The sequence below is a fragment of the Pinus tabuliformis genome, chromosome 6, assembly GCF_031772625.1.
Source record: "Pinus tabuliformis cultivar Carrire ecotype Pingquan chromosome 6, CPIR1, whole genome shotgun sequence".
NCBI lineage: Eukaryota > Viridiplantae > Streptophyta > Pinopsida > Pinales > Pinaceae > Pinus > Pinus tabuliformis.
The window spans coordinates 1,360,757,744-1,360,829,832 of NC_142292.1; the positions used below are offsets into that span (position 1 = coordinate 1,360,757,744).

At 37.2% G+C, this 72,089-nt stretch overlaps 1 pseudogene across 1 annotated transcript; it reads right to left on the reverse strand.

The window, feature by feature from the left end:
- Nucleotides 1-3,286: 3,286 nt before the first annotated feature.
- On the reverse strand, nt 3,287-40,279 carry LOC149263682 (putative methylesterase 11, chloroplastic; annotated as a pseudogene). The gene is made up of 4 exons (XR_016249710.1): nt 39,959-40,279; nt 4,438-4,571; nt 3,964-4,095; nt 3,287-3,709 (listed from the first exon to the last, which is right to left on the reverse strand). The product of XR_016249710.1 is annotated as a putative methylesterase 11, chloroplastic (transcript).
- Between the last annotated feature and the right edge of the window lie 31,810 nt (nt 40,280-72,089).

Sequence of the window (72,089 nt, forward strand, 5' to 3'; positions counted from 1 at the left end):
AATCTTTTGAGGTACAAACTTTTTTTAGAGTGAAAAGAGATTTGATGCCTCTTAGTGCTTAGTAGATCCAAAGTTAAGATGAATATAGACTACAAATAACAAAGTGTTTATAATAGAAAAAACTTTCCTAAAAAGAAGGCATCCACCACCAATAAAGAAAATAATAATAACAATTTAAGAACCAAGAATGTGTCCAAAAAGAAGACACCAACCTAACGAATGCAAAAATAACAATGACAATTTAATAAACCGGGTCTTTATTTAGAATGTGTTAAAAAAAGACATTAACCCAACCAATGATGGAATTTGACGAGCATTTTGGTTGTTTTTTACACCTAGAATTTTTGGATAAATGTTTTTCCACACATGTTTGAAATGGTTGAAAACGTATTTTTGAGGAGCAACCATTTTTCAAAAATGTCACTAATGCGTATTTATTTTCACAATATTTTTTAGCTACCAATACGTTGGCATTTGACATCTTGGCATCTACTTGGGGTTGGCATAAATGCTTAAGTTCCTCAATGAATGACTTGTCGTGCAAGGAAAATCGACACATCCACACTGAGCATGTACATTGTTCACTGTTGTGATAAATCAACACTGGGCATCTATAAGACATGTTCATTGTTCACTGTTGTGATACAAGTACAACCTATAGGTATTTACACATGGCATTGTTGACACATGTCATTGTTGACTCTTGAGTCTTGAACTTTTAGATAAAAATTAGAAGTTCTAATTAGGCCATCATTGACCAACCTATCTCAAACAATTGATAAACTTTCATGCAAAACACTATTGATAAACTCTAATGCAAAACATAACGTTATTGTGAGTTAATTAAAACACAACATAAGTGTGACTTAATTAAATGCATGGTAGCAATCATCCTTGAAAGATTGAAAAAAAATCCAAGACATGAAAATTTATGTCAAACTTCAAACTAAATCACACTCCAAGAAGGATTAAAGTAAATAATGGAAATAATTATATTATCATTATTTACTTTAATCCTTCTATGAGCATAGAGGGGTAATTTTCTCTCGTCTCCTTGGACATCACTAAGAAGAGGCAAAGCGTATCTGTAGTTATTCGACATTTCTCTAGTCTCCTTGGACATCACTAAAAAGAGGCAAAGCGCATCTGCAGTTGTTTGACCGTGGGATTCAATACAGGTGAAAACCAGTGAAGCCTAAGCAAAATGAACTATAAAAATATATAAAAATGGCTACAGCCCCCGAAGCCCCTTCTGGATTTGACAAAGATAAGTTTATCGGTATGGTAGATCTGGAAATGGAGCACAAAGTCGAGCTTTTCAATAAGCTTACTCAGACTTGCTATGCCAAATGCATTTCAAGGAGATATAAAGAAGGAGAACTGAACATAGGAGAATGCACTTGTGTTGATTGTTGTGTTGTCAAATAGTCATAGGTTACTGGTATTATAGGGCAAGTTCTTAGTTTAGGCAGGCCACATATATAAATTCAACTACCAGTCAAATGTCTTGGCCAATTCATACTTTAGGAGAACGCAACATCCAATTTTTATTAGGATAGATATTATGTGTGTAGACTACTAGTTAAATGTCTTGGCCAATTCATAATTTAGGAGAAGGGAACATCCAATTTTTATTAGGATAGATATTATGTGTGTAGTTTGATTCTTTTTTCTGAAGTACTAATAAATCTTTGCCTTGTACTGTTTTGAACCATAAAAGAATGCATATGCATTTTTTAGTTGCTTTCTAAAAAGTTACTTTATATAACTTCTCCTCATTAACATATTTTCTCTATTTTGGGACATGAACTTGTGACACAAATAATGGAAATAATTCAATTCAAGAATGAGAAAATCCATTTGGGTGTTGGGTGGTTTTAAATTTGGGTTTCAATAGAATTTAAGGTTCACAACATATTGAAATCCATGCTTGCTGGAACTTGTATTGGAGGTTAGTGTTCACACATTTTAAACTATTTTATTTTTATAGTTGAAAATACTAATTAGGTTTGAAATCACACGATAAAATGAATGAGCAATTTTATGATTACCATAATTTTTTAGAAAAGTAATACAAAATAGTTGTAACCTTGTAACTTATGATTGAAAATTCTATAATAATGAAAATAAAGTATACATGATTTTAAAAGAGGTGAAAAACAATTCAAACTAGGACTTAGTAATCTATTTGTTGAGGGGAAAGATAATTAATTTTTGCATCCTTGTACTTTCTTATAACGGAATTGATGACAGTAACTGATGCCTCAAGATTCAATTAATCTTAACCATCCACAAATGTGATGTCAATTGCATATGTAGTAAAATAATGGTAAGAACTATGATTATTCTTTTCTTCCAAGAATAGAATATTTCATTATTCACTAGAATTGGAAAACAAACTTCTCCTTCTCATGACTAATAGGTCCATTCACTTTGGTTATGCCTTAATCTATCCATTCAAAAATCACAAGGCATTTTGCCAATCATAGGACATTTTCAACTTTATTATTTTTAACCATTCCATCTTTGTGGTCAAAATATGTAAAAATAGTAAAGTTGAAATTAAAATTGATAAAAATTGGAAGAATATTAAACATTACATTGGTAAATCATATAAATAATTTTTTCAATAATGATTAAAAGAAATTAAAAAAAAGCCTATAGAGAAATAACAAATTAATAATAAAAATATTAATAAGATTACAATTAAAATAAGAATGTGAAAAAAAAAATTGCTTGTAAATTTTTTTAACAAAATTATGTAATTGAAGGGTAGTTTCTTAATAAAGCCTTTATTGGTAAAGGGTTAATTTGTTATGAAAACATCTTTTTTGATTTTTTTTTTTTTAAATATAACATTGGGAAACATAAAAACCTTAAACATAAAAAGAAAGTTAAAGAAAAATCCAAATTCCAACCGTGAACCCAACTAATACAAAAATAACAATAACAAAGATGGACTCACTTGGAAGTTGGATTAATTAAAAACTCCATTAACAAGTTATTCCTCCTTCATCTAAAAATCTTCTCCCCACCTATATGGATTCACTATTTAAAAACAATAACAATTTAAAAACCAAGGTTTTGCTTTAAAATGTGTTTATTTTTTTTAAAAAAAAATGAAGATTTACTTGAAGAAAAAAACTACCTTTATTTAAAATAAATCTATTTTTTTTTCACTGAAAATAAGGATTTACTTGCATAGAAAAGACTACCTTTTCTCACATAGATTCGCAATTAAAAAAAAATGAAAATAACAAAATTTAGACATGAGAAACCAGCCAAACTTTTCTCCCAAACAACGAAACAGAGTGAGAGTGACATTTATTATCTTATTTATATATTTAAATTTTATTTAAATAAATACTAAATTTCTGATAAAGGCAAGCCTCCGAAGTTTTTTGTTCGATGTAAAAGAGGCTAATTGCAATCATAAGCAGTATGTGTTGGCGATCTCCAATAGCAGACTATGCAGCTTCTCCGGTGCAGAGAAGAATGGACTATGGTCTGTGTCCACACTGTAAACCTTCTCTGGTAGCGAATTGGCAATGAGCTCTTCTTGCCTGGCAAGAGAGAGCGCGTTATCTTTAAGAGTTTTGATATAAACTCTTGGAACAACCCCATACCGCTCATCTGTGGTCTCCAGTTCCAGGTTTGTGATGACCATGGTTGGAAATGGTCGGAGCAACAGAGAAGCCAAAGTGGCATCCTGTCAACATCAAATTATATTTAGTGCCGCTACTTTCAACATAATAATAATATATGATTATGTAATAATAATATATGATGATGTATTTTGATTTCTTTTAAGTAAAACGTTGTTAGTAGATTAATACTGTTAACTAATTAAAAGTAAAAGAATATACTTTATCAATATGGAGGTTAAAGTAGAAAAAATGTTATTAGTAGACATAACTAGTACCAAATTAATATAATCAACGCATAAAGAAAAAATAAACTTACCAAAGTGGAGGTTGTACCGTAGAATAAATCCTTCTGAAACTTTTTAGGCACTCCTCCAGATGTGGGAGGTTCTTCCCTGCCATTACCAAAGTTATATTCAGCTATCTTAGCCACATCTCTGTCCCGTTGAGTCTGCAAATGCAAAGACAATTAACAGGGTATTGTTTAAAGATTTCATATTTTCTTTAGTATGGTAGGTCACTATTTTAGTCTGAAAAATCAAACACTTTAATTTTTTTTAATGAACATCATCTCTTTAAATTAAATGAGTATCATCTATTTAATACTATATATGTAAAAATAAACAATTTTTAAATCAAATTAACAAATATGTAAAAAAACCCTAAGATTTCTTTTACTCAACTGTATCTATATTTTTATTTCATTAAAAAAACCATAAAATTTCTCTTACTCACAACTATATCTTTGATTTTATTTCATTAATTATATGTTTGTAAAAGCTAAAATCCTTACAATTTCCTTTACTCGCTGAATGGATTCTCCACCCCGAAACATAAAAGCGCAGAGATACACTGCTAGAGATGCGGGAAATCTTCAGATCCACTGGCTACGCTAACGCCTCCCCAGCTGTGTCCCACTAACACTATCTGTGTCTCCATACAAATTATAAAGTTCTGTCAGACAGAAAAAGTTTGAAAATTGTAAAATTTAAATTAACGCAGGCCCAAAATATTTGTATGCTCTCAGGACTTTCGATTTCAGCGCGCTTTTCATTCTTCAATTTTAGCAGTTGTATGATATGTTCTTTTTTATTTGTTGAACATAAATTTTTTAGTGCAACCTATTCTAAAAAAAGATATGTGAAGTGCGATAGTTTTTTATTAATTTTAAAATGATATAAAATAATTAATAATAAAGAGAAATATTATAGTTATGAAAAAAAAAAATTGAGCAAATTACATTATGATATATTCATATTGAACCAGTAAGTGTGATTTATTGTCACGATAAGTTGAAGAATCAAACTATGGCTACAAGTTAAATAGGGAGAGCAGATCTTCCAACAGCTAAGGATATGGACTATGGACCAAATTTTTTATTTAATACTATTTTAATTATAGTAATTTTAATAGCCAACAGCTAAGTTTGACTAGGAAATGGGACTAACCACTATATTTGACCATGTAAGGGCTAACTTTGACCAACCAATCTGATTCCACCGGATTAAAGATATGGACCAAATTTTTTATTTAATACTATTTTAATTATAGTAATTTTAATAGATAAATCCAATCCATTAATTAATATCTATTATTATAATATACTCTCGGTTCTTGAATGCTAAATTAATAATTTTATTATAATGTTTGTAGTATTAATAATTAAGAAAAAGTAACTATATTTATGTTAAAATGTTTCATAGTGAATTGTAGTAATAATATCATGAATTTCTTATCTTTAATATCCTTCTAACTGCAATATTAATGGATTTAATTAAAATTATATTATTATATTATTATTACTTAAAACTTAATAATCTTAAGTATTTGATGGCTTGTATATTTTTATAAGTAGAGCCTAATAACTAAATATGTATATTTAAGCTATCTGATAAATCTAGATTAGATAAATCTAGTAAAATTTTAGGGGAAGGAATATGATGGAAAATTCCTTAAAAAAACTAAAAAGGCAAAAAACCAAAAATTAAGGATTTATTACACTTGATATTGATATTGTAAATTTTATTATTATAGTATTCTTATAGTAGTATTGCTGATATTAATTTTAGAGGATCGTATAGCTTATTAATAGGACTTAATAAATAACTATAAACTTAATGCATACACAATCATTCCAATTTTTTCTTTTAGAAGATGGGAGACAAGGAGGAAGACACCGATTATAAGGAGAGGACATGATCCAGCACCTGCTTATCTTTCAGCCGTCATCTCAATTGAGATTGCTTGATCTTTTCTCAATCTCGGTGGCTTCTCTAAATTTCCGGTGGTGAAACTGCGGAACCTTAGCAATAAGCCGAGCCTCCTCAATACACACATGATGCTTGGTCTTCTCGCCATACTCTGCAAGGGCGGAAGATCAGGTTCTCCCATGTTTTAGGTCTGCTGAGTGCTCATTAATTCTCTGATTAATAAAGCGACCAGTCTCTCCAACATAGAAGGTCCCACAAGAACAGGGAATCATATAGACACCTTTCATGTCCTTAGGGTCGATGGGATCCTTCACCGATCGGAGGGAGTTACAAAGAGTGTTAAGAGGTTTAAAGGTCGAGGGAACATTATGTTTCTTAAGAATCCTTGCAATTTTATGAGTGGTCCCTTGGATAAAAGGTAGATGGACCCCTGAGGCTCGATCTTTAGGGTCTTTTTTGACCAACAAATTCTTGTTGGCTTTAAGTAAAGCCCTTTGACCAAGGTGTCTACTATAACCATTATTAACAAAGACATTGAGGAGATAGGCGTTTTCTTTATCGAGGATTTTTCATCAGAGATTCTCAACACGAGTAGCAAGTGTGTTGAGAACGCCCAACTTTTGAGCAGGGAAATGATGGGAGCTGGCATGAACATATTGCTCGGTATGAGTTTTATTCCGAAACACTTGGTGGGAGAGGGACCCGTCATTATTTTTTGAAATAAGAACATGGAGGAAAGGGAGCTGGCATGAAGATATTTCTCGGTATCAATTTTATTCCAAAACACTTGGTGGGAGAGGGACCTATCATTATTCTTCGAAATAAGAACATGGAGGAAAGGAAGGCATCCATCAACTTCTTGTTCCATAGTGAACTGAATGGTGGAGGATTGATTGTTAAGATGTTTGAAGTAGAGATCCAACTCATCTTGGCCATGAGACCACATGACATTCGTGTCATCCACAAATCTCTTCCATAGCTTAGGCAATAGCCTAGTTGAGGCTAGAGCCTTGGATTCAAAATCTTCCATAATTTGGAAAATTAATAAATTAAATTAAAATATGAAATTTTTAAGAGAAAAATTAATTATGAAGTGATTTATAATTGTGAAATGAGAATTTTGATAATAAATAGTTAATTATATCCAAGTGTAATAATAATTCTGATAATCAAAAGTTAATCATATCCAAGTGTTTTATTTTACCATGTTGAAATAAATGCTAATAAATATATTTTTTTGTTTGTTAGGTGGTGTGAGTCTTCAAATCATTGACAGGTGGTTTGAGTAATGGCTATCTATGAATGTCTGAGTCAAAATCGACTAGTAGTGCACTTGGGCCACACTAGCCCTTAGCATAGTTATATTTTTGCCGACAAAATTTTAAATTGACGATCTTTTCATCATGGAATACCTTACCAAAACACCGTATTACCTTTTATTCTAGGCCCATGAGCAAATGTTAATAAAATATTTTATTAACATAATAATATTTAGATAGATTAAGATTTCGTTTGTAAAGTGGTTTCAAATATCTATTTTTCTCACCAATTCAAGGAAACTAAAAAATAAATGCATAATTCAAATTTAAGAAATAACAACAACAAATTCTAATTAAATTTAAAAAATAGATAAAAAGATGTAAATATATGTTTTTAATTTAAAAAATAATGAAGAAAAAAATGTAAATATTATAAACATATATTTAGAATTTAAAATATAATGAGGGAAAAATGTAAATATTATATGTTAGATAACTAATTTTCAGGATTAACCTTGGGTCAGTTTGGGTAGTTATGAGTCTAAGAACTCCGAAAAACTAATTCAACTGTTTCCTATGTATTAATATGTATACATTGTACATCATTGATTGAGATTGATGAATATATATTTGATTTAGTAGTCTCAATTGTTTTATAGTGGTATTAGAGTGGGTTATTTTGCTTTGCTAATTGAATGAGCCACTAGTTTTGTGGTCATCTAGAGCATTGAGCAAGGGAAATAATTCAGGTAAACTCATGCAGAAGTGAGAAAGTGGGAACGAACAACGTGTGGAAGCATCGAAAGATTTGAAGTCTCGATGCAGAACATTAAGAAACCAAAACTTTCCCTGCTTGAAATCTGTCCATAGCATTGAATCTTGGTGTACGGTGGTTGGTACAGTTATAAAAAGGTGTGTTAACAATTATTGTTATTTTCCAAACAATAAATATATGTATGTGGTCATGGATCCTCGAATAGGTGATGAGTGGGATTCGTGTATTGTGCCTAAATTTTTTAACGCTTCTAGTTTCTATTGTGATCATAACCTTAAATCTGGAGTCTAGGACCGATTGTTGGAATAAATTTTATGGTGGCATGTATAAAGATATTACAAATATTTGTATCCGACACTCTATTAATTTTCTCTACCTTACACCGAGCATTGGACTTTTTACACCGAGTATTGGACTTTAATTGTGAATCGATTGGAGAAATTAAATGGTATAAGCACTGTAATGAATGTGTGATGCATATCATGCAACTACGTTTTACACTGAGCATATCATGCCACTGGTTTTTACATTGAGCATTGGATTTTAAAGGCGCAGATTGGTGACATCTAGGAATCGTTGTTGAAGTTAAAAGGAATCAGGGGTTTTGTGTTTTAACCAAGGACGATGTGTTGGGCTTACTGAATTAGATCATCATGACCGCTGTAATTTTTTTTGAGTTGGGGTTTTCGACCTAGACATGCAACAACGATCTGTTTAATTCCAGCATAGCTTGTTTAATTCCAGTACAGTAAAACATCCAGACTCGAGAGAGCGGCTCCATGCAATTATGTTCTTTCCCGCTTGGTGTGATAGAGCTCAAAAATGTCAGTACTAACTAAATGAAAAAAAAACCTCAGATCACTCTTGTGGAAAGAACAGGTACACAGTTATTTAATTAAGAAAAAATCTTTGAAATATGGAGTTGGAGTTTAAAAAGCATATTTTAAAATGTTTAGCGTGTTGGAATTAGTGATGATTATTTAAAGGGTGAAAAAAGTAAAAGAAAATTCATGATGGTAACTGTATCAACTATATTTATCACTGATGAATGAATGGTAACTGGAAGTTGGAGTTGAAGGCTGGGCTTAATCTGTTGTTTGAGAAACTGATGATTTTGCACAGGAACTATATTTTTTTTTTTTGGGTGATTATTTACAACATTTTCGTTTGATTTGCTTAAATTAATCCACCCTTGCCCAATATCCTGTTGATTCGATTCTCAATTTATGATTGAAGTGGATTTTTGTTGAATCCATGTTTGAAGTGGATCTCGACATACAGGTGCTAGATTTGTTAGCACAATAAAATCAATTCTTGATGTATAAAATCGTAAGTATTTTATTGAATTTTAAAAGAAGAGCCAGATAATGGATAGATGGAGATTTTTATGATGGATCTGTGCAACGCCGGAAAATTCTGGGGATGAAAAAAAGATTTTTAGTTCCCTCAATTTAGAAGATATTTTGCTTCCAAAACGTCGTAGAGAATTTCGAATCTTGAATCTTGAATCGGAGAACGATTATGTAGGATTTTCCAATGGAAAGGACATACAAAATGATGAAGAACTCATGGGAAGAGACCAACACCTTAGCGTAGATACAACACAAATAATTAAATGTTTTCATTGGCCTAGTTATCGATTAGAGGATATTATTTGCATGAATAGATATTGGTTCAATACAAATGATGGGAGTCGATCCGCGATGTTGAGAATACCTATGTATCCCCTAACTGTCAATTGATAAATTTTTTGCTTCAATTCCGTTTTCGTAAAAAAAAAGTTCCGTTTTCGTAAAAAAAACGAATGGATTGATTCAATGGAGTTTCAGGATATGGAAAAAATTGAACCAATCTGTTTGTTCTGTTTCATCAATGTGAAAAGATTCTACATCTCGTATCATATTTTGCCATAGGTTAAAACAAGGTGTTCCTCCAAGAAGATAGGAACAATCCAACCATTTTTTCTTAAATGGTCTGACGGAACGAATCAGAATTATTATATGAACCATGAAAATGAAAGAATGGATCTAATTCTTTTTTCTGACTCGAAAAAAAAATTAAGCCCTAGAAAAATTTGTGTTTTTTTTATGATCAATAATTTGTCCATTAGTTCATCTCTGATTCCCGATAAACAGAGAGGATAAACAGAGAGGATCTGTTGAATCTCAGGTATTTTATTTAACCAATCGGTTCCTAAGACTTACCCAACATCTGCAATTGCATGGAAGAGACTATTCATCCCAAAGGGGTTTGTGGAAAATTTTGAGCAAACCTAAGCAACTTGTTAGCACAATCTGCCAAAGGGAATATCGAGCGCTGCCTCTAGTGAAATTGCATTCAACTTTCTGCCAAATCTGAACAAAATTGTTCGTGCCTTAAACAGCCTCCGAAAAGTTGTTTTCTTCATTGTTTGACCAACGAGTAGTTAGTTGGTAGTTTTGGCTATGTTTGCTTATAATGTTGTGGTGTTCTTGAACTCTGGTAGTAAGAGTATTTATGCTAAGCAAAGGTTGGCTAATTGTTTAGTGGTAGTTTTTCCCTCTCCATGATATTATTTACCATGGGTGCAATTTATTTGGATTTTATTAAGTTTAAGTTATAGAGTTAATGAATATAAAATTAAGAAGGAAAAATTGCATTGTGGTTATCCCAACTCATCTAGCTACATGATGTATTAGAGGTCATTAGTTCAAATCTTTGTGGATACAATTTTTGAAGTTGTTAAGAGCACATATTTTTTGGAATAGCTTCATTGTTGATCTTACATTGTAAATGGATGCATTTTCAGTTGAACCCGACACCCAGTTAAATCATCGTCAATTTATTTGTATTGGGTGCATTTTCGGTGGTAGAAGACACCTTTTTTTCAAAGTTGATTGCTCGAGAAAATGTCAAAGTCAATGATTTGTTGTAGCTATTACGTAGTTTAGTGTCATCTAGCATTCATAACAGTGTCCAAGTCAGCAAGGACACGCTCTTTGACATTTAGTAATGTTTGCAAAATGCTAAAAGAAAAATTGAATTATTGGAGATAGAGTCCCAGTTTCAACGAGAAGAACTGCAAAACAAGATTTCTGCACTTGTTCTTGCTCAAAATAATAGTTTGTTTGAGCCTGATCGCTAGTTAGAAAATGATCAGAGTAATGTAGTGGTTTCAAAAGAAAATGCCACTGAATGTTCTTATGATAAGCTTGTTATTCCCAAAACTTTTGTAAGGCGATGGGAAGAGATTAGACACAATAAACACAGAACTAGTTTGGGTTACAAAGAGGATATTATGGATGTATCTTTTCACATTCCAGATTTTGCTGAACCGATACAATTTCAAAGTGTTGGATTTCTGGACGGTTTTGTTCCAGAAAAGTTGATAGATGCCAATAGCATAACATAGTTGGACATGTGAAGGATCGATGTTTTGATCTTCATCCATGTGAGCATTGTGGAAAGTGAAATCATCATACAAATAGATGTTCCAAAAATAATACTACTACAAGAGAGAAGGTAAATTTCAAATGTATTTCTTCTTGGGATTGGACGAAAACAACCAAGAATATTTACACGTCATATCAAATAATATGTTCCAGAGTGATGACCAAAATTGCACTAATGAAGAGTACTTCTCACCCTATATCCAACAAGGGGGGAATTGTTGATGGTCTACTATAGTTTCGAGTTCGAGATGTCAAGCGAGCTTGAGTCATATTTGAGTTGATTAAGCACTTCCGTGTTTGCAATTGTTCGAGTAACTGTTGTGATAGTTCTTGAGTTTGCGGACTACTTAAAACCACATTTTTGTTGTTGTTATGAGAGCCACTATTAAGGTTCCAAAGTTGGTTTTGGTTGAGATTCTGAGTTCTCTCATCTTGGTTTGTGGTCATCCTTGAAAACCATTTTTGAGAGACATTCAACTCTTGGCTGAGATGCATTTTTTCATTTTGAGCTCTCGTCCTTGAAATTTGGTATACCCCTTTGGATTAAGGGGGGAATGTTAGATAACTAATCCTTGGGATTATCCTTGGGTCAGTTTGGGTAGTTATTGGAGTCCAATTACTCACGGAAACTAATTCAATTGTTTCCTGTATATATTTGTAGAATTTCCAACTGTAGATCACCTGATAATGCAATATACTAAAGAAAAATACTTGATCTACTTCTACAAACAAACTTGCGGAAGCTTAATTGATTTTTAGCTAGATCAATCAGAACACATATAACAAAGAAGAAGAAATCATACACATGAAACACATAAGAATACTCAGGGTAAAGCCTCAGCTAAAAACCTCGATCTCTGTATTATCATACAAGTGGAAATATGTCTGGATTACACAAAGATTTATCTCACAAGCTATCCAGCTCTCAGTACAATCCCTCTGTTGCTCATAGACAATCAAAGGCTTCTCGCAAACCTTCTCCTTTGCCCTCCAAGCCTCCTATTTCCTTGCGCAGTTTCTCCTAGGGTCCAATGCTGCCACCTGTGAATTCACCTCTCACACAACTCACCAAACTCAGAAATAACTACGCAATACTAAAGGAGATAATTCCTTTTGCATGGATGAGTTTCCTATAAAGGAAAATTCCTCCAACTGATAGTACACTGTCCGTTCCTTTGATCTCAACTGGGTCTCTGACTGAACTCACATGCATGAGTTATTTATGAGAGAATATTCAATTATCTGAAGTGCAGCAGTTACATGCATGCATGCATTAACTAACTGAACTCACAATTAGTTCAACAAACTATTTTAACTAATCTAACTGGACTTAACTCAGTTAATTGAGCTAACTAATTACAACTCAAGGTACAACTCATCTTGATCTCCTTTAATCAAAGGATAACCTCCTCAATTAATGGGGAAACTATTGCATGTCTTCACATAGACTTCATGTTTGATTTCCTACAACTAATTAACTCAAGATGAATTAATTAATTACTTTTCAAACTGCTGCTAAGATCAATTTCGAATTTTAATTCACAATTTTAGTTTAGGGACTAACTAAAATTGGAATCTATCCCGAAATACTATTTATAGAAATGCTATTTTTAGCATTTCCATTTTTTCATTCCTTGTTGCTATATCCAACACTGGTACCTGAGATGCTATTTATAGCAAAGCGATTTATAGCATTTCTATTTTTAGCATTTCTTGTGGCCATTTTCAACACTCCCTCTCAACAAGAAAGGCATTCAACTCGAACGTGATCCTGAACCTTTGGAATGTTCTGCATGCAACACTTCTCCCAAGTGTTGTTCCTCCAGCAACTCTAGAAACGAAAAAATCTCCCAACTGACCTCCCTGTTGGGCTAGAAACATCCTCTGATACTGAAGCTTCCTCTGCCACTGACAAGTGCTCCCTCTGTGACCTCTGAGCTACTACAACACTCCATGCATCTTGCACCCTTGCGCACCTCTCTGTGCCATCCTCCACTGGTGTAACACTCCTGTGCCTCTCGCATTGTTGCAGCCTCCTAGCTCCGCATTGTCTTGGGATTCCTACACTGTAGCTCTCTCTGTCGCTCCATCCGCATCTATCTCTACCCACTCAGCTAGTCTTGCTACTCCTCGTTGGGGCTCCCGTAGCAAGGTCTAATCAAAGAGGTTGGGTACCTCAATGATCCTGCTCCTATTGCAACCTTCTTGGGACTGCCACTCAATATCACCCCACCTCCGAACTGGAGGTATGGATGCATGTGATCCCTCTACCCACTTGGCTCAAAATTTCCCCCTACTGCAGGTCTCTTCATGAGTGGATGCCTCCACTTGATCTCCTCTCAGCTTCTCCAATTGTGGCTACTCCACAACCTCCTGAAGCTGCTTCACCAATTGCGGCTCCTCCACAATTGTTTGAGACTTCTTCTGGCACTGTATGTTGAGAGGTAATGTACTCTCCCTCTCAACCACCAAGTCTCCATCAGTTGCCTTGCTCCTCAAGGCTTTGCAGTCATCTTGAACCTCAAGAGCATACAGGTTCTTGACTCGTCAACCGATATTCTTCACCTGTCTTGTGGTGACGTGTCTAAGGAAAACCTTTCCCTTACTGAAGACTACATCGTAGCCTTTGTCTTCTAGCATTGCGATCGACACCAAGTTTTTCCTCAGTCCTAGCACATACTTCACATCTGCCAAGGTAATGCGAGCTCCATGCTCCCTCTGAAAAACAACTGTGCCTACTCCTGAGACACTATAATTTTCATCATTACCCATCACTATGAGTATCTAGAGATCTTTCTCCTCCAAGGTACTGAACAAAATCTTATCGCGGGTCATGTGGAATGAAGCTCCACTATCAAGAAACCAACCACATCCCACCATGGATGAAACGATGCATGCGAAGAGGGTGAAATCCAAATTGAACTATGAGGCCAATGCCTCACCTTCAGATCCTTCCTTAGATCCCATCTTGGATTTCTTCAATGGACAATTTGTTGCAAAATGGCCCACCTCATGACAATGAAAGCATCACACTTTCGATCTGTAAAACTTCTTCCCACGATGGGAAGAACTCGATTTGGGATGAGAAACCTTCTCCTTCCCTTTCTTTTCCTTACTCGCTAAGGCACAATTTTCTTCATCCTCCTTGGATGAAGAACCATCTCCGATGCTTCTTTTTATCTCCTCCTGCATCAGATCCAACCAAAGTCATTCCTAATATGGCAGTTTCTCTATTCCATTTACCGAGTCTTGGTAGCTATGCTAGCTCTGAGGAAGACCGAGGAGAGCAAGACTCAACATGTCATCATCGACTGTCGTGATCCATACACTTCCAAGCTCATCCTTGCAGGTGGTGAGCTTGATCAGATATGTAGAGTTCGTGTCACCCTTTTCACACTTGATTTTCAAAAGCTTTTCTTTCAGTTCCAGCTTCCTCTGATCACTACTGTTTTGATATAGATCTTTCAATGTTTTCCACATCGAAAATGGTGTCTCCTTCCCATGGAGACTCGAGACTATATGGTTGCGAACTCCCTCCAGAAGGATTCTCCTCGCTCTAGCCACACATTTCTTCCATTCCACCAATTTTGTAGCATTAGTTGCTATCGGCTTGGGGACTTCTTGAGTAATGAAGTCCTTTAGACTATTGTCGTCTAATATTTCTTCCATGCGATCATTCCAGGCTATATAATTTGAGCTGCCTTCAAGAGAATTCTTGAGCCTCAAACTATTGAATGCCATTGGTGAAATTTGAGATGTGATAAGAATTCAAATTCTATAATCAGAAACTTCAAACTTCTCCCTTCTTTATATACTGTTCTTCGCTTTGATCACATTTGCTCTGATACCATGTAGAATTTCCCACTGTAGATCACCTGATAATGCAATATACTAAAGCAAAGTACTCGATCTACTTCTACAAACAAACTTGTGGAAGCTTAATCGATTTTGATCTACATCAATGAGAACACATATAATAGAGAAGAAGAAATCATACACATGAAACACAGAAGAATACTCTGGGGAAAGCGTCAGCTAAAAACCCTGATCTCTGTATTATCATACAAGTGGAAATATGTCAGGATTACACAAAGCTTTACCTCACAAGCTATCCAGCTCTTAGTACAATCCCTCTACTACTCATAGATAGTCAAAGGCTTCTCACAAATGTTATTCTCTACCCTTCAAGCCTCCTATTTCCTTCCACAGTTTCTCTTGGGTTCCAATGTTGCCACTTGTGTGAATTCACCTCTCACACAACTCACCAAACTCAGAAATAACTGTGCAACCCTGAAGGAGATAATTCCTTCTACATGGATGAGTTTCCTATATAGGAAAATTCCTCCAACTAATATTACACTGTCCCTTCCTTTGATCTCAACTGGGTCTTTGGCTGAACTGACATGCATGAGTTATTTATGAGAGAATATTCAGTTATCTGAAGTGCAGCAGTTACATGAATGCATACATTAACTAACTGAACTGACAATTAGTTCAACAAACTATTTGAACTAATCTAACTGGACTTAACTCAGTTAACTGAGCTAACTAATTACAACTCATCCCGATCTCCTTTAATCAAGGGATAACTTCCTCAATCAATGGAGAAACCGTTGCATGTCTTCACATAGACTTCATGTTTGATTTCCTACAACTAATTAACTCAAGATGAATTAATTAATTATTTTTCAAACTGCTGCTAAGATCAAATTCGAATTTTAATTCACAATTTTAGTTTAGCGGCTAACTAAAATTGGAATCTATCCTGAAATACTATTTATAGCAATGTTAATTTTAGCATTTCCATTTTTCCATTCCTTGTTTCTATATCTAACACTGGTACCTGCGATGCTATTTATAGCATTTCTATTTTTAGCATTTCTTGTTGCCATTTTCAATAGTATTAATATGTAAACATTGTACATCATTGATTGAGATTGATTAATATATATTTGATTTAGTTTCCAGTCTCGTGTGTTTTACATAATAAACATATGCAGAGAACAAGTTTTACTTTCTAAAAAGTTTTAGGTTGAAATGCACATGGTAGTAAAATATGTACAGTTTGCCTTAACGTTTGACTATTAATTTGTTACACAAAAACAAAAATTTGGTGATTTTTATTGTTATAATGTAGTTTTTTTCACTTTTATAATAATTTCAAATTTGTTTATTATTCTTAAATGGTTACACAAAGACATATTAAAATCATATCATTATTATTGTTATAACATAGATTTATTTTCACTTTTATAATTTTAAATTTGTTTAGTAATTTTCTATAAATATTTTGTAAAAATTAAACATTTAAGAAATTAGTATAACCACATTAAAAATATTAATGTGATTTTGTTGAAGCGGCTAAAACCACCCTCCAAAAATTTTCCTTAGCTTCGTTTTGGAGCCTTTCTACCAACCATCCTTAATAGCATGTCTTGTACTGTCAAGTACATAGGCTTCAATTGAGTTTCAGTGGCCTGTCGACCTATGCATATCAACCTGTTTGTCTCCCTCCCATAGGGCAGCATTCTAGACTTAGAACATTTGCTGGCGGAAACACTCTGCCAGAAAATTGTGCAATTCTGGAGGGGAACCAACCTTCCCTCTAGAGATTGCGCAAATCAACTGGGCAGCCTGCTGGGCTCCAGAATTGCACAGAATAGTTAGGCAGTCCTCCTTCAGAAAAATGCACAATCTGACCTGACACTGGGCCTCAGCCTAGAAATTGCACAATTCTGGGAGGCAGTGACCTGTTCAGCCTAGAAATTGTGTAATTCCTGACAGATAGCTAGCTCTACTCAACCCAGAAATTGCACAAATTTTCATCCCATGCTCACAAACCGATGCATGTGCCTTCACGTTGACCGGTTCCCTCTGGGACCAAGCAAACTTGATTTGCATCCATGGGTGGTTTTTACATAAAAATAGCAAAAGGTAGCATGCAAAGGCATCCCTAGATTTGAAGGATCTATTTTTAGCAGCTGGAGGTTACATGCAAAGATCATTTTAGAAACCTCTTGCCAAGTGTCACTTTTTCCCAGATTTGTGGCATCCGCGTCATAACCTTGATCTAATTAAAACTTATGAAACAAATGTTGCAGAGCTTATTCCTCACATTGATCTTGCAACTCTAGCATCCTACATTGCATCGAGGAGTCTTTAACACTTCTGGCTTAGCTATTTTAGGGTAAGTCTGCTTTTCATGTCTTGCGCTGTGTTTATGTCACTTTTTGTGTTTCACTTTGTGTAAGTGTTGTCTGCCTGATTTCAATGAGAACTTGCTATAATTTTAATGTATGTTAGCTTGTAGAAGCACCATTTCAGTTTTCATTTTCATCTCACTGTTGTCACATGCATGACACTGTTTTGCACCAACGGTCGTTGTTGCGGAAACCTGCTTCACACACATGCATGCTTTCCCGTTTTCTGAATCCTACACTTGCTTTTTTCATACATGACCATGCACACTTTTCTACACTCAATTTCACCATGCATTTAGACTTCTCATATTTTGAGTCGCTCGTTGGTGGGTCTGGGCTGCCTTGGTCTAGACCTTGCCTTGCCCGGCTAGAATTGCGCATTTCTAGAAGCGAAGGATCTACCTTCCCTCCAAAAATTGCACAAGTCTAGCCCAACCCTGACCTCCAGGCTTGCATTGCACAATTATCAGAGGTAGTGCCTTGCTCGCCCCAGAAACTACGTAATGTAGTTTTCTAGTTTGCATGTCACTGCTGACTGAAATTAAGCATTGAAAAATTTCAGTCTTCAGCAGGCCAGGCTGGAATATGCATTGCATAGTTCCAAAAGTCAGTCATCGAGCCTCCTGACAACTCAGACTATACCCTGTGAAGTTTCGGAAGTTAGCCTCCCAGCCTCCCAGTGAAAATTGTGCAATCTTCATAGACAGTCACATAGGTATGTTGCATGTCAGTCCTCTAGTTTGTTTTGGTTTTCAACTAACATATTTCTTGCCATAAGTGTTTCTATGTATCCACATATCACAGGTGTTTGTCTGCCTCTCAACAGCACAAGTATAATGGATTCCAGGAGAGCAGAGTCAATGAAAACGTTGAGAGCACGAACACCATTGAACGCACAGACACCATCACAAACGACAAAGCTTGGCATCAGTTCGCCACAGTTGATCATGGAAAGGATGTTGAAGAATTTCTATTACCACAACTGTCTGAGTCTTAGTGATAGCTTGCATGGCTTGCTCAAGCCTATTTTGTCTCACATGGGTACATGTGCAGATTGTATGTAACATCTTGTAAAGTGAAAGTCCAAGTGTCGATAGTTGAATGTAATAGTCATGTAGTAGGTGAAGAGTCATGAGGGTAGATGAAGAGTCACAAAGGGGAATGCCAAGGGTCACCCCACCCTTTGCTATTTATAGAACCTAATAACTCATTGTAAGGGCTTTTGGGTAGGTAAGCTTCTGATAGGAGTATCTTAGAGAAAGCTTAGAGAGTATTGTAATGAGCATTGGCTTCTCCACAGTGCAGAGCTAGTACATCTCTTTGGAGGAGCAGGCGAAAATGACTATAACGTTCCGTAATCGGGAGTAGTGGTTTGTCATGGTTGTACTGTATGATTAGAAATTTCACTTCTTAATATAACATCGTGTTGTAGCAGCTACAACCACCCTACAAAATTTTGGCCTGCACCAATTTCGGAGCCTCCCTTGAAGAGTTTAACTTGATGAGTGCACACACTTGAGTTCACTCCGTAATCTCATGTGAGTCTTTACATTCGCCTTGCTTGTTTATTGAATTCAAGTCCCTGCATGTTGATGTCTGAGTCAGGCTTGCAACTTCGTTCTAGTTATGCTCAAAGTCTTTGCTTCATATGTGTTTGTTGTGTTCACCATGAAAGCATTTGCTGCACTCACACACAGAGTCACATTCATTGTCGTGCAAGCGTCATCTCAATCATGAACAAACAACCATGAGTGTCTCACTTGTCGCTTGCACCGTCGGTCAGTCATGTTGAACATGTGTATTTGGATGGTTTGGCCATTTCATCATCAAGTCATGCGAGTGTGCGTTCGTATGATCACCTATGCATCTTTCGATTGTTCACACACTTAGTCATTTTTTCGCTGAAGTTCGAACGACCAGACTCCTCACTAACAGCTGGACCATCACCCTACTTTCGACTCAATTGACCGTGAACCAAAACAATGCAGAAGCAGCAAGTTAATCCTTTCAAGCTACGTTGCCCACAAAAACTCAATCAACTCTCATGCTGGCCATCTGGACAGTCGGACCCAGCAGTGAACCCGGGACTGACTCCCTTAAAAAATTGCGTAGAGGCCATTGACCTATCCCATTGAACTGACTGAGGAAATTTTGCAGATAGGTCGAACAGACACCAAGTGCCCATCCCTGTCTCCTTCAGAAAATTGTGCAGCTTTCCCAGTCACTCATCTAGAAAGTCAACCAAATGTTCATCTTAGAAATTGCGTAGTGCTCACGAGCAGGCCTTCCGCTGCCCATCAATCAGCTCAGCTCAGAAATTGCATAGAGATGATCAGAAGATTGCATGTTCCCTCCAGGAATTGCACAATTTCTACTTCCAGTCACTGATCAACCAATTTCCAGTTCCCTACGGGAATTCCATAGTTTTGGTTGCCAGTGACCCCAGTAACCAACTACCAATTCCCTTTGGGAATTGCGGAGTTTTGGTTGCAAGTGACCCCAACATCCAACTAGCAGTTCCGTCTGGGAATTGCACTGTTTTGGCTGCCAGTGGCCTAGCAACCAACTAGTAGTTCCCTTTGGGAATTGCACAATTCTAGCTACCAGTCTCTCGAGAAGTTCCCCAGAAAAACTACGAAATCCCTACCTACTAAACCTTCATGCAGCGCGACACGTTTCTCTAGAAAATTGCACAAATCTGGCTATCTAGCCCCTGCTTACTAATCATTCTGGAAAATGCAGAGAGCATGCCTGCCTTTCCCTCTTGCAACCCGGACTATCCCTCCCAAAATTTGTGTAATTTTTCCTCCCAGCCAAGCCACATCTTGCAGGCAGTCAGTGTCAACTCAGATTGTCTGTTTCCATCCCTCAGTGACTCTTGCAAAGTTTTCATCAGTAGTTGCACAAAGCCATCATCCCACATCACAGCCCTGCTCCCTCTCACGGTCACCTGTATCCAAATGATCATGTGTCATGGTAGACTAGGACATTTTAGATTTGATGTCGTCTCGTCATGAGTGACTGCAGGTACATCTTCACCAACAAACATGTCAAGAAGACGAATGGGAGCACATGTAGATGGACAAGTTCACCAATGGATGAATGAACGAAGCATGCGATGTGGACGAACATGATGAACATGCACCTTCGCAAACAAATGAGCCTGTCAAGCCTTCCAGCATGAAAGTAAGGAACAACATGCTAAAGGTTCATCAAGCGAACCAAGGACCATCTAAGACTCTGTGCACATCACCATGTGGAGGTGAAGCTATGATACAAAATGAAGAAATCCATCACTCAGTAGCACTGTAGCTCGATATGTAGTCCAATAGCAGCACGAATGTACCAACATTGTCATGTCAAGTCATGTCGAGTCAATTCATGAGTCATGTTGCCCAATTATCCACTATGGGTTTGTTGTTAATCAATGTGATGTAACATGGAAGTCCACGAGACCCACTTGTTGAGCATAGATTCATGTAAGTCGAAAAGTCATGGAAGTTGAATGGTCGTGAGGGTAGTCGAACAACCACAAGGGTTAGTTTCACCCTTCGCTATAAATACCCCCCTCATTTGTACATGAAAGGACTTTTCACCTTAGCTCCTCCCATATAGCCAAGAGAGTACATACTATTTTCTTTGCGGAGTAAGTAGTGGCTCCAATGCCCTGTTGATGGGGTTAGTGATGTACAGTGTAAAGATGTGTCTTCGAACTTCCGCTTAATTTAGAAGCTTGTTAAAAGGCCATCACGTTTTCACACATGTATTGTATTTGTTGTAATACTGATCTTTAACACTTGTAATGTATGTTTCTTTAACCTGTGTTCTACATCTGAATTGATTCATTTGTTGTAATGCATAATCTATTAATGGAAAACTGTTGTATATGCTATTAATGTTTTCTCATCCATGTCGACTGCTCTGTCGAACATCAGAAAAACCTTTCACATGAACCTTGCTATAACAACCATTGCACTCATTCAGACTGATTCGTGAGTGTTGTACGTGTTATCTTACCTTGTATGTTGTGAATGCCACATCCGAGTGGACTACTCCGCCGGACATTGTGTATGTCCTTTTTTGTGTGTAACTAGCCGAGTTGAGACTAGTCCCTTTCAACTTGGAACTCACCTTCACCTTCTTCCCCTCACAGTGAAAGATCCATTGACACAAGTAGACTTACACTCACTAGGCACAGGAACCTCACTTCTCGAAGACAAAGCAAACCACTCTCTTGTGCTGACAAGCAAGAGTAGAGGCAAATCCTTAAGACAATGGAAATTAGGCCATCATACCATATGGGACTTCCACAACAAACGTGTGATGTATAGTTGGGACTTCATACTCGGGTGATCCCCTGAATGTTGGCAGGTTTAGCACCGTCAACATTTCTAGCACTAGAAGGAGGGAAACCAGTTGTACATGTCTGAAATTCCCCTCACACTCATTCAACAAACATCTGGTCAAGGTAGTAACTCACACTCTCTCTCACCTACACGCGACTCAGTGGTTGGTTACTCCTCACCTCCCAATGTTGAGCACGAGACTTCAGATCAACACCTTCGCTCCATTCATCCCATCACTCACTAGTTCGTGAAAGTATTCAGACTGATCCCAGACAGACAACATCTTCCACGCACAGTGAGGAAGCCAAAGGTCACTCCCACGAGTGTTGTTGTATCATCAGTGGAAGAAGCAACCCTTTCCACACTTGAAGGTCTATGAGAAGCTATCAAAGACAAAAAGAAATCTCCAATCCTCCGGAAAAGTGAACAAGGCACTCTTGTGATCTCGGGATCAGACTTTGGTGTAGGAGGTGGAGGGGAAGGTAGTGGAGGAGGCGGAGGCGGAGGCAAACCAACAGACTCAGAGTCAAAAACATCAAACTCTGAAGGAGAGGAAGAGTACGAAGAAGACGAACAGATGTCTGACCCAAATCTTGAATGGATGACTCAGGGACCATTGGCTCTCTCGGCCATCTTGCATAAGATGCCGAGGCAAGCGGAGAGAATGAATGTCAAGTTCGATCCTAACAACACGGTAAATGTGGAAGACCACCTAGACAACTTCTACCTACAACTATAGACCCTCGAGGTGCGTTATGATGATGTCGCATGTAGATTGTTCCCATGTACCTTGGTTGGTCACGCAACTGCTTGGTATCACAGCCTTCCAGCGAACTCTATACACAACAGGGTCATATTCAAACACATGCTCCTTGAGAAGTTCGCTGATGACAAGACCCCAACCATGCTACCCAAAGAGTTGGGAAGCCTTAAGATGGAGGGAAAAGAGAAAGTGAAATATTTCAATAAGAGGTTTACACGTATATTGAACAAGTTTCCAGCAGACACTAAGCCTCATGACTCCATCACCACTGATTACTACATGTTTGCACTGCCAACTAGCATTGCACAGTTCATCAAGAAAGATGCGAGACCAACCCTATTGGAAAATTGGTAAATACCTGCGTGCAGTTGGAGTCATCAAGGATGATGAATCAACGAAGGACTCCAAGGATGCGAGCAGGAACTCCCAAGCAACGATGAGCAAGGGTAGAGACAAAGAAGCAACTGATATTGAGACTGTCACTTACATTGTGAAGAGCTTGACCACTGATGTGTCCAAACTCAAACAATGTAAAATAGACACTTTTGCAAGCAGTCCTCCTCCCAAGCAGAGACAGGAAAGCAACTCATCGAGCAGTGACTAGTTCATTTCAAAAACTGCGCAGAAGCCTGTGTTCCAGCTCGAATAGTGTGCAGATCCTAAGTTTTGTTCTTTCCACAAAGAAAATCATCCCGAGAACTCTTGTTCGGACTAGAAGTGAGTCACAAGCGCTTACTACAGTCATACACTCAATGCACAAAGAAATATGTGGGAGCAGTCGGAAGACATTGAAAATGATCAAGAGGTTGCACTTGATGAGCCATCAAGATTTTGGCATGAGGTGAATGTGTATTAGTGCTCGCAAATGAACACCGAGAAGCAGCCCTGGAAGAAAACTGACCATGAAAACCTTAGAGGTAAAGGGGCTCCCCCTACACTTGGGGAGATGCAAGAAAATATTAGACTATCGGTCAGGAAGGCCGATCCACTGGCTACCCCGAAGCATAAAACACAAAGCAAGTCTGTGAAGACAATGACGGATAAGAGTACATCCATGAACAACAAGTTGCAAAACACTCCACTGAACAACACGAACATCCGTTCCATCCAGGACACCTCAATGAGTCAACCACCTCTAGACTACAACATTGTTGATGACATGAAAAAAAGTCGAGCAAACATCATTTTGTACGAGTTGGATAAGATCCAGAGTCAGCGAGATATCCTTCTATGCAATTTGGAACAGACATCACTAGACAGTGCAACCTCTACCACCCAGGGAGCAAGCAGACCTCCTAGATCACTTTCCACAGTTCTCAATATGCTCCGAATGGAAGAAGCAAACTCAAGTTACCCTCCATTCCTACTTTCACTTCAAGTTTTTAACTACAATGTTCACAACTTCTTGGTTGATTCTGGCACGACATCCAACGTCATGCCACTCTCCATTGTTAAGAAGATCAATGCACAATGGAGTGAGACATCCACGCGAATCATCCAACTTGATCGAACATTCGTACTAGCCATTGGTGAACTACAGGATGTTAACATCCGACTATCCCATGAGATTCGAGTCCACCAATGCATCAACATAGTTGTTGTGGACATACTAGAAGCATATGGTATATTACTCAGCAGAGACTGCTCCAACAAGCTAGATGGATATTTCACTGCAGACTTGTATCACAGGTGGCTTCAGTACGAGGGCAAGTGTAACCAAATCCGGGTAGAATCTAAGCAATACATGAAGCATAATGTCACTCCCATCAATGGCGAGAATGAACCATTGGCTCTCGTACAACTCATGTTCGACAACTACCTCCTTGAGACAACGTCGGGGTGTTATCCTGCACAACCAACTCCAACCCCACCAAGCACACTGTTGGCACTCCTTCCTTGCCCAATTGATGGTAATGAAACTTTTACAGTACATTGTACCAATAGTAGCAGTAGTAGTAGCGATAGTAGTAGCAAAAATACTAGCACATGAAGCGGTCTGCGTATAGATGAGTAGTGGACTTTGTACTTTGACGGAACAAAGACACATGACAGCTCAAGAGTCGGGTGTGTTCTAATCAAACCTTGCAACAGGAAGCATTTGGTGTCAAGCCTCTTGGAGTTTGAGTGCATGAAAAATATACCAGAATATCAAGCACTCATGTTGGTCTTACAGAAGGCCATCAACCTCAAAGTGGTCACGCTTAAAGTGGTAGGTGATTCAAAGATAGTTGTACGGTAGGTACGTGACACCATTCATTCTTTATCACCACATCTAAGAAACTACAAAGAAGAGGTATGGCGACTAATCTCAAAATTCCAATCATTTAATATCATTGTTGTGCCACATACGCGTAATGCATCTGCCAATGCACTAGAAAATGCAACCTCAAGAATGTCACCGATTAAGGATAGATTTACTATTGAAATTTTGTACAAACCATCTATCCTGGAAAACATAACTAACTTACGTGTGTTTAATGATGATCAACAAATACTACATTTTATGGTCAACGCTGACATTTTAAAAGATGCAACAATATACGATGACAAGCACGAGCGCTCTCTGCAAGGAGGAGCTGATGTCATGAAAGGCCACATTATCACAAAAGGCGTGGTATCACTGGAAATTCTATATGACTTGCAATAGTGGTTCCATGGGCCAAGGAAAAACAAGTCCCATAGTTCCACCATAAGGCACAAACTGATAAACCTGGGAACATAAAAGGATATGAAGTTTGTTAATATTGGTACATGTTCTTCCCAACAAGAATGACAAGCCTTCATCCACTTGTTCAAACAGTACTGAGATGTGTTCACGTGGACGTATGATGACTTGAAAACTTATGACATGCGGATCGTCCAACATATCATCCCAATCAAGGAAGGGGTAAAGCCATATAAAAAAAAGCTGAGAAAAGTACATATATCGCTTGAACCCCTCATATAGGAAGAGCTTACTAAATTGTTGGATGCATGGATCATATATAAATTTCGTCATTCTAGTTGGGTCTCTAACCTTGTGCCTATACGAAAGAAGTCCAGGGAAATATTCTTGTGTGTCGATTTCCATAACATTAACTGCACCTCGAACAAAGAGAACTACCCTGTGTCATCTATGGGCCATATTTTGGAAACAATATCTGGGGCGCAAAGGTTCTCTCTCCTTGATGGTTTTTCAGGATACAATCAGGTTCTGGTAGTAGAACCTCACAGAGTCAAAACTACTTTCCATACCAAGTGGTGTACGTTCACATATAGACAAATTCCATTTGGTCTTGTAAATGCAGGCACAAAATTTCAGCGTGTTATGGACATCGCAATTTGCATACTCATTGGGCAGATCCTGGTGGTATACCTCAATCATGTGACTATGTTCTCAAGAAGGTGAGAAGACCACATACACCATCTTAAGAAAATTTTCGAGCGATGCCGAAGATATGGGATTTCGTTGAATCCTAAGAAGAGCTTATTCGCTGTGTTAGAGGGGAACCTCCTCGGACACATTGTTTCCAAGATCCAAATCAAGGTGGATCCAGACCAGGTCCAAGCTATCATGCAGATTCCTCACCTAGTCAACAAGAAAGCCATGCAGTCCTCCTTGGGCAACATAAAATGCGTTCAGAAATTCATCTCAGATTATGCATAAATAGTCAAGCCCATGCAGCACATGCTTAAGAAAGATGTAGTGTACACTTGGGGCAAGAAATAAAATCATGGATTCGCCCATATTAAGCAAGCCATTACCGAAGCACCCACACTTTACAACCTAGATTTCAAAAAAGATTTCCTGCTATACACCTTTTCTCTTGATAACTCACTAGCTGCATTACTCACTCAGAAAGACGAACCTAATGATGAACGTACCATCTCTTTCATGAGCGCAAGCATGCAGGGACTAGAGCTTAACTACACCACCATTGAAAAACAAGCTTATGAAGTTTAGAAGGTGGTGAAATGCTTCAAGCCCTACTTGCTAAAGAACCACTGCATAGTCTTTGTCCCCCACCCAACAGTTTGTACATTGTTGGTACAACAAGAGCTGGGAGAATGACGAGCAAGCTGGATGACAGGTTTGCAAGAATATGATCTTGAAATCAGGTGAGTACACACCATCAAAGGACATGGGCTCTGCAGATTTGCAAATGAAGAAGTACACGCTATGGAGAATGAAGAAGAGCTCGCCGGTTGGGAGCAAGAGATTGAAATTTACGAAATAAGGCGAGCAACCCCCACGAAAAATGGAACATGTTGGTACGTAGATGTACACCAGTACCTTGAGCATGGCACCATAACCTCTCACATTTCTACTAGAAAAATGAAGGTATTTTGCCTGAAAGCCATGGCATATCAGTCGGTGCATGGGGTGCTTTACAAAAAGCACAGTAATGGAATTTTTCTCAGGTGCCTGGAGGCATAGGAATCAAAGAATGTACTTCAAGATCTGCATGATGGACCCGCCAGGGGTCACTTTGCTGGAAATACCACTGCACACAAGGTTATGTGAGATGGTTTTTACTGGCCCACATTATTTAATGATGCGCATGCCTATGCCCGTAATTTCCTGTTCTCCAAGCAATGTGCCGACAAAACATGAAGATTAGCAGCCCCACTACACCCTGTTGTAGTGATTGAACCATTCCAACAGTGGGGCCTAGACATCATTGTGGAAAATTTCCCTCATTCTTCAAAGAAACACCACTATATCCTAACAACAACAGACTACTTTACATGGTGGACAGATGCAGTTCCGCTCAAACAAGTGAACGACCAAGATGTCATCAACTTCCTCCAACAAAACATCATCTCGCGCTTCGGTGTTCCGGTATCACTTATTTTTTATAATGAAACTTATTTTTCATCTTTGAAACTCTATGAATTTTCCTTACAGAATGGTATTATGTTAAAAAATTCATCGAATTACTATCCGCAAGGAAATGGTCTAGTAGAGTCTACAAATAAAAGCCTCATTTGTATAATCAAGAAAACCGTTTTCTTTGAGTAGCGTAATTGGCATACCGCCCTGACGAATGCAATATGGGTTGACTGTGTGACACCTAAGCCCTATCTGAATACCTCACCATACTTCTTGATTTACAGTAAAGAAGCTATCCTCCTGCCGAATATCTACTTGCCCGATCTTCAACTTTCGTAGGAATCCCAAGGTGAGCCTTTCTAGCTAGTTCGGCATAGGATGGATGCTCTCCATAAGCTTCAGGAAGAGAGGATGAAAGCAAAAGAAAAATTCACACTCCACTCGAACCGTATCAAGAGGTGGTTCAATAAGAAGTCTGCAGGGAAATCTAGCTTCGATGTGGTGACTTAGTCCTAAAATGGGATAAGCCCCATGAAGATAAAGGAAAGCATATGAAGTTACAGTCCTTGTGGATTGGCCTGTACACAATCCATGAGAAGCTTGGCCCACACACGTATCATTTGTGATCAATTGATGGGAGACTTGACAACCTTCCTATCAACGGACAAGACCTGAAGCATTATTTTTAGTAGGTCGGGCCACACCTGTGCCATGTACATAGTCCACTTGCTACTTGTTGTTTCTTTTGGTTTGTTTTGCTTATTATCTTTTCTTTCACTTTGTTTGATTTTGCTTACTATTTTTGTTCACGTTCATTTTGTTTGTTTGATATATTGCTATTTTTGTTTCCCGAAATAAGTGCTGCCAACTACTACGTTCTGGATTTTGAATAGAATATGTGGCTGAAATTTGAAGAGACTTGTGACGCTACAACATTTGGCCAGTCTTGTGTCCATTTTCTCTGTGCTTGGTTACGAACTTCAACCGATGAAGTCCTAACAAAAAATATGAACCATATGTAAGGGAAGGTTTGGTCCAACTATGAACTTGTGTCCACACTGGGAAGCCCCATGCCTGTACTCAACCTTCTGCTCTGTGTGTTTAAGATGATCCATCTAGTAGAAACAGAGAAGGGGGAAAATCTAAATGAGAAACCTATGTCAGAGGTCTTACATGCTTCTCTGAAGGAACAACCTCTTGTGCTCTCAATAAGTTGGGATCCCTCTTTTGCCACAAAAGTAAATAAGTGCTTATGCACAGTTCTCTTAAAAAAAAAAAAAAAAAATACGAAGGTGAAAGAAGAGAAAGGCTTCCTACAAAGAGAGGTGAAGCATGCAACTCCACGGGGTACTAACCAGGCTCGCTGGTAGTGGAGCAACGTGTGCGTTCCTACATGACCCCGCCAAGGTATTGTCTAGGCCTGCTGGAAGCGGAGAAACAACAGAGATGAAAATTTATACTCTGAAAATCTTCAACTCGCGAACTAAAATACCCTTCCTGGATTCGAAACACTGAGATCTAAGCTGAAATTTGATTGCGCTTGACTGAGCTGGAAATGGGTGAACCATGTATGTCCATGGGGTAAGTGGGGAAACTAAAGTAACCTAGACAACGATTCAATACTCCCGGAAAGACCAAGGCCCTGTGCTAGCAACGAATCGAATCAGAGAAGCTATAGTTCTACCAATGTGTTGCCAAGTGCTGTAGCGGCTACAACCACCCTCCAAAGTTTTGGCCTGCACCAATTTTAGAGCCTCCCTTGAAGAGTTTCACTTTATGACTGCACACACTTGAGTTCACTGTGTGAGCTTATGTGAGTCTTTACATTCACCTTTCTTGTTTATTGAATTCAAGTCCTTGCATGATGATGTCTAAGTCATGTTTGCAACCATGTTCTGGTTATGCTCAAAGTCTTTGCTTCGTATGTGTTTATTGTATTCGCCATGAAAGCATTTGTTGGACTCACACACGGAGACACATTCACTGTCATGCAAGCATCACCTTGATATTGAATGATCAACCATGAGTGTCGCGCTTGTCGATTGCACCACTGATCATTCATGTTGAACATGTGTATATGGAGGTTTGGTCGTTTCATTATCAAGTCATGCGAGTGTGTGTTCGTATGATCACCTATGCATATTTCAACTGTTTACAAACTTAGTCATTTTTTTTCTGAAGTTCTTATGACCAGACTCCTCACTTATAGCCGAACCATCACCATAACTTTGACTTGATCGAATGTCAACCAGAACAACGTAGAAGCACCAAGCTAGTCCTTTCAAGTTGCGCTGCCCACAAGAAACTAAATTAACTCTCATGCTGGCCACCCGAAAAATCGGACCCAAGAGTCTCCCTAGGACTGACTCCCCTAAAAAATTTCATAGAGGCCATTGACCTCTCCCATTCAACTGAAAAAGGATATTGCGCAGACAGGCAGGACAGACACCAAGTGCTCGTCCCTATCTCCTTCAGAAAATTGCGCACTTTTCCGAGTGAGCTATCCATACAATCGACCGACTATTCATCTTAGAAATTGTGCAGTGCTCATGAGTAGGCCTTCTGCTACCCATCAGTTGGATCAGTTCATTAATTCCACAGATATGATTAACAGGCTGCCCTCTTAGCCTCAGTGCAGTTTTCCCAGCCAACAGCTCCTAGCAGCAGACTACTTGTTCCCTCCAGGAATTGCATAGTTCTTGCTGGTAGTGACTGAGCAGCCAATTGCTAGTTCCCTCTAAGAATTGCATAGTTTTGGCTACCAGTGACCCCAACAGTCAATTGGTAGTTCCCTCTAGGAATTGCACAGTTTTGGTTGCTAGGGACCTAGTAGCCAACTGGTAGTTCCCTCTGGGAATTGCGCAGTTTTGGCAGCCAGTCTCTTGGGCAGTTCCCCAGAAAAACTGCACAATCTCTGCCTACTGATCTTTCATGCAGCTTGACCTATTCCTCAGGAAAATTGTGCAAATTTGGCTATCTAGCACTTGTTGACTATTCATTCCGCAAAATGTGCAGAGCATGTGTTCCTTTCTCTCCTGCAGCCCGGATTGGCCCTCCCAAAATTTGCGCAAATTTCCTCCCAGCAGAGCGAGACCTTGCAAACAATCATTGTTGGCTCAGATTGTCTGTATCCATCCCTCAGTGACTCTTGCATAGTTTTCATCAGTAGTTTCCTGAAGCCATCATCTTGCATCACAACCCTGCTGCCTCTCCCGGTCACTTGCATCCGAATGATCATGTGTCATGGTAGACTAGGACATTTTGGATTTGATGTCGTCTTGTCATGAGTGACTACAGGTATAGGTACACCAACAAACATGTCAAGACGACGAACAGGATGAACGAAGGGAGCACATGCAGATGGGCAGGTTCACCAATGGATGAATGAACAAAGCATGCAAAGCGGATGAATGCGACGAACATGCACCTTGGCGAACAAGTGAGCTTGTCAAGCCTTCCAGCATGAAAGCAAGCAACAACATGCTAAAGCTTCATCAAGCGAACCAAGGACCATCGAAGACTCCAAGAACTTTGAGATGAGGAGGTGAACCTATGATACACCATGTATACATCCATCACTCACCAACACTGTAGCTCGACATGCACTCCAGCAGCAAGACGAATGTACCGGCATTGTCATGTCAAGTCATGTCGAGTCAAGTCATGAGTCATGTTTCCCACATCTCCACTATGGGCTTGTTGTCAATCAATTTGATGTAACGTGGAAATCAAAGAGACCCACTTGTTGAACATAGATTTATGTAAGTCGAACTGTCATGAGGGTAGTCGAACAGCCACAAGGGTCAGTTTCACCCTTCACTATAAATACCCCCCTCATTTGTACATGAAAGGACTTTTCACCTCAGCTCCTCCCATATAGCTGAGAGAGTCTGTAATATTTTCTTTGAGAAGTAGTGGCTCCAACGCCCTGCTGACAGGGTTAGTGATATATGGTGTAATGATATGTCTTGGAACTTTCGCTTAATTTAGAAGCCTGTTAACAGGCCAGCACATTTTCACACATGTATTGTATTTGTTGTAAGATTGATATTTAAGACTTGTAATGCATGTTGCTTTAACCTTTGTTCTACATCTGAACTAATTCATTTGTTGTAATGCATAATCTATTAATGGAAATGTGTTTTATATGTTGTTATTTTTGTCTCGTCCATGTCGAATTCTCTACCCGACATCAAATAGACCTTTCACATGAACATTGCTATAACAACCATTACACTTGTTCAGACTGATCCATGAGTGCTGACGTGTTATATTACCTTGTATGTTGTGACTGCTGCATCCAATGGACTGCTCCACGGGAAGCTATGTATGTCCATTTGTGTTGTGTGTTCTTAGCCGATTTGGGACTGATCCCTTTCAACCTAGAACTCACCTTGACCTTATTCCCTTCATAGTGAAAGAACCATTGGCACAAGTACACTTACACTCACCAAGCACATGAAACTCACTTCTCGAAGACGAATAGAGCTACTCTCTTGTGCTGACAAGCAAGAGTTGAGGCAAATCCTTAAGACAATGACAACTAGGCCATCATATCGAATGGGACTCCCACACCAAAAGGTGTGAGGTCTAGTTGGGACTTCATACTAGGGTGATCACCTGAATGTTGGTGGGTCCAACACTGTGAACATAGTGCCAACACATTTCATGCATATGTTGTTATTGTATTTCAGTTAACTGGGTTACTCTAATGATATAAGTTTCTAGTTTGCTGACACATGTATGTATAGACTCTTTCTGTATATGTATGTATGAATCTTACTTAGATGTGTTGTTGGTTTAACCATCACTTTGGATTGTTGGTTCATCTACCTTCTAGTTCATGATGCATCTTCAATCATGTGTTCCCTTCCAAACTGTTTGTTTCCACAGGATTCCAAGGGGCTCACTCACTTCACTTTCCGTGTGTTAGAACCATTCATGCACCTTCCTTGGCTTGGTGTGCATGTCACACCCTTGCTACCAACAAGGGCATATTACTTACCTCTGCGCGCAACCGCAGTCAAGGTGATACCGTACGACCCACTGCTGGGACTCCTACCCCAAACAGTCTAAGGTCTAGTTGGGACTTCTTACTGGGGAGATCTCCTAACATGTTGGCGGGTCTAGCATCATCAACATCTTGGTGCTAGAAGGATGGCCAGATGACAAGCTGAGTCCTCACAATCTGTTTTGAATCTTCGTACATCTATCATGGAATTTATTATAGTTCACCCTTCGAAATGTCTATCCAATGAACATATCTTTCATGACGAGAGGGAGTTCTGAGATCACTTGTCATGAATCACATATGATGGTGAAGGCAAGGTGGCTTGGCTTGAGTACTTAGATAACTTCCATGTGCTCATGGAGAATGTGGAAGATTTTAATGAAACATAAGTGTTTTCGCTGCTCGCACACACACTTCGCAACCACCCATTCGATGGTGTGGCACACTACCTCATAACTCCATGCACTCATTCAAGCAGTTCAACGATCTAATTGATTCTATTTTTCACTATTTTGATCACGAAGAACTTGATAAAAAACTGTTAAAACAACGGAAGGCCCCACATGAATCACCTATGGTTTTTTCAAAGCATTTCCATCTATTCATGTTCGAAGATCCAAAAAGTTAGATGAAATTCCAATATCTCATGGATAGATTTGAATATTTCCTTAACAAATCAGTCCATCCCAAGATGAATTTGAAGTTCAAACCACGCTCAACATACTTCAGTGGTGAGGCTGCACAATCACAGAAGGACATAGTCGCTGTCACAAGTGACTTTTGGTCATCCCCTCATCAAATAACTTCACGACCACAGAGTGATGTGGGAGAACATGCACACACGTTTGTTCAACTATCACATCCTCCCAACATCACTTCTCTCAATTTTCTTGTATATTTGGTTGTGAAGCCCATGGGCTGACACACGTATGTCTTACCTCAACCTCCGTCTTCGCATTCTGTTGATCCTCTAGATTTCACTGTCTCGTGTTCTTCTATTCTAGACTCTACACCTATTGTGAACAAGGATGAAACCATCGACAAAGTTGGTGTTGCACAACCAACCTGCGCTGTCATTCATGAATGGGAGCCTGAACATTAACCCGCAGTGAAGGATGATTCCCTTGTGTTTGCACCTCCTTCGCTTTTCCCTGACGTCTTTGGTGATTTTTCCATCCATAATTTTTCTCATGTATCTTGGTCTACGGATGCACCTATTTTTGATCACTCGCAGAACACACTGGATGTCAGTCCATCATTCAACAATGGAGTGGAAAAATGATTCATTGAACATCCACTTGATTCTTCATCTTATTTTTCTGGAAACATAGAGGGTGAACATTCTTTTTTCTCATCTACCCCTTTGTGTGATTCATCAAATCATGAGGATGATGATAAACATCCTTAATTTTTTGATCTTGGTTTTCGTGATCTCACTACCTCTTCATCCGATCATGATGTTTATTCCATTGTTAATCTGTTTAAGGCACTGGTATATGATGATCTATCTGTCGACGAAGTCGAAACCTTGTAGACTGTCGAGGAACTTCAGCCCAGGCTGATGGTTATGTTAGGCCCTCACTGTCATGAGGTTGGTTTCACTTCCGATCATAAAATTATTTAAACATGCAAGGCTCCTCATCACTAATCTGTATGCACTAAAGATCAATCTAACATTCATATTTCACTTCCTCCACTTGAACTACATGATCCATCATTCATGCATTGGAGGAATCTTACACAACAAGCACACTTGCAGAATGTAAGCAGTCTACCTTTCTCACGTTTTCTTGCATCTCACTGTCAAGAGAATGTGTATGCTTAACATCTACACACAATGTAGCATAACACCATGGAAATTTCATAGAATACATGTCATGTGCTTTCACTCACTTATTTCACGTGGATGCACTTAAGCCCAGAGTACATTTGTCTTCACTTTTATATATTTCCTGGTTGCTGGTTCGCACAACTGTACTACTCACGAACGATGCCTTCACAAACATGGGCCGACCAATGCGACATTGGCTACATTGGAAGTATCAACTTACATAAACAGACCCATGCACCCTTAGCTTAGGATTGGGAGTAATGTTTTTTTTTGGTTTGTTTTCTTCTTACTTTTCATCTTTGTTAGTTTGCCTGCATGTTTTCTTACTCTCTTTGGTTACACATTTTCTCCTACTTTTGCTTTATTTTGTCATTTGTTTTCTTGTTTACGTTTGTAGGTTAGTTTCACATGAGACCGTGTGTGAATCTTGAAACAAGCTAGGTAAAGTACAAGAGGACTTGTGTAGTTATCAATGCTTGGTTATCTTTTGTCCTGCCTCTGTATGAAGAACTTGTGTCTTCAGTTCATGATACACCAATGGCCAATACATGTTGTTTGAAGTGAACCTTGGTGAAAACACAACGCTTGCGTGTTAAATAGTATCACTTACTCGAGTCGATTGTTTTGGGTTAATCCTTGTCAGATTAGTCAAGTAGAGTAATATGAGGGGGAAAACCTTAACAAGTACGTCAGAGGTATATAAAAACTACTTCTCTGAAGGAACAACCTATTCTGCTCTCAATAAGTCGAAAACCATCTTCCACCTCTTAAATGAATAAGTGCTATGCACAGTTACGAAAATGAAAATGTGAAAAAAATTCAAAAACATGAAAAATGAATAAGGCGAAAGAAGATAAAGGGCTGCTATGCAAAGAGGTGATGCAAGTAACTCCACCGGGGTACTGACCAGGCTCACTTGCAACAGAGCAATGCTTGTGTTCTTGCATGACTGCACCGGGGTACTTTCCAGGCATGCTGACAGTAGAGCAACACGAGAGATGAAACTAAACTGTAATGATCATATGGCTTGTGCACCAATATACCCCTCATCCCAATCGAAACAACTGTGTTGGCTTGGCTTGGAATGTGCAGTGTCCGATCATGAGCATGGCAGGTGATACATCTTACAATCGAGCAGGTGTGGAAGCCGAGATGATTAGAGAACTAAACAATACTTCCGGAGGTGTTAGACATGATTTTCATGAACAAGGTCCATGCAGAGAGCGGGAGATCTACTAGTGTGTTGCCAAGTGTTGTAGCGGCTACAAGCACCCTCTAAAAGCTTGCCTTAGCTTTGTTTTGGAGGTTCTATACTAGCATGTTTTGCACTATAAAGCACGTAGGCTTCAACTAAGTTTTAGTGACTCGTCGACCTCTGCATGTCAGCTTATTTGTCTCCCTCCCAGAGGCCAGGATTCCAGACTTAGACTATTTTTTGGCTGAGAGACTCCCCCATAAAATTGCACAATTCTGGAGGGGAACCAACCTTCGCTTCAGAAATTGTGCAAATGATCTAGGCTCTAGAATTGCGCAAAACAGTCAAGCAGTCCTTCTTAAGAAAACTGCATAATCTGACCTGGCACTAGGCCTCCACCCAAAAATTACGCAATTCTAGGAGGGAGTGACCTGTTCAACCGAGAAATTTTGCAATGCCTAATAGACAACCAGTTCTGCTTAGCCTAGAAACTGTGCAAATTTTCATCCCAGGATCACAGATCGATGCATGTGCCTACAGGTGACCAGTTCCCTATGGGACCGAGCAAAATTGATTTGCATGCATGGGCTGCTTTTCCCAAAATAGTAAAAGGAAACATGTAAAGGCATCCTTAGATTTAAGGGATCTATTTTTAGAAGCTGGAGGTTATATGCAAACATCATTTTATAAATCTCTCGCCAAGTGTCGCTTTTTCCCAGATTTTTAGCATGCACGTCATAACCTCGATCTTATCAAAACTTATGAATCGGATGTGGCAGAGCTCATTCCTCACATTTATCTTGTAGCTTTGACATCCCACATTTAATCCAGAGTCTCCGGCACTTCCCGCTTAACTGTTTTAGGGTAAGTCTAATTCTCATGTCTTGCGTTGCGTTTTTGTCACTTTTTATTTTTTGCTGTGTAAGTGTTTTCTTCTTGGTTGCAATGAGTGCTTGTCATCATTTTAATGTATGTTAGCTTATAGAACCACCATTTCAGTTTTCGTTTCCATCTCACTACGCTCGCATGCATAACATTGCTTTTGCACCAATGATCGTCGTTGCGGCGACCCGCTTCACAAACATGCATGATTTCCTGTCTTATAAATCCTACACTTGTTTTTTTCATGCATGACCATGCACTGTTGTTTACACTCAGTTTCCCCATGCATTCAAACTTCTTATGTTTTGAGTCGCCTGTGAGGGGTTCTGGGCTACCCTGGCCCGAACCTTGTCTTGCCCGGCTAGCATTGCACATTTCTGGAAGTGAATTCTCTACCTTCCCTCCAGAATTTGCACAAGTCTAGCCCAACACTGACCTCTAGGCTTGCATTGTGAAATTCTGGGAGGCAGTGCCTTCCTCGCCCCAAAAACTGCGCAATGCAGTTTGTTGGTTTGCATGTCACTACTGACTGAAATTTCAAATTGTACAGTTTCAGTCCTCAACAGGCTAGGCTAGACTATGCATTGTGTAGTTCTAGTAGTTAGTCAACCTCCCAATAGACCGGACTATGCCTTGCACAGTTTTGGTAGACAGTATCCCAACCTCCCGGTGAAAATTGTGCAATCTTCACAGACAATCACACATGTATGTTGCATGTCAGTCCTCCAGTTTTTTTTGGTTTTCAACTGACATATTTTTTTCCATAATTGTTTCTATGTCTCCGGGTATCAGAGGCGTTCATCTACCTCTCAGCAACACATGTATAATGGCTTCCAGAAGAGCAAAGTCAAAGACATCGTTGAGAGTGCAAATGGGGATGCAGTTGATCAAGTGTCTATGAACATGCCTACCTATGAAGACATCAAGTTGTTCGTGGATAAGGATATCAAGATGAAATGGCAGTGGCATGAAAGCAAGCAGCACCGTCAGCAACAACAATAGAAGGTAACATATTTGCGTGCGGCAAATGTAGGAGGAAGGTTGTTGACAGCGCAAAGGTAGAGCATAGCTACAAGTTCAAAGCATATCTATTCGTGATGAAAGTAACTTTAGAGATTGAGGCCATGAAGCGACGACGTGACAAGAGGATCACGTGAAGGCAGAGAGAGAAACAGAGAAGGAGTTACAGGTGCTGAGGTGGAAACTCAAGGAAGAACAAGAGCTACATAGACGAGAGAAGGAGTTGCAACGGGAACATGTACATCAAGAGGTGCAACATGCACAGACTAAAGAAACTGCACCCATACAGGTTATAGACCCATCGAGCAGGTGGCACGGAGCAGACACAGTGAGCAGTGGTGTCGATCGCATGCAAGGGTGTTCATGAGCATTAATGTCATTGTGTGCATGCATGTGATCCCACCCATTGGCACACTCACAGAGGCAAAGACAACAACCAAGTCCGACTGGAGCTGAACATGTATGTCGACTAGTTGATGCACATAGACACCAGCACACACTTGTAGATCAGCATGGACACTATGCATTAGTATGTTGCTGGTCCTGCTGCACTCAAGATAATGAGACACATGTTATCAGATGAGTCGGATTGAGGAGCCATATCAGTGTACCCAGATGAAACGGAGGCAAAAGTTCACTTTCAGCTGGATGTCACCATTGAAAGTGCGGACACCATCACAGACGACCAAGCTTGGCATCAGTTCACCACTGTCGATCCTCACGAGGATGTCGAAGAGTTGGTCTTACTATAACTTTCTGAGTCTTAGTGATAGCTTGCATGGCTCGCTCAAGCCTATTTTGTCTCACATGGGTACATGTGCATATTGCATGTAACATCTTGTAAAGTGAAAGTCCAAGTGTCGATAGTTGAATGTAATAGTCATGTAGTAGGTGAAGAGTCATGAGGGTAAGTGAAGAGTCACAAAGGGGAATGCCAAGGGCCACCCCACCGTTTGCTATTTATAGAACCTCATAACTCATTGTAAGGGCTTTTGGGTAGCCAATCTTTTGATAGGAGTATCTTAGAGAAAGCTTGGAGAGTATTGTAATGAGCCCTGGCTTCTCCACAGTGCAGAGCTAGTACATCTCTTTGGAGGAGCAAGAGGCGATGAGTGTAATGTTCCATTATCGGGTCTAGGGGTTGGTCATGGTTGTACTGTATGATTGGAACTTTCACTTCTTAATATAACAGAGCCAACACGTTTCATGCATATGTTGTTATTGTATTTCGGTTAACCTGGTTACTCTAATTATATATGTACTTGTTTGCTTACGCATGTATGTATAGACTATTTCTGTATATGTATGTATGAATCTTACTGAGATGTGCTCTTGGTTTAACCATCACTTTGGATTGTTGGTTCACCCGCCTTCCACTTCGTGATGCATCTTTGCTGGCGTGTTCCCTTCCAATATGCGTGTTTCCACAGGTTTCCAAGGGGCACACTCACTTCACTTTCCGTGTGTTAGAACCATTCATGCACCTTCCTTGGCTTGCTGCACATGTTACACCCTTGCTGCCAACAAGAACATATTACTTCTGCGCGTAACCATTGTCAAGGCGATACCTTATGACCCACCGCTGGGACTCCTACACCGAATGGTCTGAGGTCTAGTTGAGACTTCTTACCAGAGAGATCCCGTGACATGTTGGCTGGTCGAGCACCGTCAACAGGTTGATATACTCAAAGCTTCATTTGTATCTAGCATTAATAAATATATAACAAAAAAATCTATTGCAACAAAAATATTATTATTAAGTATTGTAACAAAAAAAATTATTAATTTTGATTTTACTTGAGGCTTAAAAATTCTAGAGAGGTTTTGAATAGTTTATATTCTTTATAAATATAAAGCAATTCTTCTAAAATTAAATATGCTTTGAAAATCCTTAAGAAATCGGTGGACATTAAGACATCAATTGTTTTAAATTTATTAAAAATAAATACAATTTAACAAACTCTCTAATACAATACAACAAAATCAATTTAAGCTCTCAATTAAAAAAATCAAAACCAAAATCAACCGATCCCTTCATCTACCGTGAAAATAAAAAACATCTGGCTAAAAATTATAACATAAAATAATAATCTATATATAAGATCCTATAAAGCATCAAATGATACATCGACCGAAGTATATATATATAAAACATGTAATAGAAATCATGTTAGGCAGCAACAATAGGCTTTCTTGGTTTTGGTTTCTCTCACTGTTTAAAAATAAACGACTCTAACAAAAAGCGTAATGTACAGTACTATTCCTCAAACCACTACACTTGGAAGAGCCTGTTTCAGTGCCTGGTTGAGATTCGAATTTTCTCTGAAAATGTAGGGCAAAGAAATTGAGAAAAATACATCGATCCTTAAAAGTCCAGATATCACACTTCTTTACCTAACCTATTGATCTGGATGGCTACCCTATGACTTTTTCAGTCTAACAGCTGAAAGGTTCGAAAGATCATTGAAAGCATTACATGATCATTGAAAGAAAGGCGTTCAAGTGCATAAATGATCATTGAAAACATTAAAATGAATTCAACTATAACGTAAAAATGTACAACAGGAAACGCAAGCACCTTTTCTGACTGTGGGAGCTTGGCTAGGAAGTGCCTAAGAGGCTGATTGTATTCCTCAAATGAGGTGATGGAATCAGCGGTAACCGGACTTGTACCAGCGCTCATCAGGTCGATTGCTGATACCTTGTGGCCATCTTTCTCAAGAAGCTCCACAATCTTATACCAACACCATGCTCCATGCTGTGATCCATGAACCAACACAAAATGTACTGCCCTTCCTGTAGAATCCATCTCTTTAAAATTCTTGTATGTTGCGGCTCATCAATCCAGTTCACAAATGAAACTCTTCTTTGTTATGCCTCATGAATTTCTGGCATTAAATTCTCTCGTTTGTTATTTTAAAAATATATATTCCAAAGCCATTTCACAAGAGTACTAAAATATGGAAATGAGAGATCATGTGGGACCTGGGTCGATTCAGACCATGTCTCAAGAGTAATAAAATCCGGAAATTAAACGAATCATATTCTAAAGCCAAATGCGAAAATGTATCTTTTCTAAATCCGTAGTAATCAAGCAAAAAAATATAATTTCTGAGATGACCCACCTGGGGGAGTTATCGTGCAATGGATGTATTCCCGAAGAGTGAATAGACTAAATAATAATGTGAAACATGGCACGAATAGTGGTTGACTATAAAAGTGGAAGATTTGTGTGATGTATGATGTATCTGACTTACTAAAACCACTCTGTAAAGATTCGCTGTTATTGGAATATGGTACGGCAAAATATTTACTAATACAGTATAAGTCCAGATATTTTACAATATTTAAAGTTTTTGGTGACTTAAAATGATTGAATATATAAATATATGACTTAAATGATTGAAACTTTTTTATATATATAAAGTTTTTGGTGACTTAAATGATTGAAACTTTTATTATATAAAAGTTTCAATCATTTAAGTCACCAAAAACATTATATATATATAAAAGTTTCAATCATTTAAGTCACCAAAAATTTTATATATATAAAAGTTTCAATCATTTAAGTCATATATTTATATATTTAATGTTTTTGGTGACTTAAATGATTGAAAATTATATATATATATATATATATATATATATATATATATAACCACATTGAATATCTATTTATTTTGATTGATTTTTTTTTTCACCATTATTAATAAGAAATCTATATATTATAATCTATGTTATCTGTGGATCTTTTAAAAAAATTGTGTATTCTTTTTTCCGAGCAAAAAAACGAACTTTTTTATAAGAAATAAAAAAGTTACAAGCACATGAATTAACATTCCAGCTGGTTCTGTGATCTTTAGACCACCATCAGTCCTCAAAGCGAAAGACATGCTCCCCTTTGAGTCACCATCCAAGCAAAAACCAAAAAAACAACTTAGCATTTTTCCGCCTACTTCTAGCATTGTACCGTTGCCTACCATGGGCAACTCTGTCAAGTGATTTTTCCATGACAAAAAATAACGTGGGCCTCCTTTTACAGTAGGAAAACAACCCACGGAGTGTTTTTTATAAAAGAGTTTTTAAAGCAAATCCGATGAAACAAAGATAATAAAAACCACCAGCACAGTTTTTAATCTGAAGCAGAAAAGAAGTGCTGTAGTAAGACTGTCAATACATCCTGTAGTAGCAAAATTAAATGTAAGGAGGTAGATCTGACACACGGATCTGATCGTTCATCTGTTCAACTATCCTCCACGAGTCCACAACGAGCTGCAAACCCTCTTTAGAAAGCCTATCTGCATCTTCGTTCCTGTCCCTGTAGATATGTTCAATGGAAAAAGTATTAAAATGAAGTTTTAAATTTTGAATCTCTTCCAGTAGTGGTCTCAACATATAATTTTGACACCTGTATTTTCCAATGACCCAGTTAATTACATTCAGGGAGTCACCAAAGATCTGAATAGTGAAAATGTTCCTGTTTATGAGCCAGCAGAGAAGGAGTTTTAGAGCCAGGAGCTCAGCAAAATTGTTGGTGCCTGGGCCCAACCCCACAGCAGCTTTGAGAGAGTGAGAGGGATTGATATGAATAACAATACCAGCACCCGCGGTATTGTTTTGAGCTGCCCCGTCAAAGTAGGCCCACGGAATACCTTCCTTGATCCGTTCTTCCTTTTTTTGGACTGAGATTTTTGGATCCTCGGGCTCCGGGATGCTAGTAAGGATGGCTGAACTTTGAATTGCAATCACCTCCGCTGGAGTAAGCTGCTCTCTGAAAATGCTTCTGTTTCTAGCAATCCAGATACCCCAACAGAGGATGGGGGGGAGATTCCTAAGGTTCCTTTCTGGGTGATGATTCCACCAATATTCCCAAGCAGAGAGAAAAGAATCCCCTTCCCAGCGAACATTTTTCCCCAAGAGCTTTTGCACTTCTTCCCAAACTTTCCTTGCAAACGGACAAGAGATGAACAAATGGCAGATGGATTCTGAGTCTAAGAAACATAGGGGGCACCTACCTGGACCCTGTTTAAATCTGGATTGAAGAATGTCCCAGGTAGGGATTTTCTTTCTTAAGACACACCAGAAAAATAATCTCGCTTTCTTGGGACACTTCAATTTCAGAAGGGGCTTTGCCCACCATTCTGGGATTACCCACCCTTTCTTCTTCATCAAGAAAGCATACCCCGCCTTTGGGGAGTAGACTCCATTTTCTGCATGAGCCCACACCAATTGATCTGGCCTGTCTTGAATTCTGACATTTGATCTCTTTAGCTCCTGAAGGAAAACCCCCCACTCATTCCTCCACCTGGGATCAATTCCTAACTCATCTTCGGATTTCCATGCTTGACCCCAAATGGTTCACTGACCCATATTTGCAATCTGATTTAAACCAAAAATCCCCTTCGAATCCAGGTGACCAATCAGTTCAGGAGGAAGGGCGAAAGAAAAAAATTGTGTATTCTAGTATGCATTGTAGGGACTTTTGAACACTTCAAAAATGTTCCCAAATTGTTGGGATTTTATTGGAGGCTATAGAATTTGCTGACCATCTTGTAGATTTCAGGGATGTTTTTGATGTATTTTACAAAATACTATTAGGCTTTTAGGGATTTTATGGGTATATTTTCAGAATAATCTGGTCATGTATCTTCAATTTTCACAATTATGGACATTGATGATTGAACAATATCATAAATTTTCCCATCCATTATTTTTCTATTGCACTGAGTCTAAAATTGTTGAATTGTTGAACAGGTAGAGATGTAAAATATTGGTTTTCTACTAAGATGAGTTTCAATTACATTTCTAGTAACTTAAATATTGTCTTTTCAACTACAAAATTACAGTAAGCAAAGCATATATATCAAGAAAAGAGGAAATGGAACATTTTAAAGGGTTGATCCTTATGGTAATTTCTCTTTCTTTTTCTCATTTTTCAGGTGCATGGGTTTGCAAAGTCTAATGCTTCCACCACCCCAACCTCATTGTGGAAAACAATCAAATAGTAATGACTTGATTTAGGTACTAAATGTTTGAATAAATTTCTATTGAATTTCCTTATGAAATATGAATATATGAATACCTTTTACATTTACCATGACCATCACTAACAAGAAATATGAAGAAACTAGAGACAATCCTCTATCTCCTAGACCATTCATAAATATTACAAATTTAAAATAGTTACACTTAAGTTTCATAAAGCTATAATGCATTTTACTCATGTCTAGCCACCAATAATCTAAAGCCACTCAACCCTTTTCTATTTTTTTGAGATTTTTCAAAATTGGCAATTGTAAGGGATGCCTATTATACAACATTATATAGCTCTTTATGCTTATAAGCTTGAAGAAAATACATACAAATAGTGAATTTTTAATTTTTAATATGGCTCTCTCTCTCTCTCTCCCCCTCTCTGTATATACATAGTCATCCTCAACCCACCATACCTAGCTCTCCTAGGATAGGTGCTCATACCCCAAAGTTACCCCATTTCTAAAAACCAATGCAAAATTAAATTATAATGTTATTTAGATTACAAAAACTTTAATTATAAAATTTTGTAATGAAAGTAGAAGCTATCCTAGATCCATCTAAATATTGATCTATCATGGGCTCAGAGGGATCAAATCCCTCGAGGTGCAAACATTCTTTTTGGAGTGTAGAACTTGAAGAAAAGTTTACACCTGGAGGATTTGATCCTCCACATGATAGATCTAGAGCTAGATAGATCTAGGATGTGGAATTCTCAAATTATTATTATTATGTATATGTTTGAGATGAACTTCATACTTTGAAATTTACATGTTTATTTTTATGGATATGTTTGAGGATTTAAAATAATGACATGTCAATACAATCTTCTTTGCACTTCGATTGAGACTAATGAGTTCATAAATTTGAATCTTGCATTATACACAAAGCTTACGAACTTTTCCTACATTAGGCTGTTATTAAAGAGCTCCACAGTGAGCCTATGGGTTTCAATCATTTTTTTCCTTTTTTGCATTTGGCCATTGTTAAAAGGCTCTCCCATGGCTTTATATCATGTTTTGTTTTTTTTCTAAGTTTGGCAATTGTTAAAATATCCATGTCAATTTTACATTAAGTTTTATTTTCCTAAGATGACCTTAACATTCTAATTTAGGTTTTTTGTATCCAAGTTCGGATGTTGTGAGTGAATGTTATAGTCCTTTATTGTATTTATGTTTGAATATGTAAATGTATATAAGCAATTAATTTTTTATGAAAAAGGGAGACAATTTTTCCAATAATTAATTTGATGTTTACAGGAGGATTGATTATCCATATATATTTCATTTAATTCCATGTATGGTACTTTTGAGAGCTAATTAATTCTTAATGGTTTCCCTCTAGGTATTACTAAATATATCTTGAAGAGTATTTTTTATAATTAACTTCCTTAAGATTACCCCTGAAATAATATTATGATGATTTTTTTCATTGATAGCCATTATGAAAATTCAAGAAATAATGAGTTTTTTAAATTTTTTTCATGGGTAGCTAGGTTTATAAATTCTCTATATTACCTTTTCTTCAAACAATTATAATAGGGTTGAAAGGTTAGGAACGACAAGTTTTGGAAAAAGAAAGGACATAGTTTCATAGATAATTGGTTCATGGATTTCTTATGAAAATTATTTTCATGATACGGTTTCTCATGAAGTCATTTTTGTAAAATAATTTAATCTATTTTTTTTTATTTTACCACCTATCCACTTTCTATATCTCTTAAAAATGGACCTTGAATAACATTTTTATGTAAAATTTTAAGTTATTGTTTGTTTTGAATGTTTATAAATATAGCTTTTCCTCTAATAAATATTTTGGATGAAGGTTAAGAAAAAATGACAAATTACAAATCATATTAATTTTTTTATTAAAATAATACATCCTAAATCGTAAAATATTAAATTAAAATGTTCATTTATGCTTATGAGTGATTTTATTGATGTTTAATAGTGTAAATCATACACTATCATTTAATTGTCAATCAGGTTGGTAAACTTGTGAGGGGCTTGGTGCAATAAATGATCTATTCTAAGTGCATGGGGTTTGGTTGTTTCATTTTAAAGTATTCTATTTTTTAACCTTAGACTAATGGCTCTTTAGTTACCCAACAATATCTGAAGGGATAAACACAAAATAGTTCCAAATTCATAAAAGTATTATAAATAATTTTGATTACCAATTGAGTAGCATTAGGCACTTATAATTCCTTTTAAAATGAAACCACCACTCATCCTCTTACAAACCCAAATATTTCAAACTAACTAATTCATAAACCAAATTTCATATTTCAAACTAACTAATTCATAAACCAAATTTCATATAACAAAAAGAAATGAGAGCATGTTGTTCAAGTTTTATGCAACCATAAATAAGCTTAGAAACACATAACCATAAACAATAAGTGAAAGAGTTACTGATTCTTGTATAAAATCATTGAAATGATCACACATAAATGGAACAATTGTCAAAATATGACAAACCACTCAAATGAATATGACAAGCCACTTAAATGAATACATAAAACCACTTGGGAAAAAAGAAAATTAATCTAACCAATAAAAATAAACACAAAATATTTGGCACTTTGACCATGCCTTGAGCAGGCCCAACTCAAGGCTTGGTTAGCGCCGTGGCTCATTAACTAATTAGTACAATACAACATACATAAATAACTAACAAAACACACCACAACACCATATAGAGATGAATTTAGAACTATGCTAATTACCTAAAGCACGATAGTCAATTAATCTTCGAGATAAAAAATGATAATAACAGTTGTTTCTGCGCTCTTCGACTTATATAAAGTTTAAAAGAAACTAAAAATAAACAAGCCAGAGTTCATGCTTATCTCAACTAACTGTCTCAAAGATAAATGGAGTAAATTGTTACATACACATATTGGATTTAGTTGTGAGTGAGTCAACCCATGCTATTTTCATTCCTAAAATTTACGAACTATGGATAATTCGTTTGACATTTAAATCATATACTTAGAATTTCTTAGAAAAAATGGTTCACATAACTTATGAATGTCTCGAAATAGTATCTTGACTATAACTGGTCCGAGATAGTGGCTTGTTGTCGGGATTCTCAAACATTTTTCCCATCACCAATTTAAATGCCTCGTATGAATAGGCTAGAATTCGTGCAAGGAATTTTCAAGAAACAAAAATAGCACCCAAAACCCTTTCAAGTCAATCAATAATTATGCCACTGAGTTACAATTTTATGTACAAGTTGCACATAAAATTAGAGCTACCATGAAAACAAATTTCCTAGTTAGCAATCTAGTCACAACCACTATCAAATTTTTGTAAACATAATGCTACTAAGATATCATATGGACAAATAAACAACTAACTATAACCAAGTCCACACTATTAGAGTCAAAAGTGTTAAGAGGATCTCATTGATATGCCACTTGAACCGACTTACAAGTATGCCCATTCAACAATTAATCCATGCTCGAAATCCAGGGTCATTATCAACAAGTTTTGCAAATAAAACCATGTCGACGTGTAATGTGGAGATAACTATAATATTTCACCAATATTGCACCAACGGGCTTCAATATATGGACACTCTTGAAATGAAAGATAGACTCATCAAAATTATGGCCGATAGGAATCTATGAATGATACCCTGCCAATACAACAGAGACATGTAAAACCATATGCAGTCTTGTAGTCACGACACATTAAATTATGAGTGATCACCTTGAGCCTTTTATTTAAATCACACTTTTTATATATATATATATATATATATATATATAGATGAAATACACACGCATAGGTTATTAATCAATTCTCTTAGTTATTTATCTATAAACAAAAAATACAAGGTTTGAAAAAAATGTAAATATACCTGTGAAGGAATAGGTATGAAAAGTTAGGAGTAAGGAGTGATAAGGTTCTTAATCCAAAATTGAAGGCTTTTAATGACAAAGTTGTTGTCATAAGAAATAATCATCATATCCCCCTAGTCTGTCGAGTTGCATGTCCCCATGCAACCCTATTCAACTTCTAGAATACCAACATGAAGGCTACCTTAGTTGTATGCTAGGTGACCAAATTCTCCAAAAGAATAATAAACCATGGTATTTTTCATAATAGTTTAGTTCAATCCTTTTTCTTCCTCTTCCCACTGGGTAAGAGATCTATAGAATCGTGTTAGACACCATAAGAGTGGGATGTGAAATTGGATTCCCACCCAATGAGACCCATGTTTCAATACTAATTGTGTGTAGAAAGAGGCATGATTCAATTCTAAATAAAATAAATGGTAAATCATAGGTTTTTTCTTAGGAAGGGATATAGGTAACCCTTCTCAGATGTCCCGATCCACGTTTAGGGCCTCCATAGAGTAGGTTCAAGCCATTTCATGGTATTCTTTTACTACATATCGTTGATTGGTTCTGATGGTGGAAAAGTCCCTTGCATATTCACTTAATCTCATCAAGTCATTAACTACCAAACGCTAGTAGAGGGTACACCTCTCTTACTATAACACCCCTCCATTTTTTATGTAATAATTTATTGTTTTAGACATGGTCTATATTTTATTTTTGGATTGGTGGCTCAGGAAGCCACATTAGACTGTGAAGGATATGACAAAAAAAACTTGTGGATGATGTAATTAATAGATTTATTATATATACCTAATAATGTTATAAATTACTTAGAAAAGGGAGCACGAGAGTAGAATATTTCATGTGAGTTGGAAACAACTGATTTATGATAAATTGAATCTTCCCTATAAATCTCATTAAAATCAGTAGCGGGAAAAAAAATTAGAAAAATGGATTTAATATGAAGGGAGATAAACATTATGTTAAATCCCTTAGTTGGAGAAAGATACTAAGTTTGGGTAAAGAAAAGAACTCTAGGAGAAAAAGGAAGGATTTAAAGAAAAATGAAGGAACCTTTAACAAAAAAAATCCTTGAGAAAATGGGTAGGTGAGACACTGCTTAAATATGTCGGGAAGAAAAATTATAAAATAAAATCATGCCAGGAAGAAAAATTATAAAAGAAAATCATCCAGAAATGAATGTTGATTTAGAAGTAGGAAAGCTTGGCTCGAGGGGAACTGGGGAAATCAGTTCATGATTGGGAGGAGTGGGACCCATACTTGAGTAATTTGGTTAGAGTTTTGATTATTTTCTCTTCATGTAATGAATTTTCCTTATTAAATTTTCTTCTAATACAGTTGCTTTCTACAAGTACAAATAAAGTTTTTTTTCAAGGAAATTTCTACCTTAGAATAGATTACAAACAATAGAATTTCCTTACTACTTACCATGCAACTTCCAAAATAGATGTATCTAGTAGATAGAATTATTTTATTTTTTATATGAGATAGACTTGCATGTTCAAATATATGTTTTCTTTGTGGTCTGTATATAATAACAGAATTTGGCATGCAAAGGAGAGGAATTGTAATAACTCAATAGATAGTAAGTAGTAATAGAAAGAAGAAATAAGTGCATACACATGCATGCTGTATTAAGTTTGTGCTTACAAGAGTGATGAGTAGTATTACTTTTCATTCGAAGAAGTAGAGTTCGTTAAGAGTACATAAAAATGGTTGACCGCAGTTATAACATGTAAGGGGTATGGGAAGCTCTGTGAGGAAGAATGAGTTTCCAAGAGGTGTAGAAAATCACTAAAGAGACAAGTTAGAGGAAGATAATGAATATGAACTAATTATAGAACCATTTGGTATTGAATTACCTTATTTTAGTGGTGAATAATTTTGAACACAAAAAAGGGACTTGTTGTTGGCTGGGCCTTTATCTCCTCGCATAGTCGTGTTGGGGGTTTGACTTGGTTGTGTGTGTGTTGAGGTGTTGGATTGTGTCGTTCCCTAAGATGTTGGGGCCTCCTCGCTCATGCTTAAACAAAAAAATATTTGTACTATTGATTGAGTTACCCAACCACCGTCTAATATATATATATATATATATATATATATATATATATATATATATATATATATATATATATATATTGTACAAGATATTTTTTTGAAAGGAATCAACATATGACAAACCTTGAAGGAAGGGCTAAGGGGTACCATGATATGGGTGACATGAGACACCTACACACTCTCACAAGAAGGGTGTGCAAGTCAAATATGTCAGAAAAAAACAACGGGAGGAAAGAAAGAACTAAAGTTCGGATTTGTAGGGAGCCTTGAGTACAAGTTTGAGTAAATTTCTGAACTAGACATAATCTTTTTAGGAATTGTAATCTAGATAAATTCATAAAGACATTTATAAAGTAAATACAAATAATTTCCATTAACACAAAGCAAATTTACACTTCGGAAAATGACACCAGTGAAACCTTGAGTAGTATAACTAAGCTTGATATGAATATAGATATTAAAGCTAAACATAAAATATATCCTTCAACAAAACAAGGTAAATTATTCACCATTATTAACAGCACCATATCTTTGTTAGGATTTTTTATAAGAAGACAAAAAATATAGATATTTCACAACTACTAACAAATAACACATACGATGAGAGAATACAAGAATTTAGTTAAAAGAAAAAGAATCATTATTGTAGTTATGAAAAATAATATTGATCTACTAAGTCAATTAGGACATAATTCCTCAAACCCTAATGGTTCAGTAATTGACATAACCAAATTAATACTAACAAATATATGGAGGGTTCAACTTCATAGCAAGTGCAAGGATTTGATTCCATCAACATGTACATTTATACAAGAGATGGGCCAGAAGCCGAAATTAACAACAAAAAAAAATAATGAAAAAATCGTGACACGAGCATGATAGAATATTACATCTCAACCCTAGTCTAGAAGGAGACGATGTCATCATAACCCTATGTAGTATTAACAGCAAACAACCAAAAGTAACACGATGAGCACCGACCTGTGGAGAGCGACTGAGTGTTAGGAATGTGAACTCATTTCCTTCCAATGTGAATTCAGAAACCCAAGCTAAAGAGAGAGTTTGTACCGAGTATGGGGTAACCAAAAAAATAATTGGGAGGATTACTATGTTAATTGAGACTCTAGGAAAAATAAATTCGACATTTTACCAGGGGCACGTGAATTACCTATCGTTGAAGAGGATGGGTTCCATTCCCTATACACAATAGATATACAAATTTTTTAATGACAAAAAAATGATGGCGAGAAATAAAATATAATTATATTGGAAGGGGAAAGGTAATCCATAAAAATAGTAATTCCAACTAGGTAATATGAACTGATCCAATCAATATTATCAAACTTGAGGCATGAAACAAATAAATAAAATAAAGTGGATAAATTCAGTTTCCAAAGAGATTAGTACCATTCTACACCCAAGAGAAAGGAATGAATCATCCAGCCAATAACCACTGAGGGTTGTAAGTTGAGATATAAATGTTGTTAGAAAGAAGTTATGGCATGCAACAAGGAAGGAAGGAAGGAAGGAAGGAAGGAAGGAAAATAAAGTGGATAAATTCAGTTTCCAAAGAGATTAGTACCATTCTACACCCAAGAGAAAGGAATGAATCATCCAGCCAATAACCACTGAGGGTTGTAAGTTGAGATATAAACGTTGTTAGAAAGAAGTTATGGCATGCAACAAGGAAGGAAGGAAGGAAGGAAGGAAGGAAAATAAAATAAAGTGGATAAATTCAGTTTCCAAAGAGATTAGTACCATTCTACACCCAAGAGAAAGGAATGAATCATCCAGCCAATAACCACTGAGGGTTGTAAGTTGAGATATAAACGTTGTTAGAAAGAAGTTATGGCATGCAACAAGGAAGGAAGGAAGGAAGGAAGGAATGAATGAATGAATTGAATGTTTCATCTGTGTTATTAATATTTCTCACATTGAATTAAGTATATATATTTTCATTGTAGAATGATCCAAGGAAGTTACAATGCCCAACATACCTTAATCCTTCCACCAAAAGAAAGAAAATTCCATTCCTATAGGAAAAAATCAAAGAAAGCAAAAATTAACCCTAGCTAGTCTCAACCACTGGAAATCTATAAAAAAAAAATGTTCATAAAGAACTCTCATTGTTTCAATTTCCTATGGCTACTCTAACACAAATGAGATGAAAAATAAAGAGGAATATAAACATGAAGGGTTTGATAACAACCCAGGTGATGGGAATTCTATCATCCCTAAACTAGTTCTTTGAGAACAAGACACTAGACAACAAAACGAGAACATCAAAAGTGAATGTTCGTTGCCCCAAATCAAGGTATAGGGTTTGTACAACACACAGGAAACCATTGGATCACAAAAACATATATGGATCATTTATCTAGACAATGCACAATAGACATATGAACATCACATGGCTCAAAAGTGCGTGGAAATGATTAATTCAATACACTTATTTCCAAAACAATTTGTCACCTTTTTCTTTGACACCATTCATGCCACTCCTTGGCAGTTGAATAAGGGATTGAAAAGGGATAGTCATAGTATTAAAATTAACCCAACCATTGATACAGTGTGTAAGTATAACCATTAAGGAAAAATAAAACCCAACCCAAGGCCTTAAGGTGCAATAAGTCATATGTAAAATCTCGGTAGCATTATTAAATAGTATTATAGCAAGTGCATATAGGTATAAAAATATATATGGAACATCGAATATACTAGTTAAGGTAAGGGGTCTTATCGTATAAGCCTTGGTTGGGGAACAACTTGGCATGTAACATATTGGAAGGAGAATAATGTAGAACTAACTATACAACACATCCGAAAGTTGGCAGTCTCATATATGTTTTAGAAGAGAGCAATATACATGCTTATTTATAGTATTTCAAAAATATTAGGAGAACAAATAAATCGTAGATGTTTATGTGACACTTACTATTGAACAGGCCTTTGTTTTCGTTTTCCCATAAAACTTGGAAGCTCTTTCCACTTGATGAGATTATTTATGTAAGAAATGAAAGCACGGGGTTGAATATATCCCACAATATTCTTGGCATTCCACTTGGTATTATTTGTCAAAATGAAATTAAACTGATAGAGTTCACATAACAAGTTTTGATCTGAGGCTTGAGAGTGCTCGTAGAGTTCCAAAAGGTTTTTTGGTTGAATGATTTCATGAGGCTGCCCATCTTGTATTTATTTCAACTTGAAGGAATAAAGAACATGATGCAAAAAGATAAGGTATTCTCAAGAAAGGACTCGACAGGAAGATATTTCCACCCCCAATTCACATGCCACCTCTTTAAATTTTGTTCTTTGTGGTAAAGATCTTTCCATTTATTTATTTATCCCTTCCCTTCTTCTTCCTGACTAAGGTACATGGAAAACCAACATTATTTCATCTTTTCAATTACTTTTTTATGGATCCCCCTCTTAATGCTACCTCGATCATACAAATCATTTTTGGTATGACATTGTGGCATGTCTAGTTTTAACTGAAGAAACACATAAGTGTTTATCAAGACATCATCTAGAATCACATTTATAACCTGTTGCGATTCTTTTTTATATCCCTCTGCTAAGGTTTCTACCTTGGTTTTAGAATTCACTTCTATTTTGTGGCTTCCAATAAGTCTCCTAAATTGCTTAGTTTGGGTACTTGTTTCTTTAATTTGGCCATTACTTTATCATTATGTAAGATCAGTTTTTTATTTTGTTTAAGTAATGCCTGGTAACTAGCGCTACAAAATCTAAAGGGTTAAGGTGAAATAGCCTCACATTTCTTCCATTAGTGCTTCTCTACCTAATCAATGCTTGCTCCAACATCAAAGACCATCGACGCCCCTCTTGTGACATTTTCCTTTGCAACATTTTCTTTTGGATCATGATCTTTGAAAACATTTTATTGAAAGACATTATATTTTACAATGTTGTATTCCACGACATTGGCATTCTTTCCAAGGGTATTAGATTTTATCATATCCTCCTCCAGGGTACCAAAATTTCCTTCAAATTCATTACCCTACATAGATCTATCTCACAAAATACCTTCCTCAAGATCTACTACTTCGACTTTTTACTATGCCTTATCATTTTTAAAGTTTCAATGATGGCAGGAGTTTTTCTTAGAAATTTTTATCATATGTTCATAATCACGAAGCTACTGTTAATATCTCTGTAGGTGAGGAGTAAAAGACACAGGAGTGGATCCGACGAGTCATGTAGAATGGTGTGTTCTATTCAAAGATCCAGCCTTAGGCATTCTCAGTCGGGGTTGCACGTGTTTCCTGTGTATTCTGAAAGCAATGTTGTCCCAGGTTTCATCATGGGTAGTTAACACATAGTCACTCTTTTTTAATCAACATCTATTCATTTCTCCCAGAAAATGTCAACGGTTACACTGATGGTTCTATCTCTGTATATTTCGATTTGCATAGTGAAAATAGGGGGAGGGAAAAGGTTAAGGGAAGACCGAGGGTCATTTCCTCCTGCATAAATATTACCTTCGAAGATGAGGGCTGGGCTTCTTGTTTGGAGAGAAAAACTTTGATTTATTATGAATAAAGAAGACTGTTTGGTTCAAGAAGGAGCCTTTGGTTTTTGATTTATTTTCCTTGCTTGTATGTGTTTTGAAACAGGGTGTTGTTGCTGGCATAAATATAAATGTGTACTGTTTTTTTGCATATTGATAATGATACAGCTTGTAATTAACCTTGGTTGTTTGAATGTAATTCTTCATCATAGTTAACCCATGAGCAGTCCTTAATTTGAAACTATATTAGACATTAGTTGCAAGCTTTATTTGTATGAAAAGGAATGTGTATTCCTGTATGGGTAATCAGATTGCAATTTAGATTTAATGTAGTCTTATTCTTATGTGAACCAGTAATTGATTCATTTGGACTCGAAATTTATATATGATGTTTAACGTCTTTTTTTCTATGCTCCTACAGGACAGATTAGGATAGTTAGGACTAGCTTAAATAGTTTAGATAGGATTTGATACATATAGGTCAGTTGTTTCCTTTTGTTGATTTAATTAAAGTCTTCCTCCCGGAAGCCATCCTTCAATACCTTTAACAGTTTATGGGGTCCTTTAAAACTTGTTGGAACTAGCCACTCCAAATGAAAGAAGATCTAATTGGGGCATGCAATCAAGTTAGTTCACCTTGTTGGTATAGTGAACATTCGCCATGTCAACAAATTGGCATAAGAAGGAGGGTTGAAACACCGTCCACAAGTTTTCAAGATTTCATTTGTAAATGCCATGGATGGATTCAAAAATATTAATGTATGGATCGTAAAGGTCGAAAAGACCATTCTGCCCATTGGGAATAACCTCATTTCAAAGAAATAGAGATCCCTCTCAGTCCCGTGTTTGGGTCACCCAAAGAAGAGAGACTGTGTGAGTATCCTATCGCTCAGGAGCAACTAACCAGAAGACTTACTCGAGCTTACACCAGTTCCCTGTCACAACTCCCTATCTCTCAGTCTTTACCTCCTACAGCAAAAAGAAAGCCAAAGGTATTTCACATAAACGAAGAGACATCTACAACCCCTTCTCTTGAATATATTGTGCTAGATTCTTTGCAAAGTATCGAATCTCCTTAGGAAGAAATTCCTGATGATTCCCTTTCTGAAGGCAATCCCTAGCTTGATTTGGAAAATCCTAATGAAGAAACCCTCAACCAGAACCTCAATATCCACAACATGGCTAACGTACCTCCTCCAGGTGGGAATCAACCTCTACTCCCCCCTCTCGGTCGATATCAACCTCCACCACTGCCTCCGGGTGGGAATCAACCTCCACTAGCTTCTCTAAGAGCACTCCCTCCACGGCTTGCACAGGATGCCATAGTGGTACCTGGGCAGCAACATCCCTTGCCCAAGAACGCAAAAAGAGTATTACCTAAATTCGACCCTGAGCAGGGAGACACTGCTGATAACCATATTCACTCTTTCTTCCTAGCCATGCACATGTTGGGGGTAGTTGATGAGGATGTGGTATGTCACTTATTCCCTTTTACTCTGATTGGTGCAGCCTCCACATGGTACTTTAGCTTGAGGATAGAATCAATCACCTCGTAGGGTGCCTTTCAGCAGGCATTTTTAGACAAGTTTGGCAATGACAAAACACCTACGACCCTAGTTTTAGAACCATCCCATTTAAAGATGGAAGCCAAAGAAAAGGTCAAGGATTTCAACATCCGATTCAACACTTTGTTCAATAGAATCCCAGCTAATGCTAGACCTACTAATGAAGTGCTCATGGAATTTTATATCACTGATCTCCCTGTCCCCACTGCTATGTGGGTCAAGAGAAGTAATGGAAAAGCCTTACAGGGTGCTATTGATGAAGCGATAAAAGTTGAGAATGAAATGATCAGTCTCACAACATGTCATCATACAACCGAACGGAAGAAAGCCTCTCAATCATCCAAGAAGAATAATGGGAGTGATAACAAAGCAACTGAGGGCAAAGAGAGGGACATCACATATGTGGAAGGTTTTCATCGGATCATTAAGGAACTGACAAACAAAGTCATCAATATGAAAAGGAATTATGGAGAGAGTGGAGGAGAGTATTAGAATAGAAAACCCTTCAAACCTTTCTATCATAAGAAGACAAAAGGTGGTCAAGGTCAACTTGTGTTGCCTGCTCCACCTAATGAAGGGAATCTAAATATGGAAGAGTTGGCTCTTATCTGATCGCTCCTTAACAACGAAGAACCTATAGTGGAGCTAGAGCTAGAATAAGAAAATGAGGAAGAATAACAAGTTGAAGAACCCTTGGACAAAGAATCTCAAATCAATGTACTATGGGATTTCTATGCAAATGAGAATGATGATGACGAAGATGATAGCACGATAGAAATCCACACTAATGAAATCCACACACGAAGTAAAGGGCCGCTTGCTAGTGTGATGAAGCTTTTAGAATAGACAAAGAAAGATGTTCACCCTTTGAAGGCACCCGCTCCCAAAGTTCCTGTTGAGAAGGGTAGACATAGTGGTCAATCCAAGAAAACCCCAGTTGCAAACCATCCAGAGAAAGATAATACATCTCCCACTACAACGAAGGCAACTCAAAATGGTAAGCTCCCACCTAAGAATGACAAAAATGGTATGTTTACTTTGCCCTCTCCTATTTATAACATTGATTACAATATTGTGGATGATCTTAAGAAATCTAGAGCTAATATCACATACTTTGATTTGATAAAATTAACCCAGAAAAGAGATCTACTCCTGAAAGCTATGAATGAGTGGAACTTCAAAATTCCACCATCCCAAGCAGCCAAACCAAGAAGCCAGTGTCCTGTTAACACCTCCATTACAACCCAAAAACCATTAGCTATGGAAGCCACTCTGTCTAAAATGAATCGAAAACCTCAAGATGTCAGTGCAACCATGATAGGGAGAAAATCAAAATCCATGACTCCACCTTTTCTTATAACATTTGAAATCGTAAACATGAACGTACACAATTGCTTGGTAGATTCCGGTGCCTCATTCGCTGTGATGCCTTATCCTGTTGCTAAAAGACTGCATGGAATACCCGAGAAAACTGGGACTCAAATTATGAAATTGGACAAGACAAATGTGAAAGTAATTGGGGAATTGAAAGATGTGTTGATTTAGATGGTTGCTAAACCACAATATACACAAGTCATCGATATAGTGGTAGTCGATATACCTGAGGCTTATGGAATGATTCTTAGTAGGGACTGGTCAGCAAAACTGAATGGATATTTCTCAACTGATTGGTCCCATCTCTTACTACCTTAGAAGGGGAAGGGTGATATGCTGAGAGTTGATCAAGAAAGATACATGAACTATGTGGTGACAAAATTAAATGACCCCAATGAACGTGTAATTTTTACCAATTCTATCCTTGGGAATTATAGTTTCAATGTTTGTGCCACAGAAACCTATTTTGGAGAATTCCATGCAGAGACAGTTGAAGAAACTTTGACAAACACACAGTTGGAAGCTCTCCCCCGTAATCCAACTAATGAATTATCCTGTATTATAGTAGATGATAGGACTATTCTCGTAAATAACAACTCAATTGATGTAACATTAGACTCTCTATTTTGGACACTCTATTTCGATGGCTCTAACTGCCTTGAAGGTGCAGGTGCCGGGAGAATTCTCGTTGACCCTCAAGGGAACCAACATCTGATGGCGAGCTGGTTGGAGTTCGCATGCACCAAAAAAATGGCAGAATATGAAGGCTTGATGCAGGGCCTAAAGAAATCCATCGATATGAAGGTAAAAAATTTTAAAGTTATTGGTGACTCACAGATAATTGTGGATTAGGTAAGGAAGAGGATACACTGCAATTCGTCGCACCTGGTAAGGTACCAGCATGAGTTATGGAGCTTAATTGACAGTTTTGATTCTTTTAATATCAGATACATACCTCGAGGGCAAAACCAAGATGTTGATCTGATGGTTGGTATAGCCGCAAAGCTTTTGCCTTAGTTTAGATTAAAGAAGAATAAATGTTATGTTGAATTGATTTTCAGACCATCTGTGCCTGATAACACCTCAAATTGGCAGGTGTTCGAAGATGACGAGCAAATCCTTGAGGTCTTGCACTGTGAGAAGACATTCAAGAATGCAGTCATTGATGAAAAGGAGCATGAAAAGCTTGTGAATGAGAGGGAAGATGAAGAAAAAGATCAGTCCAATATGATTCCCAAGTCAGTTGTCAAGATGGAGCACTTATATGACTTGTATGATAAGTTGAAGAAGGTGACTAACTGCAAAACACACAGCTCATCTATGAAGTATGAATCAGTCAACCTTGGAACCAAAGAAGACCCAAAAAATGTCAATCTGGGCCTGGGGTGCCCTCCACAAGAGAAGGCTGCATTTGTTAAGCTATTTAAAGAGTATAAGGACGTCTTTGCATGGACATATAACAACTTAAAAACCTTTGATACTAGCATTATGCAGCATGTAATTCCTTTGGAAAAGGAGGCTAAGCCCTACCAACAAAATCTTCACAAGATGCGTCCCAGCCTAGAACCGTTGGTGAAGAAAGAACTAAACAAAATGCTGGATGCTAAAATCATTTTTCTGGTCAGACACACCCTTTGGGTAGCCAATATCATGCTAGTAAGAAAGAAAAATGGAGACATTAGGCTATGTATCGATTTCAGAAACCTGAACAAAGCATCATAATAGGATAACTATCTTGTCCCTTCTATGGATCACATTCTTCAGTGCGTTTCTGGGTCTGAAATGTTGTCCCTATTAGATGGGTTTTTGAGATATAATCAAGTGTTGGTATATAATGGGGATCAGCTTAAGACAACCTTCAACACTAAGTGGGGCACTTACGCATATCGTAAAATGCCTTTTGGACTCATTAATGCGGGCGCCACATTCCAGAGAGCTATGGACATAGCTTTCAGAGGGTTGATTAGCAAATCAATAGTGGTTTACATGGATGACATCATTGTGTATTCATATCACAAAATGGATCACATTTATCACCTGAAACAGATTTCCAAAGATGCCGAAGGCATGGAATATCATTGAATCCCAAGAAGAGTGTCTTCGTAGTTATAGAAGGGAAACTACTCGGTCATATCATTTCTAAAGAAGGGATTGTTATTGATCCTCAAAGAATAGAGACCATCATGAGAATACAACCCCCTGCAAATAAAAGGGAAATGCAATCTTTCTTTCGGAAGATCAATTTCATTAGGAAATTTGTCTCAGGTTTCGTAGAAATAGTGCGCCCCATGCAGCTAATGATGAAGAAAGACATTGTATATGAGTGGAGTGATGAAGCCAAGAAATCGTTTTAGCGAATTAAAGAGGCCATCAGAGAAGCCCCTGCGTTAGTCAGTCCTGATTTCATCAAGGAATTCCTCCTATACACTTTCTCTTATGATGTTTCATATGCCACAATCCTCACTCAAAAAAATGATGATGACAACGAAGTCCCAATTTCTTATATGAGCTCAAATCTTCAGGGAGCAGAACTAAACTACTCGGATGTGCAAAAACAAGGCTTTATGGTTTTTAAAGCTATAAAACATGTCCACCCTTATTTATTAAAGTCCAGGACTAAATTAATCGTTCCCCATCCTACTGTTAGAGCACTCTTTGTGTAGAAAGAAATGGGTGAACGAAGAGGAAATTGGATAACCACACTTCAAGATTTTGACCTCAAGATCAAGCTGGAAAAGGTAGTTCGAGGGCAGGGGTTGTGCAAGCTAGTAGCAGAAGCCTTGGTGGATAAAGAAGGGGCATCCGAAGAACAAGAAGCGTGGATCATGTGAAATGAACAATTAGAACTCAGGGAGGAGCCCCTATGGATTAATGAGACGCTGATGTGTGAGAGCAAAACATCGGAAGCCCTTTTGGATCCTGAGTCGTGGTATTATGACATACGCTTCTATCTCACATGGGAAGCATGCCCTGAGCACATGGATGCATCACAAAGGAGAGCACTCAGATTGAAATCTAATCAGTATCACTTGGCCAATGACACATTATACAAAAAAAATTATGATGGAATCTGGCTGAGGTGTTTGGAAAAGGGTGATGCTGATCATGTCTTGAAAGAAATGCACGATGGCCCAGTAGGTGGTCACTACGACGGAGAGACCACTGCTCACAAAATATTAAGAGTTGGATATTATTGGCCCATAGTGTTCAGAGACTCGCATGCCTACGCTCACAAATGCAAGGTGTGTCAAACCACTAGAGGACAAGAAAGAAAGCCAGCTGTTCCCCTTAGGCCTGTTATGATTTGTCGCCCATTCCAGCAATGGGACATAGATATCATAGGTGAGATCACTCCAAACTCTTCACAGCAGCATAAGTACATACACACAACGACCAACTACTTCACTAGATGGACCAAAGCCATCCCGCTTTGGAATGTAAACGAAGATGAGGTAATATCATTTATTGAGAAATTCATCATCAACAAATATGGAATCCCTTACGCTCTCATATTTGATAATGCTTCTTACTTTTCATCACTGAAATTGACTGAATTTTCTATTGATAAATCAATTCACATAAAGTATGCATCAAACTATTACCCCCAGGGAAATGGAGTTGCAGAGTCCTCAAATAAGAACCTCATATGCATAATCCATAAATCTGTCGCTAACAACTAGAGGAACTGGCACAACGCTCTAACAAATGCCCTTTGGGCTGATAGGGTCACCCCAAAAGAGGACTTAGGAAACTCCCCATACTTCCTTGTCTACAGATAGGAAGCCATCTTGCCTCCCAATGTTACCCTTCCCTCTCTACAACTCTCCCAAGTGTCAAGAGGGACCCCTTTAGCCTTACCTTAGGAAAGGATCAACCAAATGATGAGGTTATAGGAATTAAGAGATAAAGCTAGAAATAAATTCAGAAATCACCAAATGATTGTGAAGAGATGGTTTGATCGCCATCTGGTAGGAGATAAGGATTACCAAGTAGGAGAGCTAGTCTTGAAATGGGACAAATTGAATGATCCAAAAGGGAAACACATGAAATTCCAGCACTTATGGATGGGCCCATTCCAAATTGTGGAAAAAATTGGTCAGGGAACTTACAGATTGAAAACTTTATAGGGAGAAACTGAAAAACTCCCTATTAATGGCCAACATCTAAAGAGATACTTCCAGTAGCCACCACATGGTGGTTACCTCCTGAGTAGGTTAGATTTCGTTTCATTTTTGCTGTTAGTTTAGTTATATTGCTGTCTTTTCCATTCTTGTTTTTCTTCAAAGCTTATTTTCCTTATGTTTTGAATTTTAGCCCTTTTCAACCAATTGATTTTGATCCTCTAGTTGCGTTTTTACATTTTTCATATTGCCCTCATCCGCCACCTTCATCTTTTGCACCCCTCATTAACCTATTGATTATTCTGCTGATTCTAAATCCATCGTTACCTTGCAAATCAAACAAATTTTCAATCAGCCCATGAGAACTTAAAAATCAGTTGTGGTATTCAAACCAAAGCCACTCATTGGCATATGTTGGGAACTAGGTAAGATCTCTTAATAACTTGGATATCTGGAGCAAGTAGGGGCATCTTTATAAAAGAAAAAAGTGTAACTATAGCTGGACTGGCATGGAGGAACTCTGCATTTTTAAACAAATTCCACTCAGACCTAGCATATAATTGCCTTTACGGTTTGCAATTATTCTCCATTTGTCCCATCCACCACTACTAAATTCTCCAATACCTGTCAGCTACAAGTAAACCTCCTTTCATGGGCTAAGCTCACTATCATATACCCTGTGGCAAATCCAATTGTGCTCTAGTCCTTGTGCCTGAATCTGGAAGGACTTATTTAAAAGAAAATGAAATGTGAAGTCCTTATGCCAATCTGGAAGGATAGGTTGTTTGGGAAGCTAGCTAGAGTAGGGACTGTTGCCGAGCTCAGAGTACTGGTTGACACAACTAGCCCAACCTCACTTAAGCAGTTTAAAAATATGTCATGATCCATGACTATGCCCCATCCAATCATATGAAAATATCACACTGAAATTCTCATATAAAGTGCAGAAGAACATATCTACATCAAGTTTGATGAGAAATAAAGAGCTGAGGTACACACCTGAACATGTATTGACAGACCAGTGATGGCCCCGAAAGGATTTTGAAAGTAGAAAACAGGTAAAGGAAGGTCAATAAACCCCATAATATGATCATTGGAGAATTCCTGTCAAAACCTTATCAGTAAGAAGAATCTATTTGTCTTTATCCTACCTGAAACAATTAATGTTGAAGTGGAACCCATGTCTGTTCATCTGTACAGTTCGCATTTCAAGTTTATCTTAACACCCTGATGTTTTATTGATCCAAGGTTTATTTGGAAACAAAGATAACTGGTTCACCCAGCGGTTCACCATTTGTTGTGGCCACAACCACCACCCTATGCTTTGATAGCAAATTTTGAATGGGTCCCCTAGAAGTTTGATCTTTCATCTTTCCGAATGATCTGTTTCATCCCAGGGATTTTAACTCTTCGTCGAGTCAAATTTTCAATGCCTAATAGTTAAGCCCCTTTAATAAACCTCTGTCGCATGATTCATCTATAACCCTTTCTATGTCCTTCATTCATACCCTTCATCGGGACCTTTTCAACCCGCAAAACCTCCTATCGCATCTTCATTCCCATTATAACTCCTTATAATAGAAATACTCAGAAAAATGCCCAACTTACCCTTTTTTTTTCGCTTAACCGCAATCAACATTAAAACACAACGCTTACTGTAATACACCAGACTCGACGGTTTTATTAACAAAAATGTATGTATTTCGGGTCCGGAGCCCCATCGCATATCGTAATCGGTAGGGTCCGAGGCCTTTATATAAGGCACACTGCTACCACTTAGACCCAATGATGATTATAGACCAGGATGCATATTATTTCAAGTCCGGCCTTATGGCCGAACATGGGTTTTCTTGTATATTCCTGTGTTTTTCGAAAAATATTGAAGTCAGGGCTTTTCAAAGGGAAGTTTAATATTACGGACCCACCCACGGTATTAACATATATATATATATATATATATATATATATATATATATATATATATATATATATATGTATATATGTATATATGTATATATGTATATATGTATATATGTATATATGTATATATATATATATATATATATATATAGATAGATAGATATATATATATACATCGGGTCTGCAGCCCATCACATATCGCAATCAGCGGTGTTCATGGCATAAACATAAAGCGTAGTCCGATATGGCGGACCCACCGGGGCTATTAACCTCAACACATATGTATTTTGGGTCTGCCTCCCCAGTCGCTTATCGAAATTGGTAGAACTTGGGGATCGTATATAAAATACAATGCGATATGACAGACCTACCATGTTATTAAATATAACACACACACACCTACACACACACACACACACACACACACACACACACACACACACACACACACACACACATATATATATATATATATATATCGGGTCCGGTCTAATCACATATCGCAATCGGCTGAGCCCTAGGCCTGTGCATATTTCGATATGCGATATGGCAAACCCGCCGATCCTATTAAACATAATATATATATTATCGAGTCCACCCCCGCTGCATCGCAAATTGCTATTGGCGAAGTCTAGCGCTTATGCCTAAGGTGCGACACCATATGGTGGACCCAACGATGGTTATAGATCTGTTACATAATTTTTGAAGTCCACCTTAGGGTCCAGCCACAGTTTTCCCGTGTTTTCCCATGTTTTTCCAGGTTTTCGAAAGAAAATCCGATAGGGGTGATGTTGAATATGATTTCCCATGCGATATACGATTACAACTCGGTCGCAACACAACTTTGGCTGAACCAGGGGCTAGTTTTTTCACACTCGCTCCTTTTGATTTCATTACGCGTTATCATTTTTAAAGTTTCAATGATGGAAGGAGTTGTTCTTAGACATTTTTATCATATGTTCATAATCATGAAGCTAATGTTAATATCTCTGTAGGCGAGGAGTAAAAGATGCAGGAGGGGATCCGAAGAGTCATGTAGATGGGTGTGTTTTGTTCAAAGATCTGGCCTTAGGCATTCTTGGCTGGGGTTCCACGCGTTTCCTGTGTATTCTGAAAGCAAAGTTGTCTGAGGTTTGATCATGGGGCAATGACACACAGTCACCCTTTTTTAATAAACATCTATTCATTTCCCCCAGGAAATGAAGCACTCCAGCAGTTATGCCTTCTACATGTCAGTGGTTACATTTTCGATTCTATCTCTGTATATTTTGATCCAGCCTTAGGCATTCTCGGCCGGGGTTCCACGTGTTTCCTGTGCATTTTGAAAGCAAAGTTGTCCTAGGTTTCATCATGGGTAGTTAACACATAGTCACCCTTCTTTAATCAACATTTGTTCATTTCTCCCAGAAAATGAAGCACTCCAGCAGTTATGCCTTCTACGTGTCAACGGTTACACTGATGGTTCTATCTCTGTATATTTTGATTTTCATAGTGAAAACAGGGGGGAGGGAAAAGGTTAAGGGAAGACCGAGGGTCATTTCCTCCTGCATAAATATTTCCTTCGGAGATGAGGGTCGGGCTTTTTATTTGGAGATAACAGCTTTGATTTATTATGAATAAAGAAGATTGTTTGGTTCAATAAGGAACCTTTGGTTTCTGATTTATTTTCCTTTGCTTTTATGTGTTTTGAAATAGGGTGTTGTTGCTGGCATAAATACAAATGTGTTTTGTTTTTGTGCATATTGATAACGATACAACTTGTGATTAACCTTGGTTGTTTGAATGTAATTCTTCATCATAGTTAACTCATGAGTAGTCCTTGATTTGAAACTATGTTAGACATCAGTTGCAAGCTTTATTTGTATGAAAAGGAATGTGTATTCCTGTATGGGTAATCAGATTGCAATTCATATTTAATGCAGTGTTTCTCTTATGTGAACCAGTAATTGATTCATTTGGACTCGGAATTTATATATGATGTTTAACCTCTTTTTTGCTATTCTCCTATAGGATAGATTAGGATAGTTAGGACTAGCTTAAGTAGTTTAGATAGGATTTGATACATATAGGTTAGTTGTTTCCTTTTGTTGATTTAATTGAAGTCTTCCTCCTGTAAGCCATCCTTCAACACCTCTAACAGTTTATTGGGTCCTTTAAAACCTGTTGGAACTAGTCACTCCAAACGAAAGCAGATCTAATTGGGGCATGCAATTGGGTTAGTTCCCATTTTTGGTATAGCGAACATTTGCCATGTCAACAAAGTCTATGAATTTAGACCCTGAGACCTGTTCTCTCTTATTCTATGAAAGTTGAGAATAAGGCCATTGTTTAACAACTGAATGAGTTGCAAATTTTGGAGGTTCTTTCTTAATCGAAACCCTAGATAGGGGTTTATTCTTAATCCCTTTGAGGAAATGATGACATTAAATATTCATTATATGAATTTATACCATTACAGGTATCTTAATCAACCCTTATTGGTGCAAACTTCATTCAGGGTCCTTCTTCCTCTGCACTAAGGAGGCCATCTTTGCCAAATCCTTTAAAAGGAAGTGAGGTGTGTTGAGTGACATGTCCTCAGATAAATGCACTAAAATTTGAATTTGGTAATGGTACATTGTACTAAACCACCCTTCACAAGTGAGGAATTTCATACCAATGAAGACTACATCTCACCAGAGATGAGGTAAGGCCTCTTCGTTGATCGATTTCTTCAAATCCAGGAGTGAATATGGGCCACAATGAAATGAGACCCAACAAGAACTGTTAATTTTGAAATTTTTAGACCAAGCCTCTCCCTCTTTGGAGAGCCTAGTAACCTTTGCAATCATCCTCTCACTAAATGTAATGGTGAGTTGCTTTACTATGGCCTTGGTTCCATTAAACATATTTGCAAACTCAAGTGCAATTGGCTAGTCATGACTCTTAAACTTTCCTAAAAGTTTAGCCCAACTTGCATCTTAAAAAATACTTCAAACTTCGAGCTTGATCCCAATACTGTTAATGTTATCGAGCTCTACTCTATTCACCAAACCACACATATTTTCCTGTTTAAACAACTTTTTTCTCGTTCACCACTGTCCAAACCCTTTACAATTGTCATTGTTCAATATTCCAGGGGTTTCCTATTCAAACCATCATTGCTAACCTTCTATGAAACTTCACTATTATCCCTGTTTGAACTCTTACGGTTTCCTCTTGTTCAAAGGATTTTGTGATTAAGTTTGTATTGAGCTAGATCCTTTTGAATTTCTTTGGCTACGAAACTATGATTCCACACTCCCTATGGAATTGTGTGAATTAATGAGTCATAATATTTGTTATCCCTGCAACCAACCATGGATGTCATAGGATTAAGTGGAGTAATAATGCGCCAACCTTTGAAAACTAATTTAAACCAATAATACAATTTCGTCAAATGTCTATGGGTAACACACACACACACACACACACACATATGATTTTATGTACAAGTTAATGTTAATAGGTTCACAACACATATATATTTGTAAACATAGGAACAATAGGCTAGGTCATGGATTAGGTATACAAGTGAGTTGAAAGGGGATATATTTATATAGGTTGGTCCAAAGGGTGTATGTGGTGTTTAATTAGGGTTTTTTGGGCATAGTTAAAGATAGGGAAAATATATTTTCTTTTAAACACAAGGGGTATTTTGGAATGATAAAAGGGATAACCTTGAGAATTTTCATAAAAGTGTAAGGCTTAAATTTTCAGGTTAGCACAATAAGGCATCCAATATTTCAGGTATACATGCGATCTTTACAAAACAAACCTTAGACTTCCTTCTTAAAAATAAAAACCAAGAGATTGAAAAGAAGACCCTTGGTGGTTGGCGAAATTGCAATAATATTGTGGTTGCGCTGATTCTTATGCTTGTATCGCTGAAAGAAATCCTAGCATCTTTCCTGAAAGAAAAATAACCTTCATATCATCATGTTTTATCTCAAAACTAAATATGGATACTTGTAGAAGATATTTATTTATATATGTGATTCTCTCTCTCTCTCTCTCTCTCTCTTTCTCTCTCTCTCTATTTCTTTTCTTTCTTTTGTTTTTTCTCTTTTATTTATTTATTTATTTATCCTTGAGACTCTATTGGCACATATCGCTGGGTTTTCGCATCCTGCCTTCGAAAAATGGTTTTCATGACAGGAAGGTTCTCTTTCCCTAGTAACATGGGAAAAACTTTGTTTTCCAATGCGACTAGGTGTTAGAGGTTTCCAAGTCCATGTTTTGACTACTAAATATTTTTATAGATATATAGGACTAACAACTATCGATTTGTAGACAATGGTGGTCTAACTAATCTTTATACTATTTAAAGATCAATTTTACGCTTCAATTATTCAATGAATTCCTCCTCAGATTTAGGTTTCTGGTATACTCTTAGTTGATTTCCATTGGCCATCAATGAAATTTGTGTACCATTAATTGTATGTAATCTCACTGACCCATTGCCAAATACAATCTCAATATCATACAGCCCTAACCATAATGTGTGAAATTTTCCTTTAAAATATTTATTCCTTGAGTTGAATAAAAGGACCCGGTCACCTTCTATGAATTGTTGCTTTTCAACGAACTTATCATGCCACTTCTCCCATTGTTGTTGAACAATAGTATTTTGTTGAAAAAATTCTTGGCACATTTTTCAAGTTCATTTAATTGGTCAAATTGATGATTTTGGGCTTCTGAGAGGTCCATTCAAGCTTGTAAGGAAATTTTTAAATCAAATTCAATAGGAAGGACAACTTGGTTTCCATACACTAACTGATAAGGTGTAAATTTGGTGTCATCTTTACAAGTAACCCTGTAAACCCAAAAGTCCTCTAGAATATTTTTAGTGCAATCTTTATGATGTTGTCGAATTGTCTTGGTTAGGATAGCTTCCAAAACCTTGTTTGTAACTTCCACCTACTGATTTTCATGAGGATGGTATGGAGTGTACATTTGATAATTTATATTGGATTTTTTGGTAATGGACTGGACTAATTTAGAGGTGGACAAAGTACCTTGATCAATAAAAATTTCATGAGGTACCCCAACGAAACAAAATTTTTTTAATATAGAAAGTCAAACACTACTTTTTATGTTTATTTTGGTATGTCCTTAGATTAAATCGACTTTGCTACATAATCTGTACATACTAGAATGTATTCCATATGTCTTAATGGTGGGTTGATAGGCCCCACAATGTGAAGAGCCTATTTTTCGAAAGGCTCAATTAGAACTTGGGGTTGCAGGGTAATCTCATCTATTTGTGTTGGTTTCCCCATTATATGACACTTGTCACAACTTCAAACATATTTTTTTACATCTGGGAAGATTGTGGGCAAATAATAACCTTGTCGCAAAACTTCATTTGTAGTTCTTTTATAGAAAAAATCACCTCCACAAGCTTCATCATGAGATGGCTTCAAGATGTCATAAATTTCATCTTCCCAAATACATTTTTGGATCAGATGATCTCAGATAGTTCTAAATAAGTATGCCCGTATCAAAGAATACATGGTACTAATCCTGATGGCGTTTTGTTTTTCTCTAGGTGACAAATGTTGTGGAAGTTTTCCTGTAGCAAAATAATTAGCAATATTTGTGACCGAAGTATATTAGTAGATAATTCACATAGATTTTCATTTGGAAATTCATCTTCTATAGGAATAAATTCATTAGTATGGTGAATTCGGGACAAGAAATCTTTGACAACATTATCCTTTATAGGTTTATCAACAATGGTAATATAAAATTCTTGGGGAAGGAGAAGCCATCTGGTGACTTTGTCATGTGTAACTGGTTTATTCCTAGGATAATGAATGGAAGAGTGATTCATATGTACAAAAAGAAGGTATCCTGTAATATAATGTTGAAATTTATTTATGGCATGAACCACAACAACTAATTCTTTTTCTATTACTATGTAATTCAATTAAGTTGGAGTTAAAATTTTACTAACATAATAAATGATATAAGGTTTATATTCTTCCTTTTGACCTAGTATAGCTCCAATGGATGTATCTAAGGCATCACTATGTATGTGAAAAGGAAAATATCAATTAGGGCCTTGAAGAATTGGAGTATAAGAAAACTTTTCCTTTAAATATTATATAGTACCATGCATATCCAAATAAGATGCAAACCTGCTTTCAAATAGTTGGAGTAGGTAATTTAATAATTATTTGAATCTTAGCAGGATCTACCTGAATCCCCTTAGATGAAATGTGGTGTCCTAATGCAATTCCTTCTGTCAAAAGCATCTTACACTTTTCATTACTAAGGGAAAGGTTCGTTTCTTCGCACTGAATTAGTACTTTCTTGAGGTTATTTAAGGCTTCATAAAAGGTTTCCCCATACACAATAAAGTCATCCATATATACTTCAACACAATCATTTATTAAATTAGAGAAGATTCCAAGAGCAACCCATTGAAATGTTGTTGGTGCATTACATAAATAAAAGGGGATTACTTAGTAGGAAAATGTCCACCATGGATAGGTAAAGGTTGTCTTGTCTTGATCTTCATGGACAACCTGTATTTTTTTATAGTCACTAATCCCATCAAGAAAAGAGAAAATTTTCTTTCCTAGCAAGGTGTCGTGGACTGGGTCCATAAAGAGAAGAGGGAAGTAATATTTCACGGTGGCTTTATTTAATTCCCGATAATTGACACATACTCTCAATTTTCCATTATTATTTGGGAAAATAACCAAGGGAGAAAGCCATTATTATTAGAAATACAATAAATAAAACCTACACTAAAATGTTTTTACAATTATTCTTTAACTATGTCTTTGAGTGTTGGGTTCATTCTCCATTGTGACTACATGATAGGATGGGAATCCTCATATATGTAAATATGGTCTGTGCACAAATTAGGAGAAATCCCCTTCATGTCAGTATAATAACATGAAAAACATTTACTATTCTTTTTAAGCATTTCCATCAATTGTTGTCATTGAAATGGTTCCAATCCAGCATTAATCTTCAAGACCTTTCCAGAAATTTTTTTAATAGTTTTAGTTTGATATTCTATGGAATCAAACAAAACTATTGATTTCATTTGTCAAGATAGCTTGGTGGGTGAACATTTTTCTTTTATTTTCTTTATTAGAATCATATTAATTGAGGGATTGTTGTTGATGTGTCGACATGTTAAAAAGGTTTAGATTAGATCATCCTCATCATGTTCTTTAAAATATGGGACTTGAGAAATGGTTAGAAGTGGTTGAGAAACCTCTTCATCACTATATTTGAACCATAAAGGACTCTCTATGTCCAAAGAAGTATTTTCTGGAGGGAAAAGGGAATGTCTCTTAGTAGAATTTCCATGGGAGATAGTTATGTCTACAGATCTACAACTGATCTAAGAATTCGTGGTGGCCAACCAAGGTCTCCCGAGAAATAATGGATAATCCCCAAGGTTTTCCATGGTTTTTATGGTCATGAAGTTAGCTAGATATTCCCATGAATCTATTGAGACCATAATATCTGCCAACACCACTTCTAGTTTTACTGTGGATCTATCAGCCATCTAGAGAACACTGGGCGTGGGTCAAAGAATAGGTATCCCTAATTTATATAGGGTTTCTTTGGTCATCATACTAATGGATTCCCCCAAGTCTATCAAAGTGTTAGATATAGGGATATTATTTATATACAAAGTGACAATTGGAGTTCCTAGATCACCAGATGCCCAACATTAAGTTAGCTAGTTTCACAACTACTTGCATTGATTTAGGATCACTTTTATTTCTTCCTAGATTCCTTAAAATAAGTTCCCAATTAGCTTTTGCATAAATGAGAACATCCTTGATAGCTTGAAACATTGGTATTTTTACACAAACATGTCTCAATTCCCCTAGAAAATAAAATTCTAGTTGAATAGAGGGGTTTTTCAAGACATAACCTCTCGAGATAAGGAATGGATTTAGACTCCTTTTCAAGGGATTTTTATGATCATAGGAAGGAAATATTGGCTTGGGTAGGTTATCCACTTCATCTTTCTCCTTGAAAATGGGAGAAGTTTTATTTTGGATAGCTTTCCGAGAGCATAACTGAATGTATTTACAATCCACAATTGAAAGGGGATAAGTAGGATAAGGTGAAAATTCGGTATTATAGGTGGGTTGAAAAATATTATTATTATTTTGATTTGGAATAGGCTCGATAAGAAATTGAGGCCTTGGTTGAGTTTGAGTGGATTTATTTGAAGGTAATTGAGGTCTTGGTTGAGTTTGAGTGGATTGGTTGAGGAGTTATCACATTTTCGAAGGATGGAAGTCCTCTCCATGCTAGGGTTCACTCTTTCCATTTAATCTAAAGGGTCCATTGTGGGGTCATCCCTGTTCCACCGGATCTACTAATCTGTGTAAAATATCTCAAGATTTTTTTCCCATATTTTGCACTTCCTCTAGAATATCATTTACATAATTCACAGATTTCCTCATATTTTAATTTAGAAACATCTCATGCACCCATAAAATTAAAGGTCTCCAAATAATCATCCCGTATCCCTGTAAGGAAGAGGATTCGTAAGGTTTTAGGATCTAAGGAAATTTGCTTAGTTATTTGCAAACTATATTGGAATTTATCCGGATAGTCTTCTAGACTCTCGTCCTCTAACTGAGACATCTTAAAAATTTATTCCTTAATGTTCCTAACTTTGCAATAATCTTGTTATTTAATTAAAAATTTCATTTTCATATCATCCCAAGGTCGGATAGTGTTTCCCCCTAGTCCCATAAAACATGAGAGGGTTGTATCTTTCAAGGTGTCAGGAATTTTTTTTTAATTTTTTAGCATCTATCAAATAACCATAACTCTGGAAAAGCACGTCAAACTAAGAAAAAAAGGTACCGAGATCCTCTTCACATACGCCATTGAAATTTTGAAGCTAAGAGACAGGAATATGTTTCATTTTCACCATAGCATCGGGGTCTTGAATGGGAAATTCAAAAGTAAGAATTCTTTGTTGTCTTGGTCCATGAAATTACTCATCTCCCATCTTTTCTTCTTGTGTACTTCCAAGAGTTTGAATCTAATTAGATCCCAAGGAACTCTCAAATTCCTCCTGAAAAGTGGTCTCTCCCTTTTTGAAATTTCTCCTCCTAGTGGTTTCCCTATTGGAAAAGTAACTTTTATAGGAATCCCTTTTGGAATTTCCAACACTTTATAAAGAGTGGTCACCACTATACCACATGTTAGGGTTTTAA